At 44.5% G+C, this 72,089-nt stretch overlaps 2 protein-coding genes across 3 annotated transcripts in view; both read right to left on the reverse strand.

The window, feature by feature from the left end:
* Positions 1 to 17,735: 17,735 nt before the first annotated feature.
* LOC124005141 (vomeronasal type-2 receptor 1) lies at positions 17,736 to 36,283 on the reverse strand. The gene is made up of 12 exons (XM_046314120.1): positions 35,652 to 36,283; positions 34,814 to 35,105; positions 34,185 to 34,427; positions 33,531 to 33,722; positions 33,083 to 33,390; positions 32,874 to 32,994; positions 32,415 to 32,642; positions 28,838 to 28,961; positions 27,575 to 27,735; positions 27,034 to 27,229; positions 25,920 to 26,355; positions 17,736 to 19,597 (listed from the first exon to the last, which is right to left on the reverse strand). The coding sequence occupies exons 1-12, from the start codon at positions 35,891 to 35,893 to the stop codon at positions 19,282 to 19,284; spliced, it is 2,859 nt and encodes a 952-aa protein (XP_046170076.1). The 5' UTR covers positions 35,894 to 36,283; the 3' UTR covers positions 17,736 to 19,281.
* Positions 36,284 to 63,721: 27,438 nt separating this feature from the next.
* Positions 63,722 to 72,089, reverse strand: part of LOC124005146 (GMP synthase [glutamine-hydrolyzing]-like) — a 20,341-nt gene continuing 11,973 nt past the window's right edge. The window contains exons 8-12 of one of the 2 annotated variants that reach the window (XM_046314126.1): positions 71,239 to 71,390; positions 70,771 to 70,944; positions 69,499 to 69,604; positions 64,694 to 64,809; positions 63,722 to 64,066 (exon numbers count right to left, since the gene is read on the reverse strand). In XM_046314126.1, the coding sequence (XP_046170082.1) occupies positions 63,737 to 64,066; positions 64,694 to 64,809; positions 69,499 to 69,604; positions 70,771 to 70,944; positions 71,239 to 71,390 (878 nt within the window). In that variant the 3' untranslated portion in view covers positions 63,722 to 63,736. Of the gene's footprint in view, positions 64,067 to 64,693; positions 64,810 to 65,258; positions 65,360 to 69,498; positions 69,605 to 70,770; positions 70,945 to 71,238; positions 71,391 to 72,089 lie in introns of those variants that run through there. The other variant, XM_046314127.1, reaches the window with a different exon arrangement.

Consider the following 72,089-nt stretch of genomic DNA (forward strand, 5'->3'; position numbering starts at 1 on the left):
CTTCAATGCCATACAACACTCCTTCCGTGGTCTCCAACTGCTCTTAAATGCTAGTGAAACTAAATGCATGTTCTTCAACCGAATGCTGCCCGCACCAGTCCGCCCAACTAGCATCACTACTCTGGACGGTTCTAACTTAGAATTTGTGGACAAATAAATACCTAGGTGTCTGGCTAGACTGTAAACTCTCCTTCCAGACTCACATTAAGCATCTCCAATCCAAAATTAAATCTAGAATCGGCTTCCTATTTTGCAACAAAGCCTCCTTCACTCATGCTGCCAAACATACCCTCGTAAAACTGACTATCCTGCCAATCCTTGACTTTGGCGATGTAATTTACAAAGTAGCCTCCAACACTCTACTCAGCAAATTGGATGCAGTCTATCAGAGTGCCATCTGTCACCATAGCCCCATATACTAGCCTCCATTGTGACCTGTATGCTCTCGTTGGCTGGTCCTCACTACATATTTGAACCCAAACCCACTGGCTCCAGGTCATCTATATGTCTTTGCTAGGTCAAGCTCCACCTTGTCTCAGCTCACTGGTCACCATAGCAACACCCACCCGTAGCATGCGCTTCAGCAGGCATATTTCACTGGTCATCTCCAAAGCCAACACCTCCTTTGGCCGCTTTTCCTTCCAGTTCTCTGCTGCCAATGAGTGGAACGAATTGCAAAAAATCACTGAAGTTGGAGACTTATATCTCCCTCACTAACTTCCAGCATCGGCTGTCAGAGCAGCTTATCGACCGCTGCAGCTTTACACAGCCCATCTGTAAATAGCCCATCCAACCAACTACCTACCTCATCCCCATATTTGTTTTTTTCTACTCTTTTGCACACCAGTATTTCTACTTGCACATCCTCATCTGAATTTAGCTCTTACAAGTACTCCCTTTGCTTTAACCTGGAAAAAACTGCCCAGATCCCTACCTAATTCAGCTAAATTAGCCTGGAGGCCTACATTGCCTTGCCCATCTCCATCTCACTAATACTATGCTCGAGTTCCCCCAATACTCTCCTAGCCTCTGAGGATGAGAGAGCTGTATACTGTTGACAGGTAAGCCGAATTTGGATTTACCCCACATCCCACCATTGACTCAGAGACTCATACTCCTCTCCAAGCTGCCTCCACCTTTCCCAAAATAATCTGGAAACCTGAGCAAAAAGTGGCCTCTCGTAAGAGCTTTACATTAAACTTCCAATAGGATGCGTGCCGATGCCCTGGTGAAATAGACGGCCGAGCCATGGTTATGTGGTGATCCGAAAACCCACCGGGAGAATGGTAGCGCCCATCAGCCTATTCCTGGACATGTAAAAATGATCACGTCGGGCTGCACTCACCCTATCCCCAAAGACCTTCACCCAAGTATACTGTCTGGTGTTGGGCTGCACTCACCCTAGCCCCAAAGACCTTCACCCAAGTATACTGTCTGGTGTTGGGCTGTACTCACCCTAGCCCCAAAGACTTTCACCCATGTATACTGTCTTGTGTTGGGCTGCACTCACCCTAGCCCCAAAGACCTTCACCCAAGTATACTGTCTGGTGTTGGGCTGCACTCACCCTAGCCCCAAAGACCTTCACCCAAGTATACTGTCTGGTGTTGGGCTGTACTCACCCTAGCCCCAAAGACTTTCACCCATGTATACTGTCTTGTGTTGGGCTGCACTCACCCTAGCCCCAAAGACCTTCACCCAAGTATACTGTCTGGTGTTGGGCTGTACTCACCCTAGCCCCAAAGACTTTCACCCATGTATACTGTCTTGTGTTGGGCTGCACTCACCCTAGCCCCAAAGACCTTCACCCAAGTATACTGTCTTGTGTCAGGATGTTTATTTCTCCAAACATCTACGAGGTCAAACTGATTAATGATGTCCCTTAACACTCCCACTGACCCTGACCCTGAATGAGGCTCTTCCCCATTTCTGTCTTTCGTAAAAATTCATTGTACAATTCCAGTCCCCGCCGACCACCAGCGTCTCCTCAGTGTTCCTGTCTAAGACACCCAAACAGAACCCCCCTCTCTCTCCGTGTTAGGCTCATACACATTTATAAAGACAAAACCCATTATGTTCATTTCTGCTTTTACAACAAGCAGCCTACCCCTACACATCTCCTTTTGAGGAGAACATTTTTACAGACAGACCCGGTACAAAAAGGACTTCCACCCCTGCCCTAAAATTTGTCCCATTGCTAAAACAATCTTGACCCTTTACACCAGAGCCCACAATCGACTTCATTCAACACATCACTATGTGTCTCCTGCAGAAACAACACCTGTATTTTTTTGTTTACATATTCACCCAACACACTCCTCTTTCCCGCATCTCTGGTGCCATTTATATTGAGCGTCTCCATAAGAATTGGGAGAAAAGCCAGCAAAGAAAGAGACCAATAGCAAAGCTCAAAAAACCCACAATGCCAGAAAGAAACTATTCCTCTAAACAGTGTCTGAAAGTAGACCTTTACGCACTGGTGTGAGCCACTTCCTCAACCTAAACCGTTTCCTGGTGTGAGCCACTTCCTCAACCTAAACCGTTTCCTGGTGTGAGCCACTTCCTCAACCTAAACTGTTTCCTGGGTGAGAGGACACCATGCCCCTCGTTTTTCATAGCATGTTGTACTGATCTTACAAACTTTCTCGGATCAGAAGAAAAGCCTCAAGATGAACTTTTTCCTCTTGGTCTCATTCAGGAACCTTGTCAATTCCCTCGCCGTATACTTTGACTCGTCTGCTTGACTGGCTGGCAGCTCCGGACCCATTGAAGAGGAGTCTGAAAAAAACTTGGCACCCACCTCCTTCCATCTAGTCTCTTACACTTCCCTCTATACTCTCCTCATCCACTAGCATAACCTGAGTAGACCATCCATGACATGACTAGACCCAGCCTAATCTACAACATGCATAACCTGACTAGACCCAGCCTCATCTACAACATTCATAACCTGACTAGACCCAGCCTCATCTACACCACCATCCATAACCTGACTAGACCCAGCCTCATCTGCACCACCATCCATGACATGACTAGACCCAGCCTCATCTACACCAACATCCATAACCTGACTAGATCCAGCCTCATCTACACCACCATCCATAACCTGACTAGGCCCAGCCTCGTCTAGTAATTGAAAAATAATTCCAACACTCCCAGCCTCGATAATCACCAAGCCTTGGTGTGAAAGAGCAAAATATCCTGATCTGATTAACCCATATATCCAGTGAAAATGTCATTAAAAAGAAATGCTTTCTGTCCCGAGTTCACTGGTGCAGGAAACATTGAAGGCCCGGTATAGGCTAGTTGATACAATGTTGAAAGTTGGTTAGGGAGAGGTTTGGGCCGGACCCTATGATGATTTGATATAATAGTGAACTTCACTAGTACTAGCTCAAGTCAAGACAGATAGAAAGGGAAGCAGACAAGGGGCAGGAAATAGATGAACCAGAGTTTTCATCAGGATGTTTTCTACTGTTTTTATTTGTTTGCTTTAGGCCTATGTATTTTACTTAGATGATGATGGAAGTTACAGGCCTACGGCTGCATATACCTAGGATAGGATAAAGTAATCCTTCTCACCCCCCCCCCTTAAAAGATTTAGATGCACTATTGTAAAGTGGCTGTTCCACTGGATGTCATAAGGTGAATGCACTAATTTGTAAGTCGCTCTGGATAAGAGCGTCTGCTAAATGACTTAAATGTAATGTAAATGCATTGGCCCATGGGCTATCTCTGAGTTCTATAGGCTATCTCTGAGTTCTATGGGAGTTATAGGCCTACTGCTGCATTGGCCTATCGGCTATCTCTGAGTTCTATTGGAGTTATAGGCCTACGGCTGCATTGGCCTATCGGCTATCTCTGAGTTCTATTAGAGTTATAGGCCTACGGCTGCATTGGCCTATATGCTATCTCTGAGTTCTATGGGAGTTATAGGCCTACGGCTGCATTGGCCTATATGCTATCTCTGAGTTCTATGGGAGTTATAGGCCTACGGCTGCATTGGCCTATATGCTATCTCTGAGTTCTATGGGAGTTATAGGCCTACGGCTGCATTGGCCTATATGCTATCTCTGAGTTCTATGGGAGTTATAGGCCTACTGCTGCATTGGCCCATGGGCTATCTCTGAGTTCTATGGGAGTTATAGGCCTATGGCTGCATTGGCCTATATGCTATCTCTGAGTTCTATGGGAGTTATAGGCCTACGGCTGCATTGGCCTATATGCTATCTCTGAGTTCTATGGGAGTTATAGGCCTACTGCTGCATTGGCCTATATGCTATCTCTGAGTTCTATGGAAGTTACAGGCCTACTGCTGAATTGGCCCATGGGCTATCTCTGAGTTCTATGGAAGTTACAGGCCTACTGCTGCATTGGCCTATAGGCTATCTCTGAGTTCTATAGGCTATCTCTGAGTTCTATGGGAGTTATAGTCCTACGGCTGCATTGGCCTATATGCTATCTGTGAGTTCTATGGGAGTTATAGGCCTACTGCTGCATTGGCCTATATGCTATCTCTGAGTTCTATGGGAGTTATAGGCCTACTGCTGAATTGGCCTATAGGCTATCTCTGAGTTCTATGGGAGTTATAGGCCTACTGCTGCATTGGCCTATATGCTATCTCTGAGTTCTATGGGAGTTATAGGCCTACTGCTGAATTGGCCTATATGCTATCTCTGAGTTCTATGGGAGTTATAGGCCTACGGCTGCATTGGCCTATATGCTATCTCTGAGTTCTATGGGAGTTATAGGCCTACTGCTGCATTGGCCTATATGCTATCTCTGAGTTCTATAGGCTATCTCTGAGTTCTATAGGCTATCTCTGAGTTCTATAGGCTATCTCTGAGTTCTATGGAAGTTACAGGCCTACTGCTGCATTGGCCCATAGGCTATCTCTGAGTTCTATGTCTTTAGCCGCCAGTGGATCACAGTGTTCATGTAGCAGCGGCTGGTGCTCCCGCCATAGTTGAATTAACATTTTTAGATTTTTATAGGATATATACGAGGATAGGATTTATACAATTCATACCATTTTTAGGATTAACCACGTGACAATGATTTTGAGAAATAAAAATGTTATTGTTTCATTGAAACTGATCCATGAAAATGGGAGTTCATAAATATTCGGAACTGGTATCCAGATCGGTGGAAATTGTAGGATAAATTGTGCGTCTTCCCCAAACTGCCTATGGTCTTTAGTATTACGGTCCCGCCTATGAAGATCAAATTGCCGTCTAAACGATTTGTTCTGGCGCTGGGTCTGATTAGAGTGTCCCGGATGTACATTTACTATGTTACGTCTAGTCTATGAGACCGGGCTGGTAGGTCAGCTCCTATCGGGCTGCTCCTGACCCCTCAAAGATACTGGTCGGTCACACATAAAACGCACACAAACACACACGAAGAGCACGGATTACACCGTCAGCGGTGGACCCAAATGATCGCTGCATTCCCTTTTCCATTTCACTTCAGACACCGTACGTGAAGTGAAAAACAACGGTAAACGCAGTTCCAACAGGCTGAGTTATGAAAGCGAAAACTCAAAAACTCTTTTGACCTTTGACCAGGGCAAATGTCAACAACCTGATTCAAGTGTCCTCCTCGTTCCATGGATAGGAATGCGTACGGCGAGGACATGTCTGCGTGATGCCGAGGGTCCCCTCGCTGGTCTTCTCTATGTCGAATGTTTGGCTGCAAACTGGACATCGCCATGACAACTGCACTAGGAAACCCTCACATACGATATAGTTCCTCGTCTTATGAGGTGGTGTTGACTGGGAGGGCCAGTGACAGGATGATACGTTGTGGATGAAGGGACTCAGTCGGCGTCTCAACTTACTGTTGAGAGTTAGAATAATATTATTATACACAATGTGCAATTAGCCCATGTCAGCTACATTGTTTTAGATGGGTAATTTAGTCTAGCGACCAGCTATCTAAACTTGTAGTAAGCAATGTCCAATTACCAACCAGGGTGGGGCCCAATGATCATCAGTTATCATGCTAAAAACTGCAAGCATTTGCCTCCACCTGGTGGTAAAGTGTAAAATTGCAGGATATGTGCTATAAAACTGCTAATTTTTCTCTCTACCCCATGGCAGAATTAGTAGAATTGCATGAAACGAGAACTCTAACCTTAACCCTAACCACACTGCTAACCTTGTGCCTAACCCTAATCTTAAATTAAAACCAAAAAAATGTATGTTTGATTTTATAGCCAATTTTGTTTGACTTTGTGGCTGTGGTAACTAGTGGAAACCCCTAATTCTATGCTTTACAGATTATTATATGTGTGTATATATATATATTTGTGTAACTTTTATTTAGAGATATAGACAAATGACTATAGTTTCAGATTGGATAAGATTCAGGCAGATACATTGTTACAGCTTTATTGCTCAAAACATGTTAAGACATTTTTGTTAATTTATTGACAATTAAATTCAGAAATATTTCATTTAGATAAGTGTTCACACCTCTGGGTCAATACTTTGTAGAAGCACTTTTGGCAACGATTGCTTTGTAAAAAAAATAATAATAGAAAAGTAAAACACTTAATCATAAAAGTAACAATAGATACACAATGAGCAACGATAACATGGCTGTATACGCAGGGTACCAGTACAGAGACGATGTGTAGAGATAAGAGAGAATTGAGGTCGCTACAGTGCCTTCAGAAAGAATTCAGATGATAACTTGGCTATATACGCAGGGTACCAGTACAGAGACGATGTGTAGAGATGAGAGAGAATTGAGGTCGCTACAGTGCCTTCAGAAAGAATTCAGATGATAACATGGCTGTATACGCAGGGTACCAGTACAGAGACGATGTGTAGAGATAAGAGAGAATTGAGGTCGCTACAGTGCCTTCAGAAAGAATTCAGATGATAACTTGGCTATATACGCAGGGTACCAGTACAGAGACGATGTGTAGAGATAAGAGAGAATTGAGGTCGCTACAGTGCCTTCAGAAAGAATTCAGGTGATAACTTGGCTATATACGCAGGGTACCAGTACAGAGACGATGTGTAGAGATGAGAGAGAATTGAGGTCGCTACAGTGCCTTCAGAAAGAATTCAGATGATAACTTGGCTATATACGCAGGGTACCAGTACAGAGACTAGACCAGTGCCTTCAGAAAGAATTCAGATGATAACTTGGCTATATACGCAGGGTACCAGTACAGAGACGATGTGTAGAGATGAGAGAGAATTGAGGTCGCTACAGTGCCTTCAGAAAGAATTCAGATGATAACTTGGCTATATATACCAGTACAGGGTACCAGTACAGAGACTAGACCAGTGCCTTCAGAAAGAATTCAGATGATAACTTGGCTATATACGCAGGGTACCAGTACAGAGACGATGTGTAGAGATGAGAGAGAATTGAGGTCGCTACAGTGCCTTCAGAAAGAATTCAGATGATAACTTGGCTATATACGCAGGGTACCAGTACAGAGACGATGTGTAGAGATGAGAGAGACATTGAGGTCAGGGCTACAGTGCCTTCAGAAAGAATTCAGATGATAACTTGGCTATATACGCAGGGTACCAGTACAGAGACGATGTGTAGAGATGAGAGAGAATTGAGGTCGCTACAGTGCCTTCAGAAAGAATTCAGATGATAACTTGGCTATATACGCAGGGTACCAGTACAGAGACGATGTGTAGAGATGAGAGAGAATTGAGGTCGCTACAGTGCCTTCAGAAAGAATTCAGATGATAACTTGGCTATATACGCAGGGTACCAGTACAGAGACGATGTGTAGAGATGAGAGAGAATTGAGGTCGCTACAGTACCTTCATAAAATATTCAGACTTCTTGATTTTTTACCCTTATTTTGTATTTTTCCAAAGCGGGATTAAAATGGATTTGATTGTCATTTTTGATCAAACATCTACACTAAATACTCTACAATGTCAAAGCATTATATGAATTAATTGAGTTATTAATGGAAAATAAAACACTAATATATTTTAATTAGATAAGCATTCAACCCTCAGTCAATGCATTGTTTCATTCAAACAATAGAATGGTATTCTTTCACTGTCATAACTACTGTAAATTGAACAGTGCCTTTAGATTAATAATAATTTAAGCTTTCTGCCAATATCAGATATGTTACAGATATCAGTTACTTACAACCTCATGCTAATCACATTAGTTTAAAATTGGCTCGACCGTCCCGTGGAAGGGGCACCGTCCCGTGGAAGGGACACCGTCCCGTGGAAGGGACACCGATCCCGAAAAAGTTTTAAACTGTAACTGTTTTAAAGTCACCATTGGCGTCATGGTGAAATCCCTGAGCGGTTTCCTTCCTCTCCGGCAACTGAGTTAGGAAGGACGCCTGTATCTTTGTAGTGTATATTCAATGTCTGCGTTTTGTATTTTTATCCATCTACCAATAGGTGCCCTTCTTTCAGAGCCATTGGAAAACCTCCCTGGTCTTTGTGGTTGAATCTGTGTTTGAAATTCACTGCTCAACTGAGGGACCTTTCAGATAATTGTATGTGTGGGGTACAGAGACGTGCACACAGAGTGAGTCCATGCAACTTATTATGTGACTTGTTAAGCACATTTTTTACTTCTGAACTTATTTAGGCTTGTCATAACAAAGGGGTTGAATACTTATTGACTCAAGACATTTAAGCTTGACATGTTTTATTATTTTGTAAACATCATTTGGAAAAAGTGAAGGGTTGTGAATACGTTTTGAAGGCACTGTAGCTACCACCGTTTGTTTTGCCCTAGACAAAACAGAACACACTAGTATCCGACTTGCAGCCTAATGTTAGCTAGCCTGTAGCCTGTAGATAGCTAACATTAGATAGCCTGTAGCTAGCTAAAATTAGATAGCCTGTAGCTAGCTAGCCGGCTTTGCTAGAATTATCAAATGATAATGTGACATAACTAGCCGTATCTAGACAATACACAATAAACGTGTATGCTCTACAACCTAAATTGTAATTAGGTTGCTAGCTAGCTAGTTATCTAGCCAACTAGGGGAGAGTGTGAGGGGAGTGTCTGAGGGGAATGAGTGAGGGGAGAGTGAGGGGGAAAATGTGAGGGGTGGATGTGTGTGAGGGGAGAGTGTGAGGGGAATGAGTGAGGGGAGAGTGAGGGGGAGTATGTAAGGGGTGGATGTGTGTGAGGGGAGAGTGTGAGGGGAGTGTCTGAGGGGAATGAGTGAGGGGAGTGAGTGAGGGGAGTGTCTGAGGGGAATGAGTGAGGGGAATGAGTGAGGGGAGAGTGTGAGGGGAGTGTCTGAGGGGAATGAGTGAGGGGAGTGAGTGAGGGGAGTGTCTGAGGGGAGTGAGTGAGTGGAGGGTGTGTGAGGGGAGAGTGTGAGGGGAATGAGTGAGGGGAGTGAGTGAGGGGAATGAGTGAGGGGAGTGAGTGAGGGGAATGAGTGAGGGGAGTGAGTGAGGGGAATGAGTGAGGGGAGTGTCTGAGTGGAGTGAGTGAGTGGAGGGTGTGTGAGGGGAGCCTTATACTTTTCTACTGAAACTGCTAACAGAAGAACAAATAAGAGTTCTGTTGGGACAGGAGACAACCAGCCCACTAGTCTCAGCTGGTCTCCCAACACACAGCAAAAAAAAGAGAAGAAGAACAAGAAGCTCCTGTGTGTTACTGACTCATTCCCATAATCCTCCTGCTGCCTCTCTGACCCACTTCCTGTTACATAACTGTCCGTCAACATATAATAGATTTGAAAGAAACTTGTCAAATTGTTAAAGTTCTTTGTTGAGCAGCAAAAGCAAGATTCAGAATTGTGTCTTACGCTTGAGTTCTTTCAGGTCAACAACGGGGCACCAATATGGTTTCTGGCATTGGGATTTTACTGACTGGAGAAAACCCTGGGCATGTCCAGTAGGTTGAATATCATGGTTGACAAGGCATCGCTATATTTAGGAAGCAGTAGTATCAGTGGGTATCGCCCTCTGTTGGTGAGAAGCATAGACTGGACCAAGGGTGTATCTACTGACAATTTGACAGAACCTAACACACGCACGCACGCACACACACACAGACGCAGACACACACACACACACACAAACACACACACACACACACACACACAGACACACACAAACACACACGCACACACACACAGACACAGACACAGACGCACACACACACACACAAACACAAACACACACACACACACACACACACGCACGCACACACACACAGACACAGACGCACACACACACACACAAACGCACACACACACACACACACACACACACACACACACACACACACAGACACACTAGCAGAGCCGGAGGGCTAGCTCATTAGAGTTATTTTCTTACGTAAGTCCTTGTGAAGGAGACAAAAATAGATAGAAAATCACAGACACGCAATCAAACACTTGCTCACACACACAGACACACACAGACACACACACACACACACACACACACACACACACACCTGCTACAAGGACTATGATTAATCACAAGGACGCAGCAATCAATCCCGTTTGAAAGATCACAGAGGCACCACTCTGCATTGCTTCAGAGTGTCTGTCACTACTGATTAACAGTGTATCACTTTCCCTCCTTTGTTCATTGGGGAGATGTCAGCAGCTCTCTGTAAACAAGGCTCTGTTTGAAAACACAATGACATCGACCTACTCATTTCAAATGTGATCAATTTCTCTTATTTCACAATCCATCATCGTGAGCCGAGTTTGACATCAGGCTGAAGAGAGACTCCTAACTCTGGACAAGGACATTTGCATGTCACTGATTTGAAGGGTTTCACATTCTCACATACAGTAACAGTCAAAAGTTTGGAAACAACTACTCATTCAAGGGTTTGTCCTTATTTTACTATTTTCTACTTTGAATAATAGTGAAGACGTCAAGACATCACCTATCCGGACGCCGTTTTAATGCCAACGCGGAGCCCCACCGGGCCTTCCCAACTGGACGATATCTTCCCGAGGGAGTTATCCGGCTGGCTCCTCCATCGCGACGTTACCTGAATGCCCATCTGCGGCCTGCTAACCGTTAGCTGTCTTATCGGCTGCTATCTGAATAGATCTATCGGACAATTGTTTTTTTATTTTTTCTTGGTTCTCTATAACTAGAGTATATCTATTTTTTATGCGAATTGGATTGATCCCCTCTACCACACGGAACCCCACTAATCCTACCGACGGAAACGCACGAGGTGGCTAAAAACAGACCTCCATACTATGCTAGCTTGCTACCGATGGCCTGGCTAGCTGTCTGAATCGCCGTGACCCCCACCAACCTCACTACTCACTGGACCCTTTTGATCACTCGACTAAGCATGCCTCTCCTTAATGTCAATATGTCTTGTCCATTGCTGTTCTGGTTAGTGTTTATTGGCTTATTTCACTGTAGAGCCTCTAGTCCTGCTCACTATACCTTATCCAGCCTATTTGTTTCACCACCCACACATGCGATGACATCTCCTGGTTTCAATTATGTTTCTAGAGACAATATCTCTCCAATCCTCACTCAATACCTAGGTTTACCTCCACTGTATTCACATCCTACCATACCTTTGTCTGTACATTATACCTTGATGCTATTTTATCGCCCCCAGAAACCTCCTTTTACTCTCTGTTCCAGACGTTCTAGACGACCAATTCTTATTGCTTTTAGCCGCACCCTTATCCTACTCCTCCTATGTTCCTCTGGCGATGTAGAGGTGAATCCAGGCCCTGCAGTGCCTAGCTCCACTCCTATTCCCCAGGCGCTCTCTTTTGATGACTTCTGTAACCGTAATAGCCTTGGTTTCGTGCATGTTAACATTAGAAGCCTCCGCCCTAAGTTTGTTTTATTCACTGCTTTAGCACACTCTGCCAACCCGGAAGTTATAGCTGTGTCTGAATCCTGGCTTAGGAAGAACACCAACAAATTTTCATCCCTAAATACAAAATTTTCAGACAAGATAGAACTGCCAAAGGGGGCGGTGTTGCTATCTACTGCAAAGATAGCCTGCAGAGTTCTGTCCTACTATCCAGGTCTGTACCCAAACAATTTGAACTTCTACTTTTAAAAATCCACCTCTCTAAAAACAAGTCTCTCACCGTTGCCGCCTGCTATAGACCACCCTCTGCCCTCAGCTGTGCTCTGGACACCATAAGTGAACTGATTGCCAGAGCTCTTGCTGCTAGGCGACCTAAACTGGAACATGCTTAACACCCCAGCTATCCTACAATCTAAGCTTGATGCCCTAAATCTCACACAAATGATCAATGAACCTACCAGGTACCTCCCCAAAGCCGTAAACACAGGCACCCTCATAGATATCATCCTAATCAACTTGCCCTCTAAATACACCTCTGCTGTTTTCAATCAAGATCTCAGCGATCACTGCCTCATTGCTTGCATCCGTAATGGGTCAGCGGTTAAACGTGTCATGTTTTGTCATTTATTATCTTGTCTTGTCCCTGTGCTTCCCATTCTATTCGTTTCCCTCTGCTGGTCTTATTAGGTTCTTTCCCTCTTTCTATCCCTCTCTCTCCCCCTCCCTCTCTCACTCTCTCGCTCTCTCTTCTCTCTATCGTTCCGTTCCTGCTCCCAGCTGTTCCTATTCCCCTAATCAATCATTTAGTCTTCCCACACCTGTTCCCGATCCTTTCCCCTGATTAGAGTCCCTATTTCTTCCTTTGTGTTCCGTTCCTGTCCTGTCGGTTCCTTGTCTAGAATTCACCGTGCTGTGTTTGTGTATCGCCCTGTCGTGTCGTGTTTTCCTCAGATGCTGCGTGGTGAGCAGGTGTCTGAGTCTGTCTGGTTCAAGTGCCTTCCCGAGGCAACCTGCTGCTCACCACGCAGCATCTGAGGAAAACACGACACGACAGGAACAGCTGGGAGCAGGAACGGAACGATAGAGAGAAGAGAGAGCGAGAGAGTGAGAGAGGGAGGGGGAGAGAGAGGGATAGAAAGAGGGAAAGAACCTAATAAGACCAGCAGAGGGAAACGAATAGAATGGGAAGCACAGGGACAAGACAAGATAATAAATGACAAAACATGACAAACGACCTCCACTCATCACTGTCAAATGCTCCCTGAAACACTTCAGCGAGCAGGCCTTTCTAATCGACCTAGCCGGGGTATCCTGGAAGGATATTTATCTCATCCCGTCAGTAGAGGATGCCTGTTTTTTTTTAAATGCCTTCCTAACCATCTTAAATAAGCACGCCCCATTCAAGAAATATATAACCCTTGGTTCTCCCCAGACCTGACTGCCCTTATTAACCAACACAAAAACATCCTATGGCGTTCTCCATTAGCATCGAACAGCCCCTGTGATATGTCGTTTTTCCGGGAAGCTAGAAACCATTATACACAGGCAGTTAGAAAAGCCAAGGCTAGCTTTTTCAAGCAGAAATTTGCTTCCTGCAACACTAACTCAAAAGAGTTCTGGGACACTGTAAAGTCCATGGAGAATAAGAACACATCCTACCAGCTGCCCACTGCACTGAAGATAGGAAACACTGTCACCACTGATAAATCACTATAATTGAGAATTTCAATAAGCATTTTTCTACGGCTGGCCATGCTTTCCACCTGGCTACCCCTACCCCGGTCAACAGCACTGCACACCCCATAGCAACTCGCCCAAGCCTTCCCCATTTCTCCTTCTCCCAAATCCAGTCAGCTGATGTTCTGAAAGAGCTGCAAAATCTGAACCCCCTACAAATCAGCCGGGCTAGACAATCTGGACCCTTTCTTTCTAAAATGATCTGCCAAAATTGTTGCCACCCTTATTACTAGCCTGTTCAACCTCTCTTTCGTGTCGTCTGAGATTCCCAAAGATTGGAAAGCAGCTGCGGTCATCCCCCTCTTCAAAGGGGGACACACTCTTGACCCAAACTGCTACAGACCTATATCTATCCTACCCTGCCTTTCTAAGGTCTTCGAAAGCCAAGTCAACAAACAGATTACCGACCATTTCGAATCTCACCATACCCTCTCTGCAATGCAATCTGGTATCAGAGCTGGTCATGGGTGCACCTCAGCCACGCTCAAGGTCCTAAACGACAGCTTAACCGTCATTGATAAGAAACATTACTGTGCAGCCGTATTCACTGATCTGGCCAAGGCTTTCGACTCTGTCAATCACCACATCCTCATCGGCAGACTCGACAGCCTTGGTTTCTCAAATGATTGCCTCGCCTGGTTCACCAACTACTTCTCTGATAGAGGTCAGTGTGTCAAATCGGAGGGTCTGTTGTCCGGACCTCTGGCAGTCTATGGGGGTGCCACAGGGTTCAATTCTTTGATCGACTCTCTTCTCTGTATACATCAATGATGTTGCTCTTGCTGCTGGTGAGTCTCTGATCCACCTCTACGCCACTCTGTATACTTCTGGCCCTTCTTTGGACACTGTATTAACAACCCTCCAGGCAAGCTTCAATGCCATACAGCTCTCCTTCCGTGGCCTCCAATTGCTCTTAAATTACAAGTAAAACTTAATGCATGCTCTTCAACCGATCGCTGCCTGCACCTGCCCGCCTGTCCAACATCACTACTCTGGATGGCTCTGACTGGACAACTACAAATACCTAGGTATCTGGTTAGGCTGTAAACTCTCCTTCCAGACTCACATCAAACCACTCCAATCCAAAGTTAAATATAGAATTCGCTTCCTATTTCGCAACAAAGTCTCCTTCACTCATGCCGCCAAACATGCCCTTGTAAAACTGACCATCCTACCGATCCTCGACTTCAGCGATGTCATTTACAAAATATCCTCCAATACTCTACTCAACAAACTGGATGCAGTCTATCACAGTGCTATCCGTTTTGTCACCAAAGCCCCATATACTACCCACCATTGCGACCTGTACGCTCTCGTTGGCTGGCCCTTCGCTTCACACTCATCGCCAAACCCACTGGCTCCATGTCATCTACAAGACCCTGCTAGGTACAGTCCCCCCTTATCTCAGCTCGCTGGTCACCATAGCATCACCCACCTGTAGCACGGGCTCCAGCAGGTATATCTCACTGGTCACCCTCAAAACCAATTCTTATTTTGGCCGCCTCTCCTTCCAGTTCTCTGCTGCCAATGACCGGAACGAACTACAAAAATCTCTAAAACTGGAAACACTTATCTCCCTCACTAGCTTTAAGCACCCACTGTCAGAGCAGCTCACAGATTACTGCACCTGTACATAGCCCACCTATAATTTAGCCCAAACAACTACCTCTTTCCCTACTGTATTTATTTTAATTTTATTTATTTTGCTCCTTTGCACCCCATTATTTTTATTTCTACTTTGCACATTCTTCCACTGCAAATCTACAATTCCAGTGTTTTACTTGCTATATTGTATTTACTTTGCCACCATGGCCTTTTTTTGCCTTTACCTCCCTTTAGGGATGATGCGGAATTGAGTTCCTGTGGAGGAACATCAATCAGCGGAAATTTCAGAGCGCCACCTATAGTTTTCGATAAAACTCAAACTTTCATTAAAACACACATGCAAGGTACTGAATTAAAGCTACACTCGTTGTGAATCTAGCCACCGAGTCAGATTTGTAAAATGCTTTTCGGCGAAAGCATGAGAAGCTATTATCTGATAGCATGCACCCCCCAAAATACCTGAACGACACCTAAACAAAAGATTTTGCGGTAGCCGGCGCTACACAAAACGCAGAAATAAAATATAAAACATTCATTACCTTTGACGAGCTTCTTTGTTGGTACTCCTATATATCCCATAAACATCACAATTGGGACTTTTTCCCGGTTAAATCCGTCATTGTATAGTCAAAATGTCATTTTATGAAGGCCGGTCTGATCCAGGAAAATTCCCCTTCACTTTTTAAAATTACAAAAGTTGCCTATAAACTTTTACAAATCACTTCAAACTACTTTTCTAAACCAACTTTAGGTATTAATAGACGTTAATAATCTATCAGATTGATCACGGGGCGATCTGTATTCGATAGCAGCAAGTCTTGAAATCATCGTCCATGTTTTCACTTTCATAACATCCTGCGGTGAGCCCCAAGACAGGAAGTGCCTATACGTCATCTAACCAAGGATAAAGCAGCCATGAAATGCCAGTACTGGCGACATCGTGTGGAAGCTGTAGGGATTCGAATCGGATCCTCATCTATTTTCTCTCCCCTTAAACAATACATTGACTGGCGGATTAATATTTATTTTGTGTTTTTGGTGAACAGTTTTCCCAGGGATTTTTACTCCTAAACACGTTCTGTTATAGCCACAGACACGATTTAACCAGTTTTAGAGACTTCAGAGTGTTTTCTCTACACACATACTTATCATATGCATATACTATATTCCTGGCATGAGTAGCAGGACTTTGAAATGTTGCGCGATTTTTAACAAAAAGCTGCGAAAATTCGCATCATCCCTAACAGGTTTTAACTCACCTCATTTGCTCACATTGTATATAGACTTGTTTCTACTGTATTATTGACAGTATGTTTGTTTTACTCCATGTGTAACTCTGTGTTGTTGTATGGTGTCGAACTGCTTTGCTTTATCTTGGCCAGGTCGCAGTTGTAAATGAGAACTTGTTCTCAACTTGCCTAACTGGTTAAATAAAGGTGAAATAAAATTTTCAAAATCAAATCAAATTTATGAAATAACACATATGTAATCATGTAGTAACCAAAAAAAGGGTTAAACAAATCAAAATATATTTGAGTTTTGAGATTCCACCCTTTGCCTTGATGACAGCTGTGCACACAGTCTTGGGGGGGATAATGTAGGGATGGGTGGTGACATCTGACCTCTATGTTTTTACCTGTCCTTGTTCCGTATATCTTATTTTGTATTCTTTATTTTGTACCTATAACTCTGGGTCTTTTTATTTCTGTATGCTCTATTATGTTTATATAATAATAGCATACTTGTCTTTTTTTTACAAAGTACCTAAACACAATTCTTGTGTGTGTGTCCCCAAAAATATTTGAGCAAAAAATAACACCTAAAACTACAGCAGCCCCAACAAACTCCTACTACCATGTGCTTCTGGCACCACAGCTTTTTCAAGCACCAATTGTATGTATATTCTGAGTGTACAAAACATTAGGAACATTGTCCTAATATTGAGTTGCACCCCCTTTTGCCCTCAAAACAGCCTCAATTCGTCGGGGCATGGACTCTGCATGGTGTTAAAATCATTCCACAGGGACGCGGGCCCATGTTGACTCCAATGCTTCCCACAGTTGTGTCAAGTTGGCTGGATGTCCTTCGGGTGTTGGGATCATTCTTGATACACTTATTTCGGCACTTAAATATTTTGTCTTGCCCCATTCACCCTCTCAATGGCACACATACACAATCCATGTCTCAGGGCTTAAAAATCCTTCTTAAATGTTTTTTTGATGACTAATGTTACTGTCCTCAGTACAGCATCAAATCAATGTAATTTTGTCCTTCAAACATTACATTGAAATGCTGTAGAATTCCATTCATTCCTACTGGGGAGAGCCAATATGGCCGACTGGTGGCTTCAAAGCATCTCAATGGCCAATACATAGCATCAGCAATCTAGGGTTTATACACTGACTGTTCCAAACATTAGGAACACCTGCTCTTTCCATAGCACAGACTGACCAGGTGAAAACTATGATCCCTTTTCAATGTCATCACCATTCATCACTTCAATCAGTGTAGGATGAAGGAAAACGTTTCATTTTTGTTCATTTTTATGTTTAGCTCACATAATATAATATATAAGTATGCAATAATGTGTCTATAATATAATAAAAGTGGCAAAAAATAAATGTAGACCTTGATAAATGCATTTCAATAGCTTCCAAAATATATTTTACAACGTTGGTGGAGTGCCAAGATGGAGTCACGGTGGCTTAAATCTAGTCCTCTAGTGTATATGTAAATCGTTGATTGCCACCTGTAGCCAACCTGCCTCTCGTTGGCTCATTGCCCACCACTGTAACAATATCCCTACTTTACAATCCACTTTCAGTAAAGGAAAGCAAGTAAACTTCAAGTCAAATAAAGGACAGGCAGGCCATGTTAACAATACATCTTTACTTCCCTACGAGAACATTTACAATCAGAGGGGATGATCCATCCAATCAGCCAATCAGTGGGGATGATCCATCCAATCAGAGGGGATGATCCATCCAATCAGAGGGGATGATCCATCCAATCAGAGGGGATGATCCATCCAATCAGAGGGGATGATCCATCCAATCAGCCAATCAGTGGGGATGATCCATCCAATCATTGGGGATGATCCATCCAATCAGAGGGGATGATCCATCCAATCATTGGGGATGATCCATCCAATCATTGGGGATGATCCATCCAATCATTGGGGATGATCCATCCAATCATTGGGGATGATCCATCCAATCAGCCAATCAGTGGGGATGATCCATCCAATCATTGGGGATGATCCATCCAATCAGTGGGGATGATCCATCCAATCATTGGGGATGATCCATCCAATCAGCCAATCAGTGGGGATGATCCATCCAATCATTGGGGATGATCCATCCAATCAGTGGGGATGATCCATCCAATCAGAGGGGATGATCCATCCAATCAGAGGGGATGATCCATCCAATCAGAGGGGATGATCCACCCAATCAGAGGGGATGATCCACCCAATCAGAGGGGATGATCCATCCAATCAGTGTGGATGATCCAATGATCACTAGGCTACTTATGCAGATTCCTATACAGAAACATTCAGACATTGATGTGCCTATACAAATATGATATAAAGGCTAATTCAATGAAAATCCCTCTAAATTCACAGTACAAAAGGTGACATTTTGACAACAAATACATTTTTAACGGCCACCTTTCTGAGACATCTCAAATGATCTCACAAATACAGTGTATTTCTACCACCATAGCAAGCCAGCGCAGCAATGACTGTTTAAAAAAAAAAAAACGAACTAAGGCTCAAACTAATTCATAAAAAAAATACAACAAAAAAAATCAGGACAGCATTAATAAAGTCAAATATATAGTTATCATAAGGACGGGACCTATCCATCTACCATATATATCCATGTCAGCATAGATATCTCTCTGTTGCAGCACTGTGTTTGGTTGTAGTCCTACTCTCTCAGAACTCCATTGGTATACATTAGTCGAAAAACTACATAGAGTGTTATGACATCACAGGAAACTAGGAAACAGACTCCACAATGAAATGCTGAGTCGTCCCTAGTTAGTGCAACGTGTCCTGTATTCACTGGCCCTAGTGTGCTTCCAGATGAGTGTTTTTGTCTGCCCATAGTGTGTGTTTGTGTGTGTTTGTGCGTCCCTCCCTAACCCTAATAATCAACATTGCCTGTCGTAGCTTGAACTTCAGTGGCCACCGTAGCAAGCGAGGCCGAGGTCCCTGTCCCAGTCCCGTCACGTGGTTTGGATCGCGGCCGCATCATATCCTCCGTGTTGAACTCGGGCTTGACCAGCAGGACGTAGCACTTGGGTAGGAAGATGCAGGCTAGCAGGCCGAAGCTGGACGCCAGGATGGCAAAGATCTGCACGGCCACCATGAACTTACCACGTGTACTGAGATAGGCTGGGACGAAGGAGCTCCACACGATGAAGAACACCAGCATGCCGAAGGTCAAGCACTTCGCCTCACTGGAATCAAGAAACCCCAACAAGTTTAAAAATGGTCTAAAGCAAGTAACAAAATGAAATTCAAATGAGCGCAACAACTCTCAGGGTGTTCTCACACTTGGTCCCTTTCAGACAATTTTTTTTTAGAATTTTGCGGTTCGCTGAATTTTTTTGTGTGCGGTGTGAACACTACTAAAGGAACTCAGACCCCTGAAAGGAGCCCCAAAAGTGAATCGAACAGAGACCATCTCGAGAGGTGTTCCGAGTTCGGTTCGCTTGAATTCCGTGGTTTTTTTTAGAACAATGTGAACGCAAAGCTTCCGGGGATGACTTGTCATTATTCCAGCACCACACACAAGACTACTGTTATAAACCCTAACACTAGACTACTGTTATAACCCCTAACACTAGACTACTGTTATAACCCATCACACTAGACTACTGTTATAACCCCTCACACTACTGTTATAACCCCTCACACTAGACTACTGATATAACCCCTCACACTAGACTACTGTTATAACCCCTCACACTAGACTACTGTTATAACCCCTCACACTAGACTACTGTTATAACCCCTCACACTAGACTACTGTTATAACCCCTAGACTACTGTTATAACCCCTAACACTAGACTACTGTTATAACCCCTCACACTAGACTACTGTTATAACCCCTAACACTAGACTACTGTTATAACCCCTAGACTACTGTTATAACCCCTAGACTACTGATATAACCCCTCACACTAGACTACTGATATAACCCCTAGACTACTGATATAACCCCTCACACTAGACTACTGTTATAACCCCTCACACTAGACTACTGTTATAACCTCTCACACTAGACTACTGATATAACCCCTAGACTACTGTTATAACCCCTCACACTAGATTACTGTTATAACCCCTCACACTAGACTATTGTTATAACCTCTCACACTACTGTTATAACCCCTCACACTAGACTACTGTTATAACCCCTCACACTAGATTACTGTTATAACCCCTCACACTAGACTATTGTTATAACCTCTCACACTACTGTTATAACCCCTCACACTAGATTACTGTTATAACCCCTCACACTAGACTACTGTTATAACCCCTCACACTACTGTTATAACCCCTAGACTACTGTCATAACCCCTCACACTAGACTACTGTTATAACCCCTCACACTAGACTACTGTTATAACCCCTCACACTAGACTACTGTTATAACCCCTCACACTACTGTTATAACCCCTCACACTAGACTACTGTCATAACCCCTCACACTACTGTCATAACCCCTCACACTAGACTACTGATATAACCCCTCACACTAGACTACTGTTATAACCCCTCACACTAGACTACTGATATAACCCCTCACACTACTGTTATAACCCCTCACACTAGACTACTGTTATAACCCCTCACACTACTGTTATAACCCCTCACACTAGACTACTGTCATAACCACTTACACTAGACTACTGTTATAACCCCTCACACTAGACTACTGTTATAACCCCTAACACTAGACTACTGTTATAACCCCTAGACTACTGTTATAACCCCTCACACTAGACTACTGTTATAACCCCTAGACTACTGTTATAACCCCTCACACTAGACTACTGTTATAACCCCTAGACTACTGTTATAACCCCTCACACTAGACTACTGTTATAACCCCTAGACTACTGTTATAACCCCTCACACTAGACTACTGATATAACCCCTCACACTAGACTACTGTTATAACCCCTCACACTACTGTTATAACCCCTCACACTAGACTACTGTTATAACCCCTCACACTAGACTACTGTTATAACTCCTCACACTAGACTACTGTTATAACCCCTCACACTAGACTACTGTTATAACCCCTCACACTAGACTACTGATATAACCCCTCCCACTAGACTACTGATATAACCCCTCACACTAGACTACTGTTATAACCCCTCACACTAGACTACTGACATAACCCCTCACACTAGACTACTGTTATAACCCCTCACACTAGACTACTGTTATAACCCCTCACACTACTGTTATAACCCCTAGACTACTGTCATAACCCCTCACACTAGACTACTGCAACACCATCCCCCCCCCCATCATAAACCCTCACCAAAATGTGTGCTGAATCACAACATAGGGTAGGACATCTAATCTAGCTCTTAAAGGGACAGTATACGATTTTCAGTTACTGCATGATTTATTCTGCAGTTATTCTATTGCTATTTATTCTGTTAGCAATACAATATACATGTTAATAATATCTTCTGATTACAATTGATCATGTCTCATATTTTAACTAAATGCAATCTATTAGCTCCCAAAATGTACGTAGGTACATCTAGCTGTGCCGACAACGTATTCTGATTGAATGGCTCGTCCTGCACTTTGTCAAAACCCAGAGTGAATGTTGGAAAAAGATCTTGGTTCCTTCCTGAACAAAGCTATGAGAATGTAAAGAGAAGGGCACTGTCAGAAGAGTTGAGTCCTCATTCAAAGGCAAAAGGCAGTGTGAACACAAAGACATGAGTTCTTCTGCTTTTTTTGTTTGTTTTTACCCCAGAGTTCACTTTAAAGAGGACTGAGATCCATTCTAGTAAAGAGGACTGACTATATGTGAAAACACCCTTATATATGTTATGTTAGATTCTGGGTGAAACTTGGACCATTGTTATACTTATAAGGAGAGTGTCCAACTGTGAACGAGATTAGCTTTTACATCACAAGTTAATGCTTATCTGTAGGATGTAGGAGTTAGATGGATGTAGGAGTTAGATGGATGTGGGAGTTCGATGGATGTGGTAACGAGTTAGATGGATGTAGGAGTTAGATGGATGTAGGATTGACACTTTGTCAGGGTTGGAAAAAGAGTTGGATGATGGATGTAGGAGTTAGATGGATGTTCATAGGAGTTAGATGGATGTATAAGTTAGATGGATGTAGGAGTTAGATGGATCCTCAGGAGTTAGATGGATGTGGAGTTATGGATGTCAGGAGTTAGACTGGATGTAGGAGTTAGATGGATGTAGGAGTTAGATGGATGTGAGGAGATAAGGAGTTAGATGGATGTAGGAGTTAGATGGATGTGGGAGTTAGATGGATGAAGGAGTTAGATGGATGTGGGAGTTAGATGGATGTAGGAGTTAGATGGATGAAGGAGTTAGATGGATGTAGGAGTTAGATGGATGTAGGAGTTAGATGGATGTAGGAGTTAGATGGATGTAGGAGTTAGATGGCTTTGGGGATGTGTAGGGGAGACAGGTGGAGAGCTTAGAACCTAACAATGTCACTGAGGGAGAGAGGGGAATGTATAACGTTTACATTATGTCAGGGTATGTCAGGATATGTCACTGAGGGAGAGAGGGGAATTTATAACGTATACATTATGTCAGGATATGTCACTGAGGGAGAGAGGGTAATGTATAATGTTTACATTATGTCAGGATATGTCACTGAGGGAGAGAGGGGAATGTATAACGTTTACATTATGTCAGGATATGTCACTGAGGGAGAGAGGGTAATGTATAACGTTTACATTATGTCAGGGTATGTCACTGAGAGGGAGAGGGGAATGTATAACGTTTACATTATGTCAGGGTATGTCACTGAGGGAGAGAGGGGAATGTATAATGTTTACATTATGTCAGGATATGTCACTGAGGGAGAGAGGGAAAAATGTATAACGTTTACATTATGTCAGGATATGTCACTGAAAGAGAGGGAAATGTATAACGTTTACATTATGTCAGGATATGTCACTGAGGGAGAGAGGGTAATGTATAATGTTTACATTATGTCAGGATATGTCACTGAGGGAGAGAGGGTAATGTATAATGTTTACATTATGTCAGGATATGTCACTGAGGGATTCTGAGAGGGGAATGTATAACGTTTACATTATGTCAGGGTATGTCAGGGAATGTCACTGAGGGAGAGAGGGTAATGTATAACGTTTACATTATGTCAGGATATGTCACTGAGGGAGAGAGGGGAATGTATAACGTTTACATTATGTCAGAATATGTCACTGAGGGAGAGAGGGGAATGTATAACGTTTACATTATGTCAGGGTATGTCACTGAGGGAGAGAGGGGAATGTATAACGTATACATTATGTCAGGATATGTCACTGAGGGAGAGAGGGGAATGTATAACGTTTACATTATGTCAGGGTATGTCAGGGAATGTCACTGAGGGAGAGAGGGGAATGTATAACATTTACATTATGTCAGGGTATGTCACTGAGGGAGAGAGGGTAATGTATAATGTTTACATTATGTCAGGATATGTCACTGAGGGAGAGAGGGGAATGTATAACGTTTACATTATGTCAGGATATGTCACTGAGGGAGAGAGGGGAATGTATAACGTTTACATTATGTCAGGATATGTCACTGAGGGAGAGAGGGGAATGTATAACGTTTACATTATGTCAGGGTATGTCACTGAGGGAGAGAGGGGAATGTATAACGTATACATTATGTCAGGATATGTCACTGAGGGAGAGAGGGTAATGTATAATGTTTACATTATGTCAGGATATGTCACTGAGGGAGAGAGGGGAATGTATAACGTTTACATTATGTCAGGGTATGTCACTGAGGGAGAGAGGGGAATGTATAACGTTTACATTATGTCAGGGTATGTCACTGAGGGAGAGAGGGGAATGTATAACGTTTACATTATGTCAGGGTATGTCACTGAGGGAGAGAGGGGAATGTATAACATTTACATTATGTCAGGGTATGTCACTGAGGGAGAGAGGGTAATGTATAACCTTTACATTATGTCAGGATATGTCACTGAGGGAGAGAGGGTAATGATTAACGTTTACATTATGTCAGGTTATGTCAGGATATGTCACTGAGGGAGAGAGGGGAATGTATAACGTTTACATTATGTCAGGATATGTCACTGAGGGAGAGAGGGGAATGTATAACATTTACATTATGTCAGGGTATGTCACTGAGGGAGAGAGGGGAATGTATAACGTTTACATTATGTCAGGGTATGTCAGGGTATGTCACTTGAGGGAGAGCGGGGAATGTATAACGTTTACATTATGTCAGGGTATGTCACTGAGGGAGAGAGGGGAATGTATAATGTTTACATTATGTCAGGATATGTCACTGAGGGAGAGAGGGGAATGTATAACGTTTACATTATGTCAGGGTATGTCACTGAGGGAGAGAGGGGAATGTATAACGTTTACATTATGTCAGGGTATGTCACTGAGGAGAGGGGAATGTAACGTTTACATTATGTCAGGATATGTCACTGAGGGAGAGGGGAATGTATAACGTTTACATTATGTCAGGATATGTCACTGAGGAGAGAGGGGAATGTATAACGTTTACATTATGTCAGGATATGTCACTGAGGGAGAGAGGGGAATGTATAACGTTTACATTATGTCAGGATATGTCACTGAGGGAGAGAGGGAATGTATAATGTTTACATTATGTCAGGATATGTCACTGAGGGAGAGAGGGGAATGTATAACGTTTACATTATGTCAGGGTATGTCACTGAGGGAGAGAGGGGAATGTATAACGTTTACATTATGTCAGAGTATGTCACTGAGGGAGAGAGGGAATGTATAACGTTTACATTATGTCAGAGATATGTCACTGAGGGAGAGAGGGGAATGTATAACGTTTACATTATGTCAGGGTATGTCACTGAGGGAGAGAGGGGAATGTATAACGTTTACATTATGTCAGGATATGTCACTGTGAAGACATCAGGGATCCTCTGGGAGGAGAAGAGACAGTCTGGTACCAGGCACCATGACAGCCTTGAGTTGGGTAGGAGTGAGCACTTTGGTGTAGAGGTCAGCTTAGATGTAGTGAGGAAGAACAGATATCACTAAGGTTCTGCCTAGCAACGGAGAAGCATTGGCTGTTCAGTTGTGGAGGAGGAGTCTCAGCCTAGGAGAAAGGGTTAAATATCAGTGTGTGAAATGTTGTTTATCTGAATCCAGCTGTATCGACCCTTTGGGAAGAATTGGGTAAGCCTATCTAGTGTCCGTGAGTTATTTACTCTGAAAATTATCATGTTAGCTTAACGTCTATGTTAGCTCTTCGCCTACAGCTAGCCAAGTCTTTAAAATGCTAAGCTAAGTAAGTTCCAGGTCCACTAGCTACCTGAAGTTGTCTTCCAGTTTGTGTGCCATGAAGGTGACTAGCTACCTGAAGTTGTCTTCCAGTTTGCGTGCCATGAAGGTGACTAGCTACCTGAAGTTGTCTTCCAGTTTGTGTGCCATGAAGGTGACTAGCTACCTGAAGTTGTCTTCCAGTTTGTGTGCCATGAAGGTGACTAGCTACCTGAAGTTGTCTTCCAGTTTGCGTGCTATGAAGGAGAAGACGAAGGCCAACAGGGCCAGCAGGATGTCGTAGCCGAAGACACAGCAGATGAAGACCACAGAACCCTGGTCACACTCCAGGATGATCTTGATGTTCTGCGCCGCCGTGTTTTTGACTGGGTGCGGTGGCAGGATGACGAGCCACACCGTGCACGCCACGGCCTGGATCAGTGTTGCAATGGCAGCCAGGACCCTCTGGTGGGCGGGACGGAGAGAGTCCACATCGGGGTTGCCAGCGGTTACGGCGTTGTTGTTGTTGTTGATGTTGCCATTGGTGACAATGACATCAGGGCTGGTGTCAACGGCGGCGGCCTGAGCTGCAGCCTTGGCAGTGGCTTTGGCCTTGGACCTGGCAGCCTTCAGAACCCGGGCCCTGAGCATAAGGACTGCAGCCTTACCTAGAACAACACGTCATCAGGGTTAAAGGGGAGGTTTGTGTGAGCAATGTGGTAAGAGCTGTACTCTACTGTAGCCACTGAGTATCCATCATGTCACTTACAGCCAATGATTCCTTAAGGGCTAGACTAGCCGCTAAAGGATTAGTCTGGATTTGGAGAGCGAGAGAGAGAGAGAAGGTAGAGAGAGAGAGAGAGAGAGAGAGAAGGTAGAGAGAAGGTAGAGAGAGAGAGAGAGAGAGAGAGAGAGAGAGAGAGAGAGAGAGAGAAGGTAGAGAGAGAGAGAGAGAGAGAGAGAGAGAGAGAAGGTAGAGAGAGAGAGAGAGAAGGAGAGAGAGAGAGAGAGAGAGAGGAGAGAGAGAGAGGTAGAGAGAGAGAGAGAGAGAGAGAGAGAGAGAGAGAGAGAGAGAAGGTAGAGAGAGAGAGAGAAGGTAGAGAGAGAGAGAGAGAGAGAGAGAGAGAGAGAGAGAGAGAGAGAGAGAGAGAGAGAGAGAGAGAGAAGAAGGTAGAGAGAGAGAGAGAGAGAGAGAGAGAGAGAGAGAGAGAGAGAGAGAGAGAGAGAGAGAGAGAGAGAGAGTAAGAGAGAGAGAGAGAGAGAGAGAGAGAGAGAGAGAGAGAGAGAGAGAGAGAGAGAGAGAGAGAGAGAGAGAGAGAGAGAGAGAGAGAGAGACTTTGACCCACCCATGATGGAGGAGAGGCAGAGGGAAAACCCCAGGGCCAGGCCCACCTGGCTGGTCATGCAGCTCCAGGGCTGGGGCTCTCCCAGGAAGACGATGGAGGAGAGGAACGTCACCACCAGGGAGAACAGCAGGGAGAAACTCAGTATGGGGTCGTTGGCCTTCACCAGTGGAGTACCCAGGTTGACCAGGAAGACCATCTGAAGTATAATATTATACACACCAGGATTGGGGTCCTTTCGAATTGAAGTCACCCAATTCAGGTAGTAAACTGAAATTCCAATTCCAACATTTTTCACAAATTCCATATTCAAGGATTTCTCAATAAACTGAAAAGGAGAAAATGTATTTTTTTTTTAAGTTCCTGAGTGACTTCAATACGAATTGACCCAAACCCTTATACAGTTCAGGTTGTCTGTCATAAATGGCAGTGAATACTACCCGATTTACTGTAATTATGTCTCCTCGTAATTCCAACAGACAAATCTCCAATAACACCCTATTCGCCAATATTCCACTAGTTTTTGCTGCCTTTGGCTACACACCCCCACACCCAGGGTGATCAGCGCTCCAACGGCTGATATCACTATGAGTGTGATGCCCAGGGGTTCACTGAAGTCCAGGAACTCGATGGTCTTGGGGACGCAGGTGTCTCGGGCCGCATTAGACCAGTAATCCTCAGTGCACTGGATACATTCCCTGGCGTCTGACAGAGGAGGCAGAGAAGATGTCAGGTCAGTCTAACACACAGAAACAGAAACAATCTAACAAAGTTGTTAGAATATCCTTCAAGCTACATATCTTTTTTTTAAACAACAACAACTGTGGACTCAATTCAAACCAACTCACATTTTTATTTTTATTATTTGTTTCTCAACTGGTAGGCCAGTTGAGAACACCTTTATTTAACCAGGTAGGCTAGTTGAGAACACCTTTATTTAACCAGGTAGCCTAGTTGAGAACACCTTTATTTAACCAGGTAGGCTAGTTGAGAACACCTTTATTTAACCAGGTAGGCCAGTTGAGAACACCTTTATTTAACCAGGTAGCCTAGTTGAGAACACCTTTATTTAACCAGGTAGGCTAGTTGAGAACACCTTTATTTAACCAGGTAGGCTAGTTGAGAACACCTTTATTTAACCAGGTAGGCTAGTTGAGAACACCTTTATTTAACCAGGTAGGCTAGTTGAGAACACCTTTATTTAACCAGGTAGGCCAGTTGAGAACACCTTTATTTAACCAGGTAGCCTAGTTGAGAACACCTTTATTTAACCAGGTAGGCTAGTTGAGAACACCTTTATTTAACCAGGTAGCCTAGTTGAGAACACCTTTATTTAACCAGGTAGCCTAGTTGAGAACACCTTTATTTAACCAGGTAGGCTAGTTGAGAACACCTTTATTTAACCAGGTAGGCCAGTTGAGAACACCTTTATTTAACCAGGTAGCCTAGTTGAGAACACCTTTATTTAACCAGGTAGGCTAGTTGAGAACACCTTTATTTAACCAGGTAGGAACACCTTTATTTAACCCAGTTGAGAACACCTTTATTTAACCAGGTAGCCTAGTTGAGAACACCTTTATTTAACCAGGTAGGCTAGTTGAGAACACCTTTATTTAACCAGGTAGGCTAGTTGAGAACACCTTTATTTAAGAAAAAGTTCTCATTTGCAATTGCGACCTGGCCAAGATAAAGCATAGCAGTGGGAACAGACAACACAGAGTTACACATGGAGTAAACTAGTGCAAATGAGTGCAGTGGTAATAAAGCTCTGTTAGGGATTGATAAGGTGAACACAATGATACATCACCTGTGGCGTTGCTGATCTCTCCGTCAGCACAGGGGATGCAGTCGAAGCAGCAGACGGGCTCCCCCTGCCTGATCCCCTTCCTGGTACCAGGCTGGCAGCTCTCACTGCACACTGATCTCGGAGTCTGATGGGAGACATGGAGGGAGACAGTCAATTAGACAGGGAGGGAGACAGTCAGATAGACAGGGAGGAAGACAGCTAGGGAGGGAAGGAGACAGTCAGGGAGGGAAGGAGACAGTCAGATAGACAAGGAGGGAGGGAGACAGTCAGGGAGGTAAGGAGAGAGTCAGGGAGGGAAGGAGACAGTCAGATAGACATGGACGGAGGGAGACAGCCATATAGACAGGTAGGGAGACAGTCAGATAGACAGGGAGGAAGACAGCTAGGGAGGGAAGGAGACAGTCAGGGAGGGAAGGAGACAGTCAGATAGACAAGGAGGGAGGGAGACAGTCAGGGAGGGAAGGAGAGAGTCAGGGAGGGAAGGAGACAGTCAGATAGGGAGGGAGGGAGGGAGACAGTCAGATAGACAGGGAGGGAGACAGTCAGATAGACAGGGAGGGAGGGAGACAGCTAGGGAGGGAGGGAGACAGCGAGGGAGGGAAGGAGACAGTCAGATAGACAGGGAGGGAGACAGTCAGATAGACAGGGAGGGAGACAGTCGGATAGACAGGGAGGGAGACAGTCGGATAGACAGGGAGGGAGGGAGACAGCCATAGAGACAGGTAGGGAGACAGTCAGATAGACAGGGAGGAAGACAGCTAGGGAGGGAAGGAGACAGACAGGGAGGGAAGGAGACAGTCAGGGAGGGAAGGAGACAGTCAGGGAGGGAAGGAGGGAGGGAGACAGTCGGGGAGGGAAGGAGACAGTCAGATAGACAGGGAGGGAGGGAGACAGTCAGATAGACAGGGAGGGAGACAGTCAGATAGACAGGGAGGGAGGGAGACAGCTAGGGAGGGAGGGAGACAGTGAGGGAGGGAAGGAGACAGTCAGATAGACAGGGAGGGAGACAGTCGGATAGACAGGGAGGGAGACAGTCGGATAGACAGGGAGGGAGGGAGACAGCCAGATAGAGAGGGAGGGAGGGAGACAGCCAGATAGACATGGAGGGAGACAGTCAGATAGACAGGGAGGGAGACAGTCGGATAGACAGGGAGGGAGGGAGACAGCCAGATAGACATGGAGGGAGACAGTCCGATAGACAGGGAGGGAGACAGTCAGATAGACAGGGAGGGAGACAGTCAGATAGACATGGAGAGAGACAGTTAGATAGACAGGAAGGGAGACAGTCAGATAGACATGGAGAGAGACAGTTAGATAGGGAGGGAGACAGTCAGCTAGGGAGGGAAGGAGACAGTCAGATAGACAGGGAGGGAGGGAGACAGACAGATAGACAGGGAGGGAGACAGTCAGATAGGCAGGGAGGGAGACAGTCAGATAGACAGGGAGAGAGACAGTTAGATAGGGAGGGAGACAGTCAGCTAGGGAGGGAAGGAGACAGTCAGATAGACAGGGAGGGAGGGAGACAGACAGATAGACAGGGAGGGAGACAGTCAGATAGACAGGGAGGGAGACAGTCAGATAGACAGGGAGGGAGACAGTCAGATAGACAGGGAGGGAGACAGTCAGATATACAGGGAGGGAGACAGTCAGATAGACATGGAGAGAGACAGTTAGATAGACAGGGAGGGAGACAGTCAGATAGACATGGAGGGAGACAGCCAGATAGACAGGGAGGGAGGGAGACAGCCAGATAGACATGGAGGGAGACAGTCAGATAGACAGGGAGGGAGACAGTCAGCTAGACAGGGAGGGAGACAGTCAGCTAGACAGGGAGGGAGACAGTCGGATAGACAGGGAGGGAGGGAGACAGCCGGATAGACATGGAGGGAGACAGTCCGATAGACAGGGAGGGAGACAGTCAGATAGGCAGGGAGGGAGACAGTCAGATAGACAGGGAGAGAGACAGTTAGATAGGGAGGGAGACAGTCAGCTAGGGAGGGAAGGAGACAGTCAGATAGACAGGGAGGGAAGGGAGACAGTCAGATAGACAGGGAGGGAGGGAGACAGACAGATAGACAGGGAGGGAGACAGTCAGATAGACAGGGAGGGAGACAGTCAGATAGACAGGGAGGGAGACAGTCAGATAGACAGGGAGGGAGACAGTCAGATATACAGGGAGGGAGACAGTCAGATAGACATGGAGAGAGACAGTTAGATAGACAGGGAGGGAGACAGTCAGATAGACATGGAGGGAGACAGCCAGATAGACAGGGAGGGAGGGAGACAGCCAGATAGACATGGAGGGAGACAGTCAGATAGACAGGGAGGGAGACAGTCAGCTAGACAGGGAGGGAGACAGTCAGCTAGACAGGGAGGGAGACAGTCGGATAGACAGGGAGGGAGGGAGACAGCCGGATAGACATGGAGGGAGACAGTCCGATAGACAGGGAGGGAGACAGTCAGATAGACAGGGAGGGAGACAGTCAGATAGACAGGGAGGGAGACAGTCAGATAGACATGGAGAGAGACAGTTAGATAGACAGGAAGGGAGACAGTCAGATAGACATGGAGAGAGACAGTTAGATAGACAGGATGGGAGACAGCCAGATAGACATGGAGAGAGACAGTTAGATAGGGAGGGAAGGAGACAGTCAGCTAGGGAGGGAAGGAGACAGTCAGATAGACAGGGAGGGAGGGAGACAGACAGATAGACAGGGAGGGAGACAGTCAGATAGGCAGGGAGGGAGACAGTCAGATAGACAGGGAGGAGACAGTCAGATAGACAGGGAGGGAGACAGTCAGATAGACATGGGGGAGGAGACAGTCAGATAGACAGGGAGGGAGACAGTCAGATATACAGGGAGGGAGACAGTCAGATAGACATGGAGAGAGACAGTTAGATAGACAGGGAGGGAGACAGTCAGATAGACATGGAGGGAGACAGTCATATAGACATGGAAGGAGACAGTCAGATAGACAGGGAGGGAGACAGTCAGATAGACATGGAGAGAGACAGTTAGATAGACAGGGAGGGAGACAGTTAGATAGACAGGGAGGGAGACAGTCAGATAGACATGGAGGGAGACAGTCAGATAGACAGGGAGGGAGACAGACAGATAGATGGGGAGGGAGACAGACAGATAGATGGGGATGGAGACAGTCAGATAGGCAGGGTGGGAGGAGACAGTCAGATAGACAGGGTGGGAGACAGTCAGATAGACAGGGTGGGAGACAGTCAGATAGACAGGGAGGGAGACAGTCAGATAGACAGGGAGGGAGACAGTCAGATAGACAGGGAGGGAGACAGACAGATAGATGGGGAGGGAGACAGACAGATAGATGGGGATGGAGACAGTCAGATAGACAGGGAGGGAGACAGTCAGATAGACAGGGAGGGAGACAGACAGATAGATGGGGAGGGAGACAGACAGATAGATGGGGAGGGAGGGAGACAGTCAGATAGGCAGGGAGGGAGGGAGACAGTCAGATAGGCAGGGAGGGAGGGAGGGAGACAGTCAGATAGACAGGGTACACACATATCACTGTCTTTGTCTTCTCACTACAGTATCTCACTGACCTCCAGCTCATCATTGTTCCACACTATGGATGCATTGTCAATAGTCATCATGGCATCTGGGGCTGCTGTGCTGTTGAATTGGCCAATCGTCACGTAGGAGATCTCCCCGTCACCTTTCACTTGCCAGTTTATGATGTCATAGTAGCCGTCCACATCTCCGTCCAGGAAGAATAAAGGTTCTTTGGTGTGGGGGACGTGGAACCACACGTTCTTCAGGTAGTACATCAACTAGAGGAGAAGGATCATATTAAACCTACAGCGGTTACACCCAAGATGCAGCTACAAATGTACACACACACACACACACACACACACACACACACACACACACACACACACACACACACACACACACACACACACACACACACACACACACACACACACACACACACACACACACACAGACACACACACACACACACACACACACAGACACAGACACACACACAGACTGACCTGCCAAGGCTCAAATTTGGTGATGTCAGCACAGCTGTTGTTGTTGAAGGGCCCCTGGCCAGGCTCACAGATCTCCATGTTATGCAAGGCATGGGCCACAGTGTACACAGCCTTATACACACTGTAATACATTTTATCGTCATCATCATCATCGCTATCACTGTCGTCGTCATCATCATCATCATCATCATCATCATCATCATATCTACCTGTATGTGATGCGTAGCTGGGTCACGTCAGAGTAGGTATTATTCAGTTTCCCCAGGGACTCCTGTCCCGAACACAGACCCTCAGGCACCCCTCTGACTGCCCTGGACAGGCTTGTGTTGCCCCCCCCTGCTGTTTTCGCCAGCCTCAGAGCCCGGCCGTAGTCCAGCGTGCAGTTGAACGCCGTTTCCCAGAATTCCTCAGTGAGCGGGTTGGAGTAGGGGTCTATGTTTAGCAGGTGACGCTGGAGACCGGGGATCTCAGCACGCTTCAGACCGAATCCCAGGGTACCACCCAGCAATGAACTCACCTGGACGCAGAAACAGAAACAGAAACACACCCAACATATCAGGGAACACCGCTTTCGAATAAAAATAGTCACTCTGCTGACTCTAATTCTATCGTCCCTGTGACCCCTGGTTGAACCTAACCATTAGTTGACCCCCTCACCCCAGGCTGGTTGATGAGTGCGGAGGTGACCCAGGCCTCGCTGGCGATCCAGGTGCGGTTGGTGACATTGTGTTGGATCAGCTCCTGGATCAGAGGGCTCAGGTCCACATCAGAGGAGAAAACAACAATGATTTTAGCCGTCGACTCCACCACAGTCTCCACAATACGCCGGATGTCCTCTGGAGAGCTCACCTGCACAGGACAGGAAACAGTAGGGAGGATGGGGTTCCAAATCTTTATTCACTTGTTTATGGTACAAGCAAATTGATGGAGAGAAATTGAGGGGAAATAGACAGAAGAAGAGAGAATAAGAGAGAGAATACGAGAGAGAAGAAGAGAGAGAATACGAGAGAGAAGAAGAGAGAGAATAAGAGAGAGAAGAAGAGAGAGAACAAGAGAGAGAATACGAGAGAGAATAAGAGAGAGAATAAGAGAGAATAAGAGGGAGAATACGAGAGAGAAGAAGAGAGAGAAGAAGAGAGAGAAGAAGAGAGAGAATAAGAGAGAATACGAGAGAGAATAAGAGAGAGAATAAGAGAGAGAATAAGAGAGAGAATAAGAGAGAGAATAAGAGAGAGAAGAAGAGAGAGAATAAGAGGGAGAATAAGAGAGAGAAGAAGAGAGGCAGAAACAGAAGAAACAGTAACCGGTCACCTTGGGCAGAGTCTCAGAGAAAGAGATGCAGACCCCAGCCTCCTCCACCTGTTCCTTGAAGGCCTTGATGCCATACTTCCCATAGTCGTCGTCTGCGGCGATGGTTCCCACCCAGGTCCAGCCGAAGTGCAGCACCAGGCGGGCCATTGCCTCAGACTGGTAGACGTCGTTGGGGATGGTCCTCAGAAAGGTGGGAAACTGGAACTTACTGTCCAACACAGAGCAGGACGACGAGTAACTCACCTAGAGACGAGGAGAGAAGGATGAGAGAGGGAGGAGAAAGGGAGAGAAGGATGAGAGAAGGATGAGAGAGGGAGGAGAGAGAGAGAGAGAGAGAGAGAGAGAGAGAGAGAGAGAGAGAGAGAGAGAGAGAGAGAGAGGAGAGGGAGGAGAGAGGAAGGGAGAAGAGAGGGAGAGAGAGAGAGAGAGGAGAGTGGGAGAGCGAGAGAGGAAGGAAAGAGGGAGAGGAGAGAGGAGGAGAGAGGGAGAGAGGGTGAGAGAGGGAGAGAGGAGAGAGGGAGAAGAGGAAAATGTCCACTGGATTAGGCCACACCACACCTAGATAGATATAGGAGCTGCAGTGAAGAGAGAGAGAGTCCATGTATTAATATGTAGATAGACAGAGATACCTGGGGGAAATAGTAGAGTCCCAGTATGCGTGCGGTGGCGATGGACAGGTCTGACCCCCCAGCCCCCACTAGAGCGGCCAGGGGAGCCCCTGTGCCACAGCGGTAGTTGGGCACGGCCTCTTCCTGCCCCGTCAGGTAGGTGAGGGTGCCCTCCACAGCCTTGGAGATGGTGAAACAGGAGTCGTAGATGACATATCCCAGGTCCGTGTCGGGGAGGAGGTCTGTCCGCTTGTTGATCTCATCAATGGCGAAGAGCATTGTCTGAGTCCAACGAAACGTCCGGAAGTTAAACCTGGATGAGAAGTGATGATGATGACGGTGATAATGATGATGGGAAAGAGTTAGAAATAGTAATAATAGTAGTAGTTACCATCTTGAATAGTGCTGTATCTGCAATATATTATAAAAGGTAATGCAGTTGCATTACGCCGCCACTAGAGGGCGACAAACGATCACAATATTGGTGGAATGACAACAAGCCCAGATCATCATAATTTAGTTTATTGACTAATATAGGAGCAGTTCAGATCTAGGGGGCTGAAGGGAGAGTTTAGGGATGATGGTGATTGTTGAGTCACCGATTGGATGAGGGAGCAGGACCTTGAGGGGAGGAGGAGGGGGGTGACTCAGTCGAGAAGCAATTCCCAGAATGTTCTGGTTCTAAATAGCATTCACATAATATTTGAAATACAACAGGACTAACTTACTCTAATTTCGAAAATGTTCCCACATTCACACCGTCACTCTGTCCACCTCGCAATCCAGTTTAACTGCCTTAAACTCCTGAGTAATATAATGTGATTGTATCCCATGACACTAAATATTCACCGGTACTCACCCCTCGCATCCCAGGGACAGCGGCACGGATGAGCTGTTGGTATTGGCTGAGGCGGTGCGGCGGTGAACGGGAAACATCCCTCCCACGACCACCTTTTTCTTATCTACGTTCCTGTAGCCGTTCAGGTTAAACTTGGCCTTCAGTTTACAGGTGGACTCCGCCGAGATGGACGCGTGAAAGTGGAGAAAAGCACATAATCCACACAGTAACCGGTATTTCCAACTGAATCCAGTATTATCCATGATGTGAACGTGTGGTATAAAGTAGCTAGTTCACAGTGTCGGGCTCTGAAGAAACAGCATCGGTACAAACAGGTGCCTCTCTGCCAAATCTCAGGAGATGAGTATCGCCAGTGTTGCATAACATCATTTGACAAAACAGCCTCCTCATGGAGACACGAGATAAACAAAAAGGACTGTTGCGGTTCATAGATTATGAACATTATTGGCTGTAATAAATTCATGAAAATAATTTACATTTCACTTGTGTAATACAAATAATAACTAAGAATTGAGCAGATTATAGGCCTAGGCTATATGCGCTTTAGTGTTAAAATATATATTGTGTCGCTTGCATTACTTTATAATAGCCTATAGGGTTTTGTATTTTTGGCCTTCTAATCAAAATTACAACGTTATAAATGAAGGACACATGACAGTAGAAGTGTAGGCTAAATAACCTTGTGTAAAGTGGGACGCCTAATTATGAGTTAGAAAATTCAAAAAATAAAGTACCAATGAATTGTCTGGCATGTGATTGTCTGTCTGTATTCCTGTTAACGACATAACACAAAGCGCCACGGGGCTCTGATTTAATTGGCAGCACCATGTGGTGATCTGCACTGGAGATGCGAATGAGCGCTCACGGGACATTGGCCGTAATGCTCAGTAATTACCTCGGCATACTGTATCGTTTATTCCGAAGCGTCCTCTGGGTCTCTCCCTGCCGTGAGTCTGAGCTTGTCGACACTTGTCCTTCAATCATCAGGGAGAGGAACACCTGAACCCCCGCGATGGAGAGACACCGGTGGGACAGTATCGCTGGCGGTGTTCAGTTTGCACAAACAGGTGGCTTCTCGAGTTGACACTTTAAGCCTACTGAAACCCAAATGTATAATTTATTGTAATAAAACGCACACCATTACAATACATACTTAATGAAGTAGACTTACATGTTTTTATGTCCTAAATAAATAAGCAACATGCAAACAGAGTCTCCAACCTGGGTTCTGAAGAGCAGGGACTGTGCCAGAACAGAAGCAGTTGGATATGCAGATATGGGTTATACATTTTCAAATAAATGACAAATATAGTTGATTTATTGCCCTGTCGTGATGGAACTGTCCCCAACGCTATACCCTAGACACTCACCTGAGGTGACGCATTCAGTAAGGATAAGTCCTTATCTGTTTTTATGGGCCTTCTGTAAGTAGCCAATAGGCAGCCAAAACAGAAAGATAAATGCGGTCAAAGATCTACTAGAGCAGCAGCGCTCCCTCAAGATTCTGAGCCTCCCTCAAGATTCTGAGCCTCCCTCAAGATTCTGAGCCTCCCTCAAGATTCTGAGCCTCCCTCAAGATTCTGAGCCTCCCTTCAAGATTCTGAGCCTCCTCAAGATTCTGAGCCTCCCTCAAGATTCTGAGCCTCCCTCAAGATTCTGAGCCTCCCTCAAGATTCTGAGCCTCCCTCAAGATTCTGAGCCTCCCTCAAGATTCTGAGCCTCCCTCAAGATTCTGAGCCTCCCTCAAGATTCTGAGCCGCTCTCAAGATTCTGAGCCTGCCTCAAGATTCTGAGCCTCCCTCAAGATTCTGAGCCTGCCTCAAGATTCTGAGCCTGCCTCAAGATTCTGAGCCTGACTCAAGATTCTGAGCCTGACTCAAGATTCTGAGCCTGACTCAAGATTCTGAGCCTCCCTCAAGATTCTGAGCCTGCCTCAAGATTCTGAGCCTGCCTCAAGATTCTGAGCCTGCCTCAAGATTCTGAGCCTCCCTCAAGATTCTGAGCCTGCCTCAAGATTCTGAGCCTGCCTCAAGATTCTGAGCCTGCCTCAAGATTCTCCTCCCTCAAGATTCTGAGCCTCCCTCAAGATTCTGAGCCTGCCTCAAGATTCTGAGCCTGACTCAAGATTCTGAGCCTGTCTCAAGATTCTGAGCCTGTCCCTCAAGATTCTGAGCCTCCCTCAAGCCAAAACCCCCTGATGGGTGAGCATAATACACAATAAATTTCTCCAAGCTGCTAATGAGAACCTTGATGACCTTGTACCTCGCCGAGAGGGGGCAAATGATTGTGGCCCTGGTGGCACAAAATAAAAGGTCTGACTGCACAGAGATTCTTGGAGAAATGGACACAACAGCATGTGTGTGTTTCCGGGTAGGGGGGTGGGTCTGAGAACCATCAGCTAGGACTTGACATTGGTTAATCAAATCAAATGTATTTATATAGCCCTTCGTACATCAGCTGATATCTTGAAGTGCTGTACAGAAACCCAGCCTAAAACCCCAAACAGCAAGCAATGCAGGTGTAGAAGCACGTTGGCTAGGAAAAACTCCCTAGAAAGGCCAAAAACTAGGAAGAAACCTAGAGAGGAACCAGGCTGAGGGGTGGCCAGTCCTCTTCTGGCTGTGCTGGGTGGAGATTATAACAGAACATGGTCAAGATGTTCAAATGTTCATAAATGACCAGCATGGTCAAATAATAGGTCTGGGACAGGAAGCACGTCCGGTGAACAGGTCAGGGTTCCATAGCCGCAGGCGGAACAGTTGAAACTGGAGCAGCAGCATCAAATCTTCCATTCTTGGACAATGTTGCATGCCTTCTCAAACAGCTACAACTGTATTTGCATTCACACATCAAGTATTCTCTTGAGTTGGGCTCAGGGATGGAGCAACTGTTGAACATCTGAGCTTGTGGTTGTTTGTGGGGAAAGGGGTGTGTGTGTGTGTGTGTGTGTGTGTGTGTGTGTGTGTGTGTGTGTGTGTGTGTGTGTGTGTGTGTGTGTGTGTGTGTGTGTGTGTGTGTGTGTGTGTGTGTGTGTGTGTGTGTGTGTGTGTGTGTGTGTGTGTGTGTGTGTGTGTGTGTGTGTGTGTGTGTCACCCACGTCTGTTGCTATGGGGTAATGATGTTAGGGACAATACAGGATTAATCACAATAATTGCTTGCCAAAACTGTAATTTTTGTAAATGTTATTCCTGGTCATAGATAACAATCCTTCTCATGATCTGCCTACATTATTACAAATAGTATTTGTTAATTGTGCAAATTAAGATACACAATATATTTCAATAACGATATAATACAATCGAGGCGATGGAAATGCTTTTGATGGTTGATCTACTTCTGTTCTGTGGGTGTCCTCTTTTCCAAGGATGGGTCCCGGTCTCTCAGGGGCCCTGGGATCCAGGCGGGACAGGGGTGGTCTGCCGGTCACTGGGATGACAACACAACTTAACGGGTGGAATAGTAGAGAACAATTGTTGGAGGTTTTCTTAGCAGCAATGCAAATATCATGGTACAACACTCCGGTAGTTTTTAATGGTAAGTTTACAAACATATATTATGATAAACAGAGTTGAAACGTGTATCTCTTTATGGTAAATGGTGAAATAGGTATAGCCAGTTATAATTGTAATGGTTTAGCAGATAATAAGAAAAGACAGTATTTACCTGCTCAAAGAGAAGGAATATAAGATATTTTGCTTACAGGAGACTCAAATAATGTAATATGACGTTTTGTGGAGAATGGACTGGGGGGCAAATATACTTCTCCCATGGACTAAGAGACTCAAATAATTTAATATGACGTTTTGTGGAGAATGGACTGGGAGGGAGGCAAATATACTTCTCCCATGGACTAAGAGACTCAAATAATTTAATATGACGTTTTGTGGAGAATGGACTGGGGGACAAATATACTTCTCCCATGGACTAAGAGACTCAAATAATTTAATATGACGTTTTGTGGAGAATGGACTGGGGGGCAAATATACTTCTCGCATGGACTAAGAGAATCAAATAATTTAATATGACTTTTTGTGGAGAATGGACTGGGGGACAAATATACTTCTCCCATGGACTAAGAGACTCAAATAATTTAATATGACGTTTTGTGGAGAATGGACTGGGGGGCAAATATACTTCTCCCATGGACTAAGAGACTCAAATAATTTAATATGACGTTTTGTGGAGAATGGACTGGGGGGACAAATATACTTCTCCCATGGACTAAGAGACTCAAATAATTTAATATGACGTTTTGTGGAGAATGGACTGGGGGGACAAATATACTTCTCCCATGGACTAAGAGACTCAAATAATTTAATATGACTTTTTGTGGAGAATGGACTGGGGGGACAAATATACTTCTCCCATGGACTAAGAGACTCAAACAATTTAATGACGTTTTGTGGAGAATGGACTGGGGGGGGACAAATATACTTCTCCCATGGACTAAGAGACTCAAACAATTTAATGACGTTTTGTGGAGAATGGACTGGGGGGGACAAATATACTTCTCCCATGGACTAAGAGACTCAAACAATTTAATGACGTTTTGTGGAGAATGGACTGGGGGGACAAATATACTTCTCCCATGGACTAAGAGACTCAAACAATTTAATGACGTTTTGTGGAGAATGGACTGGGGGGACAAATATACTTCTCCCATGGACTAAGAGACTCAAACAATTTAATGACGTTTTGTGGAGAATGGACTGGGGGTGGACAAATATACTTCTCCCATGGACTAAGAGACTCAAACAATTTAATTACGTTTTGTGGAGAATGGACTGGGGGGGGGGGGCAAATATACTTCTCCCATGGACTAAGAGACTCAAAAGGGTTGATGACATCAATTCATAATTTTTGATCTGAATGTGAAAATTGTCCAAAACAGATCCACAAGGTAGATGGATGATTTGAAATGTGTTATAGGACCATAAACAAGTTGAGGTGACTAGTCTGCTTGGTGTAACCCTAGATTGTAAACGGTCATGGTCAAAACATATCGATAGCTAGAAATGGGGAGAAATATGTCCGTAATAAAGCGTTCTCTGTCAACAAAGCAGGTCCTACAGGCCCTAGTTATCGCACCTGAATACTGTTCAGTCGTGTGGTCAGGAGCCATAAAGAGGGATTTAAGTAAATTAGAATTGGCTCAGAACAAGGCAGCACGGCTGGCCCTTAACAGTACACCGGGAACTAACAATTATATGCAGGCTAATCTCTCATGGGGCGGCAGGGTAGCCTAGTGGTTGGAGCGTTGGACTAGTAACCGGAAGGTTGCAAGTTCAAATCCCCGAGCTGACAAGGTGCAAATCTGTCGTTCTGCCCCTGAACAGGCAGTTAACCCACTATTCCTAGGCTGTCATTGAAAATAAGAATTTGTTCTTAACTGACTTTCCTAGTTAAATAAAGTTAATTTTTTTAAATGGCTCAAATTGGGAGAGAGATTTACTTCATCACTACTTGTTTTTGTAAGAAGTGTTGACAAGCTGAATGTACCGAGCTGTCTGTTTAAACCACTAGCACACAGCTCAGACACCCATGCGTACCCTACAAGACATGACACCAGAGGTCTCTTCACAGCCCCCAAGTCCAGAACAGACTATGGGAGGTGCACAGTACTACATAGAGCCATGACTACATGGAACTCTATTCCACAGTACTACATAGAGCCATGACTACATGGAACTCTATTCCACAGTACTACATAGAGCCATGACTACATGGAACTCTATTCCACAGTACTACGTAGAGCCATGACTACATGGAACTCTATTCCACAGTACTACGTAGAGCCATGACTACATGGAACTCTATTCCACAGTACTACATAGAGCCATGACTACATGGAACTCTATTCCCCATCACCTTATGGAACAACAGGGACTGTGAAGACACACACACACACACACACACACACACACACACACACACACACACACACACACACACACACACACACACACACACACACACACACACACACACACACACACACACACACACACACACACACACACACACACACACATTGTAATATTGTTGTATGGTGGTATTAAACATTTTGTATTGTAGATATGTAGTGGTGTAATAATGTTATAGGATGTACTGTTTTATCTTGTGTTTTATATGTAATGTAAGTGTCTTAATGTGTTTGGACCCCAGGAAGAGTAGCTGCTGCCTTGGCAACAGCTAATGGGGATCCATAATAAACCCCAGGAAGAGTAGCTGCTGCCTTGGCAGGAACTAATGGGGATCCATAATAAACCCCAGGAAGAGTAGCTGCTGCCTTGGCAGGAACTAATGGGGATCCATAATAAACCCCAGGAAGAGTAGCTGCTGCCTTGGCAGGAACTAATGGGGATCCATAATAAACCCCAGGAAGAGAAGCTGCTGCCTTGGCAGGAACTAATGGGGTTTAATATCCTGACCTAGTGAGATATACATGGAGGAGGTTTAATATCCTGACCTAGTGAGATATACATGGAGGTTTAATATCCTGACCTAGTGAGATATACATGGAGGAGGTTTAATACCCTGACCTAGTGAGATATACATGGAGGAGGTTTAATATCCTGACCTAGTGAGATATACATGGAGGAGGTTTAATATCCTGACCTAGTGAGATATACATGGAGGTTTAATATCCTGACCTAGTGAGATATACATGGAGGTTTAATATCCTGACCTAGTGAGATATACATGGAGGAGGTTTAATATCCTGACCTAGTGAGATATACATGGAGGAGGTTTAATACCCTGACCTCGTGAGATATACATGGAGGTTTCATATCCTGACCTAGTGAGATATACATGGAGGAGGTTTAATATCCTGACCTAGTGAGATATACATGGAGGAGGTTTAATACCCTGACCTAGTGAGATATACATGGAGGAGGTTTAATATCCTGACCTAGTGAGATATACATGGAGGTTTAATATCCTGACCTAGTGAGATATACATGGAGGAGGTTTAATATCCTGACCTAGTGAGATATACATGGAGGTTTAATATCCTGACCTAGTGAGATATACATGGAGGAGGTTTAATACCCTGACCTAGTGAGATATACATGGAGGAGGTTTAATATCCTGACCTAGTGAGATATACATGGAGGAGGTTTAATATCCTGACCTAGTGAGATATACATGGAGGAGGTTTAATACCCTGACCTCGTGAGATATACATGGAGGTTTCATATCCTGACCTAGTGAGATATACATGGAGGAGGTATAATATCCTGACCTAGTGAGATATACATGGAGGAGGTTTAATATCCTGACATAGTGAGATATACATGGAGGAGGTTTAATATCCTGACCTAGTGAGATATACATGGAGGAGGTTTAATACCCTGACCTAGTGAGATATACATGGAGGAGGTTTAATACCCTGACCTAGTGAGATATACATGGAGGAGGTTTAATATCCTGACCTAGTGAGATATACATGGAGGAGGTTTAATATCCTGACCTAGTGAGATATACATGGAGGTTTAATATCCTGACCTAGTGAGATATACATGGAGGAGGTTTAATATCCTGACCTAGTGAGATATACATGGAGGAGGTTTAATACCCTGACCTAGTGAGATATACATGGAGGAGGTTTAATACCCTGACCTAGTGAGATATACATGGAGGAGGTTTAATACCCTGACCTCGTGAGATATACATGGAGGAGGTTTAATATCCTGACCTAGTGAGATATACATGGAGGTTTAATATCCTGACCTAGTGAGATATACATGGAGGTTTAATATCCTGACCTAGTGAGATATACATGGAGACATGGAGGAGGTTTAATATCCTGACCTAGTGAGATATACATGGAGGAGGTTTAATATCCTGACCTAGTGAGATATACATGGAGGAGGTTTAATATCCTGACCTAGTGAGATATACATGAAGGAGGTTTAATATCCTGACCTAGTGAGATATACATGGAGGAGGTTTAATATCCTGACCTAGTGAGATATACATGGAGGTTTAATACCCTGACCTAGTGAGATATACATGGAGGTTTAATTCCCTGACCTATTGGATGATAAAAATAAGTTAACTCGGACAGAATAATTTATAACGGACTTTTCCCGACATAACAGGTACAGCAGATCCCCTTATTGACAGGGGAAAAACTTTTAAATGTGCCTTTAGAGGCCCTGCATACGAGTACTCATCTATAAAACAAAATACATTTAGATCAAGAGTCCACATTAACAAAGGAAATATAAGGTCTAATAGTACCGATAGACAGCAATAAAAACTGTACCATAGAGGCTCAGAATCAGTTAAGAGGAAAAACAAAAAGAAATGGAGGAATTTATTCAAGAAAGATCCAGTATAATATATTATGAAAAATAAAGTAAACTGGATGGAATATGGGGAGAAAATACACTAAATTATTATTTAATCTTCAACATAGAAATGCTACCAAAAATAGATTTACTGAAACTTGTTACAAATGATGAAGTCACCCATGATTCACCAAACGATATTTTGACAGAGGAAGTAAAGTACTATAAGCATGTGCTTTTGTTTGTCTCCTCCATCTCCTCTTACCGAAGCTAATTGTATGGGGGGAAAATAATATTATAATAATGTTAAATTAACAGCCGAAAGACTCGTGAAGTTACAGAGGAGGAACTTCTTGATGCAACTAAAGCCTTTAAGTCCAGGAAAACTCCAGGGCTGGATGGGCCTACCAGTGGAAGGATACCAAACTCCAGGGCTGGATGGCCTACCAGTGGAAGGATACCAAACTCCAGGGCTGGGTGGCCTACCAGTGGAAGGATACCAAACTCCAGGGCTGGATGGCCTACCAGTGGAAGGATACCAAACTCCAGGGCTGGATGACATACCAGTGGAAGGATACCAAACTCCAGGGCTGGATGGCATACCAGTGGAAGGATACCAAACTCTAGGGCTGGATGGCCTACCAGTGGAATGATACCAAACTCCAGGGCTGGATGGCCTACCAGTGGAAGGATACCAAACTCCAGGGCTGGATGACATACCAGTGGAAGGATACCAAACTCCAGGGCTGGATGGCCTACCAGTGGAAGGATACCAAACTCTAGGGCTGGATGGCCTACCAGTGGAAGGATACCAAACTCTAGGGCTGGATGGTATACCAGTGGAAGGATACCAAACCTTATTATTAGCACGTTTTAACCACTCCTATAAAAACGATAGATTATCAGATACTCAACCAGGTCTGATTTCATTATTACTGAAACAGGATCCAAGTGGTGTATATATAAAGATCCAGCCCATTTTTTTTAAAGCCCCCTTATAGTGTTGTGATGAGAAATTTCTAGCAAAATGTACAGCGCATTGAATTAAAAAAGGTATTGGTCGGATATTATTCATTCTAAATAAGACAGGTTTTTTTTCATGGACGATACATTGGCCATAATTTAAGACAAGTACTGGAAACAATAGAACACTATGAAACATCTGGGAAACCAGGCCTGCTATTCATAGCCGACTTTGAAAAGGCTTTTGATGACCTACGACTGGAATTGATATATAAATGGCTGTAATATTTACATTTTGGAGAATCTATTAAAACAATGGGTTAAAGTTATGTATAGTAACCCCAGGTGTAAAATAGTCAATAATGGCTACTACATCTCAGAATGTATTTAAACTGTCAAGAGGAGTAAGACAAGGTTGTCCGCTATCGGCATATCTATTTATTATTTCCATTGAAATGCTGTTAAAATCTGATCCAACAATAATAAAGAGATTAGAAATCCAGGGTTTAAAAAGAAAAAAAGTGTTGTTGACGATTCATGTTCTTTTAAATCCCCAATTAGAATCCCTCCACAGCCTCAGAGGATCTAGATACCCCTTCTAACATATCAAATTATGATGTGTACTTTACCTGTTCAAACCTCTCTGGATTACAACCAAATGATGTGTACTTTACCTGTTCAAACCTCTCTGGATTACAACCAAATGATGTGTACTTTACCTGTTCAAACCTCTCTGGATTACAACCAAATGATGTGTACTTTACCTGTTCAAACCTCTCTGGATTACAACCAAATGATGTGTACTTTACCTGTTCAAACCTCTCTGGATTATCTCTGGATTACAACCAAATGATGTGTACTTTACCTGTTCAAACCTCTCTGGATTACAACCAAATGATGTGTACTTTACCTGTTCAAACCTCTCTGGATTACAACAAAATGATGTGTACTTTACCTGTTCAAACCTCTCTGGATTACAACCAAATGATGTGTACTTTACCTGTTCAAACCTCTCTGGATTACAACCAAATGATGTGTACTTTACCTGTTCAAACCTCTCTGGATTACAACCAAATGATGTGTACTTTACTGTATTGGATAATGCAACACCAAAAACATGTATTTTTATTTTTTAAATACTACTTTTATATTACTGTGTAGTTTAGCAATGAAATGATCTGACGGGGGATGTGGATATACTCGGTATACATATCCCGAAATAAATTCTCACTACAGTACATTTTCATAGAAAATTTGACAACAACAAAAAATAGATAAGATCTTGCTACCATAGAAAGGAAAATATGTCTATTTGTGGAAAAAATTACCCTGATTAACTACAGTCATATCCCAGTTTAACTATTTCCTGATGGTCTTGCTTACACCCAGTGACACGTTTTGAAATGATACAGTGAATTCAGGAAAGTACTCAGACCCAACTCTGGAGCACAGTCACAAGTGACCATCAGGTTCTCGGTCACCTCCCTGACCAAGGTCCTTCTCCCCCCGATTGCTCAGTTTGGCCGGGCGACCAGCTCTAGGGAGACTCACGGTGGTTCCAAACTTCTTCCACTTAAGAATGATGGAGGCCACTGTGTTCTTGGGGACATTCAAGTGAAGGGGTCTGAATAGCTTCCGAATGCACTGTACACTGTGTGTATGTACAGCACCTGTCAAAAGTTGACACACCTACTCATTCAAGGGTTTTTCTTTATTATTAATTTGCACTAGTTTCTGCAATGGAGAATAATAGTGAAGACGTTAAAACTATGAAATAACACAATCTTGTATTAACAAACTAAAAACAAGTGTTAAATCAAAAAATATATTTTATATTATTTGAGATTCTTCAAAGTAGCCATCCTTTGCCTTGATGACAACTTGGCACACATCTACTTCCCTAACTACCTCATAAGTTTAAAGGATGTAGACAGAAGAGCCAGTAGAACTTGTACTCTCACGACCTTCCCGACCCACGACCTTCCCGACCCAGAGGCACGTGCAAAGGTTCCACAGTCCCTCGCGACGGGAAGTTCAATGCCAGACATCAATTAGTCTCAAACCTAATGAGAGACGCTCGTTCTCGAGGACCTAATATATATAGTATTCTGCAACAAACAGAATTCTAGAAAAGTATTGCGAAATACAAATATTAAAACATCTGTTGGTTGTGAAAATAAATCTAGACATCTTTCAATAGTTGGCCAAGAGTGTGAGAATACAGATTCAACATGGACTTATTTATTAAAGCTTGGTTTTTCATTATACAAATGTCATCGTGAATCTGCATGCAGCGGCTTGTTGTGAGGCACGTTACTGAGGAAAAATGAGCATCGATCATTAAAAAAAAAAAAATTATCTGACAGATTTGCATAACTTAATCATTTCAATATTGCAGTAAAATCCAACTATAAAATTAAACCCATAAATTTTAAAGCCATTTTTTGTTTGTTTTCCAAGTAAACATGTGCATCATAAAATACACAAGTAAAGTACAACACAGAAGGAGAGACATTAAGAACAAGTTGCAAATAAGAGTTAAGTTAAGTTTCAGGAACAGATTCATTTTGCATTGTGTATTTTGCTGTTATAACGAAATAATATCTAAGGTGAGGGGTACAAAGTCAAACACAGAGGCATGTAAAATCAGTATTATCGCACAGTAAAACATGACCTACAGGCTGGACATGGGGCAGACAGGGTCCTTAAGACGACTCGTTTCAGGCCCAGTAAAACGCTGAGTCCTGGACTAGCTGAGGACTATCTCATTAAATGAATGTTGAAAGCATTCGCAGAACCAGGTTACTGGGAATGCCTATTTGGGACTCCTCTGGTAGTTGAAACGTTCAAGACGGCCACTGCCGGTCTTCAATTTGACCTTTGACAATATAAAAAAAAGGGGGGGGGGTGCTCCGTGATTGGGGTTTTAAAATCCGTCAACTGGAAGTACATTCCCTTCGCATCAGGAAAGCACCATGGCTTTATGGGTAAAAAGAGAAATGTGCAAACGTTGCTCCTACACACCTGTAGGAGGTGAAAACATCAAAGATAACATTCACACATCAATTAGACAATACTAACATCTGAATTCATTGTCAGTCCTCTTGTTTCTCTGAAAAACATGAAGAAAAATGAAACAAAAACACAGGAGGAGCAAAGAAACAGGCACCCAAAGAAACAGGCACCGAAAGAAACAGGCACCCAAAGAAACAGGCACCCAACAGGCTTACAGGCACACCAAGAAACAGGCACCCAAAGAAACAGGCACCCAAAGAAACAGGCACCCAACAGGCTTACAGGCACCCAAAGAAACAGGCACCCAAAGAAACAGGCACCCAAAGAAACAGGCACCCAACAGGCTTACACCCAAAGAAACAGGCACCAAAAAAAAGGAACAAAGAAACAGGCACACAAAGAAACAGGCACCCAAAGAAACAGGCACCCAAAGAAACAGGCACCCAAAGAAACAGGCACCCAAAGAAACCAAAGAAACAGGCACCCAAAGAAACAGGCACCCAAAGAAACAGGCACCCAAAGAAACAGGCACAGGCAGGCACCAAAGAAACAGGCACAGGCACCCAAAAAAAGGAACAGAAACAGGCACCCAAAGAAACAGGCACACAAAAACAGGCACAAAGAAACAGGCACAAAAGAAACAAAAAAACAGGCACCCAAAGAAACAGGCACCCAAAGAAACAGGCACCCAAAGAAACAGGCACCCAAAGAAACAGGCACCCAAAGAAACAGGCACCCAAAGAAAAGAAACAGGCACCCAAAGAAACAGGCACACAAAGAAACAGGCACACAAAGAAACAGGCACACAAAGAAACAGGCACACAAAGAAACAGGCACACAAAGAAAGGACAACTCGTCATTTTGGGCATTTCCCACACAGTGTCACACATCTGTGATAATAAACTAATATTTTCTGTTGACCGCGGTCGGGTAGCTTAACCATCACCATTTTGATTTAAGTGGATTGTTAACAAGAGATAATAACCCAGATCTAATTTCACCACGGCTCGTCTACATTTGGCAAAATGAAAAGTAAAAAAAATAAAATAAAGAAAATACTAATTGGTCACAGTTTCTCTGCTGAATGACTTTGGGCAGGCAACCCCTGTCTCTTTGTACAGTATACAGTTGAAAGGTAAACGGATGAGTAAAAATCATTTTGGGAGAAAAAAAACCCCCGTCAGATGTGTAACAAAAAAAAGCAAAAAAATAATTTAAAAAAACGATGGATGACTTTTTAAAACCACTGGCTAGTTGCTGCTCTTCCTTCTCCGTTATGTCATACAAGTATGTCGTTTTTGCTTTCTTCAGTTGTTGGTCTCACGCTGTAATCTGAGGCATACCGTGTACACAATCCACTTCCTGAACTCCTTAACTCTTGACCTCAACTGGCGGTTTCCAAACAGGAAGCGGCACTTGCACCAAAAAAAGGAAAAATGTATCGTCACGCACGAAGAAACGGATCCAAAAAGGGTGAATAGTCAACATATCTATTCAAACACCCCTCCCCCAAAAAATGAAGGGGAGGGAGGGGGCAGAGTGGCAGCTTCAAGTGTGATCACAGCACTGCCTGCTTTCCACGGGAATGTTCTACGGGGGGGGGTGATCGGAAAGGAGGGGTGAGGTTGGGGGGCAGGCCAGGGAGTGTGGAGGTGTTAGGAGAGGGGAAGAAAGGAGAGGAGGGGTGAGATTGGGGGGCGGGCCAGGGGAGTGTGGAGGTGTTAGGAGAGGGGAAGAAAGGCGAGGAGGGGTGAGATTGGGAGGGGTGTTAGGAGAGGGAAAGAAAGGAGGAGGAGGGGCTCACCACACCTCCCTTCTCCCTCTCTGTGAGCTCTACTCCCACTCTGTGGTACCGGGAGGTTTGGAGGTCAGGTCGAACATCACCCGGGAGATGCCAGGGATCTTCTTGATCTCATTCACCATCTTCAGCACCACCTGGGGAGACATGACAGATAATACAGGAGAAGAAGAGACAAGGGTTCAAAACCAGAGACTGGTTTAAACATCTGCACTGAGAGCAATAGAACTATGTCTGTCTGTCTGATCCCCATCTGGTGGGGAGCCTCATTACCTCCTCAGGGATGTGTTTTCCTGGCGTGGCTGGTATCCCGGTCATGAAGTCGCTGGTGATGAAAGTTCTGACGACCACAGAGCGCCGACAGGACGGCTGCCTCTGTGAGGAATCACGATCGAAGTGCAGCGGTGTCAGGATGACCGGCATCTGACTGATCTTCCCAGAGTAACCTGGGAGAAAGAGGGCACAGAGGGGTCAGGATGACAGGCATCTGACTGATCTTCCCAGAGTAACCTGGGAGAAAGAGGGCACAGAGGGTCAGGCATCTGACTGATCTTCCCAGAGTAACCTGGGAGAAAGAGGGCACAGAGGGGTCAGGCATCTGACTGATCTTCCCAGAGTAACCTGGGAGAAAGAGGGCACAGAGGGGTCAGGCATCTGACTGATCTTCCCAGAGTAACCTGGGAGAAAGAGGGCACAGAGGGGTCAGGATGACAGGCATCTGACTGATCTTCCCAGAGTAACCTGGGAGAAAGAGGGCACAGAGGGGTCAGGCATATGACTGATCTTCCCAGAGTAACCTGGGAGAAAGAGGGCACAGAGGGGGGTGACAGGCATCTGACTGATCTTCCCAGAGTAACCTGGGAGAAAGAGGGCACAGAGGGGGGATGACAGGCATCTGACTGATCTTCCCAGAGTAACCTGGGAGAAAGAGGGCACAGAGGGGTCAGGATGACAGGCATATGACTGATCTTCCCAGAGTAACCTGGGAGAAAGAGGGCACAGAGGGGTCAGGCATCTGACTGATCTTCCCAGAGTAACCTGGGAGAAAGAGGGCACAGAGGGGTCAGGCATCTGACTGATCTTCCCAGAGTAACCTGGGAGAAAGAGGGCACAGAGGGGGGTCAGGCATCTGACTGATCTTCCCAGAGTAACCTGGGAGAAAGAGGGCACAGAGGGGTCAGGCATCTGACTGATCTTCCCAGAGTAACCTGGGAGAAAGAGGGCACAGAGGGGTCAGGCATCTGACTGATCTTCCCAGAGTAACCTGGGAGAAAGAGGGCACAGAGGGGTCAGGCATCTGACTGATCTTCCCAGAGTAACCTGGGAGAAAGAGGGCACAGAGGGGTCAGGATGACAGGCATCTGACTGATCTTCCCAGAGTAACCTGGGAGAAAGAGGGCAGAGGGGTCAGGATGACCGGCATCTGACTGATCTTCCCAGAGTAACCTGGGAGAAAGAGGGCACAGAGGGGGGTCAGGCATCTGACTGATCTTCCCAGAGTAACCTGGGAGAAAGAGGGCACAGAGGGTCAGGTCAGGCATCTGACTGATCTTCCCAGAGTAACCTGGGAGAAAGAGGGCACAGAGGGGGGTCAGGCATCTGACTGATCTTCCCAGAGTAACCTGAGAGAAAGAGGGGCAGAAATATCTGACTGATCTTCCCAGGTAACCTGGGAGAAAGACAGCTCAGGGGTTTGAACTTGACTGATCTTCCCAGAGTAACCTGGGAGTCCAACACTCTAACCACTAGGCTACCCTGCTGATCTTCCCATATAACCTGGGAGAAATATGTAACAATGTAACATGGCATATTTTATCTTCAGAAAAACCTGGGTTAAAAATATGCCTCTCATTTTGTTAGTATTCAAACCTGGGAGAGAGGGCACAGGGGCAGGCATCTGGATCTTGGAATAACCTGGGAGAGATCTACAGATTCAGGATGACAGGCATATACTATATTCCCAGACTAACACTGGGAGAAGGGCCAGAGGAATTTCTACCTGGCATTCTGATCTTCCCCCTCCTGGAGCAGGAAACCACTTACCAGACTTCTGAGGATGGAGTGGGCCACAGAGGGGTCCGCCTGTCTGAGTCTTCCCAGAGTAACCTGGGAGTCAGGAAGGTGGGGGTGACAGGCATCTGAGGGGGCTCCTTCACGTGGGACCCAAATACATACACAACTCTGGAGGGAGGACCTGGGAGAAAGAGGGAGAGAGGAGGGGTCAAGGACAGGTCCATGTGGCATCCTGCTGGCAGTAACTGGGCACTTCTTCTACTGTGTACTGTCTTCCCAGAGTTACCTGTTGATGGTGTGGCACAGGGGTCAGGATCTGAGTCTGGCCAGGAACATGGGAGGGATTCCCAGTGGGGAGCATCTCTCTTCCCAGAGTAACCTGGGAGAACATAGCTATAGGACCGACAGTCACCCTATCTTCACACAGACAGAAAGAGAGAACAGGTCAGGAGCCTCTTCCCTATTAACCTGGGACACATAGCTATAGGACTGACAGTCTTCCCTAACACACAGAGAGAGAGAGAACAGGTCAGGAGCCTCTTTACTGGTGAAAGACACACATAGCTATAGGACCGACAGTCACCCAGAGTACACACAGACAGAGAGAGAACAGGTTAGGAGCCTCTTTATCTGGTGACCTGGGAGAAACACACATAGCTATAGGACCTGACAGTCTTCCCTACACACAGACAGAGAGAGAACAGGTTAGGAGCCTCTTTACTGGTGATCTTCCCCACACATAGCTATAGGACAGACAGTCACTGATCTTCACACAGACAGAGAGAGAACAGGTCAGAGCCTCTTTACTGGTGACCCCACACACATAGCTATAGGACAGACAGTCACCCTATCTTCACAGACAGTAAGGGAGAACAGGTTAGGGGTCAGGCCTCTCTTACTGGTGACCTGGGAGAAACACACATAGCTATAGGATCTGACAGTTTCCCTACACACAGACAGAGAGAGAACAGGTTAGGAGCCTCTTTACTATTGATCTTCCCACAGTAACATAGCTATAGGGCACAGTTAGGGGTCACACACGGCTATAGTACCAACAGTCACCCTACACACACAGCTTATAGTAACCTGGGAACAGTCACCCCACACACACAGCTATTGACTGATCGACAGTCACCCTGGGAGAAACATCAAATCACATGTTATTTGTCACATAACATGGGAGCAGATGTTAACAGAGTGTAGGAAATGCTTGTGCTTCTATCTTCCGACAATGCAGTGATAACCAACGAGTAATCTAACCTAACAATTCCTGGGAGAAAGAGGGCACACAACAACTACCTTATACACACAAGTGTAAAGGGAGAAAAGAATAGGGGTACATGAAGATCTTGAATGAGTGATGGGACAGAACAGGGCAAGATGCAGTAGATCTGACTGATCTTCCCACAGTATACATGGGAGATGAGTAATGAGGGTATGTAAACAAGATGCAGTAGATGGTATAGAGTACAGTATCTACATCTGAGATGAGTAATGTGGGAGAAAACAAGATGCAGTCAGATGGTATAGATCTTACAGTATATACATGGGAGATGAGTAATGTAGGGTAGGTAAACAAGATGCAGTAGATGAGAAAGAGGGTACAGTATCATACATATGCATATGAGATGAGTAATGTGGGATGTAAACAAGATGCAGTAGATGGTCTTCCCAGAGTACTGGTATATACATATGCATATGAGATGGTAATGACTGTATCTAAACAAGATGGGAGTAGATGGTACAGAGAGTACAGTATATACATATGCATAACCTGAGATGAGTAATGTAGGGTATGTAAATCTTCCCAAGATGCAGTAGGATGGTAATAGATCTTCCCAGTATAACATGGGAGAGATGAGTAATGAGGGGTATGTAAACAAGATGCAGTAGATGGTAATAGAGTACAGATATACATATGCATATGAGATTAGTAATGTGGGAGTAAACAAGATGCAGTAGATGATCTGAGATCTTCCCAGTATAACCTGGGAGAAATGAGTAATGTAGGGTATGTAAACATAAACCTGGGATTGTTTAAAGTGGCTAGTGATCAGGCATTATTTATCTTCAATGTTTCCATTATTAAAGAGGGCTAGAGGATCAGGCATTATTTACATCAATCTTCCCATTATTAAAGTGGGAGAAAGTTGAGTCAGTGGGGTTGGCAGCAGTCAGGTGGTGGCTGAGAAACAGTCTGATGGCCTTGAGATAGAAGCTCTTTTCAGTCTCATGGGAGAAAGTTTGCACAGAGGGTGATGCATTGTGCAGACTTCCCACCCTAACCTGGAGAGAGGGTCACAGTTGTGGGTGGGAGAAAACATAGAGGGGTCAGGAGCAGTCTGCTGATCTTCCCAGGCGGTGATACAGCCAGACAGGATGCTCTGACTGATCTTGCATCTGTAGAAGTTTGTGAGTGCTTTTGGTGACAAGCTGAATTTCTTCAGCCTCCTGAGGTTGAAGAGGGCTGCAGCGCCTTCTTCACGATGCGGTCTGTGTGAGTGGACCAATTCAGTTTGTCTGTGATGTGTATGCCGAGGAACTTAAACCACTTACTACCCTCTCCACTACTGTTCCATCGTAACAATGTAACATGGATATTTTAAATTCAGAAAAAGCATGTGTTAAAAATCTGCTGTTTTTTGAGTATTCCCACGTGTGAGATGCTATAGGACCGGGTCATTGGAATAACCGCAGTCCCCCCACGCGCGGCTATTTCTAGTACTACAGTCCCCCCACGAATCCAAGGCTATAGTACCGACAGTCCCCCCTGAAGCAGGATAACCGACAGTCCCCAGACTCTGAGGATAGTACCGACAGTCCCCTGTCTGAGTGTGCTATAGTACCGACAGTCCCCCAGGACGCGGCTATAGTCCCACGTGGGACAGTCCTCTGGAGGGAGGAGGAGAGAGGAAGGACAGTCCCCCACGCGCACCGACAGTCCCCTATAGTACCGACAACCCCCCCGCGCGGCTATAGTACCGACAGTCCCCCATCCGGCTATAGTACCGACAGTGTACTGCGGCTATAGTTACCTGTTGACAGTCCCCCATGCGCGGGATAGTCTGGCCAGTCCCCCACGCGGATTCCCAGTGTAGCCTCAGTGACCCCCCACACATAGCTATAGGACCGACAGTCCCCCCACACAGACAGAGTACCGACAGTAGGAGCCCCCACGCGCGGCTAGCTATAGTACCGACAGTCCCCCACAGACAGAGAGAGAACAGGTTAGTACCTTTACAGTCCCCCCACACATAGCTATAGTACCGACAGTCCCCCCAGACGAGAACAGGTTAGAGCCCTTTACAGTCCCCCACACACGGCTATAGTACCGACAGTCCCCCACAGACAGAGAGAGAACAGGTTATAGTACCGACAGACCCCCCACACATAGCTATAGTACCGACAGTCCCCCCACACACGGCTATAGTACCGACAGTCCCCCACGCGCGGCTATAGTACCGACAGTCCCCATGTTATTTGTCCACACGCGGCTATAGTACCGACAGTCCCCCCACGCGCGGCTATAGTACCGACAGTCCCCCACGCGCGGCTATAGTACCGACAGTCCCCCCACGAGCAGATGTTCCCCCCCACGTGCGGCGAAATGCTTGTACCGACAGTCCCCCCAGTGATAACCAACTATAGTAATCTAACAGTCCCCCCACTACTACGGCTTATACACACAGTCCCCCCACGGCGGAATAGTACCGACAGTCCCCCCACGAATGGCTGATGGTACCGACAGTCCAAGATGCAGCGATGATATAGAGTACCGACAGTCCCCCACGCGCGGCTATGTAAACATAACAGTCCCCCCATTGTTTAAAGTGGCTATAGTACCGACAGTCCCCCACGCGCTAGTGATATAGTATTTACATCAAGTTTCCCCCACGTGGCTGGAGCTGAGTCAGTACCGACAGTCCCCCCACGTGGCGGCTGTTTAGTAGTCTGACAGGCCTTGAGATAGAACGCTTTTCAGTCTCATGGTCCCAGACAGTCCCCCACGCGTGGCTATAGTACAGACAGTCCCCCACGCGCGGCTACATAGTGGGCGGACAGTCCCCCACGCGCGGCTATAGTACCGACAGTCCCCCCACGAAGGCTATGAGTACTTTTGGTGACAGCCCCCAGCCTCCTGCGGCTGAAGAGGGGTACCGACACCCCCCACGCTGTCTGTATAGTGGACAACAGTCCCCCCACGTATGCGAGCTATAGTACCGACAGTACCCCCCACTACTGTTCCATCGATGTAGTACCGACAGTCCCCCACCGCGGCTATAGTCCACGAGTCCCCCACGTTGAGGTGAGGTTAGTACCCACAGTCCCCCACGCGTGGCTATAGGACCGACAGTCACTATAGTACCGACAGTCCCCCCCACGCGGCTATAGTACCGACAGTCCCCCACACGCGGCTATAGTACCGACAGTCCCCCCACACGCGGCTATAGTACCGACAGTCCCCCCACACGCGGCTATAGTACCGACAGTCCCCCCACACGCGGCTATAGTACAGACAGTCCCCCCACACGCGGCTATAGTACCGACAGTCACCCCCCACGCGGCTATAGTACCGACAGTCCCCACACGCGGCTATAGTACCGACAGTCCCCCCACACGCGGCTATAGTACCGACAGTCACCCCCACACGCGGCTATAGTACCGACAGTCCCCCCACACACAGCTATAGTACCGACAGTCACCCCCACACACTAGAGCTTCATCTAGGACCAGTTCTGTATGCTACAGAGGTCCTCTATTGACAACACTTACTACCCTCTCCACTACTGTTCCATCGATGTGGATAGGGGGGTGTTCCCTCTGCTGTTTCCTAAAGTCCACGATCACCTCCCCAGTTCTGTATGCTACAGAGGTCCTCTATTGACCAACACTTCATTACTGGGATGATTCATCAGAAGTGCTCTATTGAATCCTTCACACTTCGACACGGAAACAGACTCTGGGGGAATCGGAGGCCTGTTATTTCCCCTCTTCTCTCAGCCTCTCAACTCCAGAGAATAATATGCCCTTCTGTTTATACTGCTGTGTCTCTCCTGCCCACCGTTACCAACACACACAGTCACACACAGTCACACACAGTCACACACAGTCACACACAGTCACACACAGTCACACACAGTCACACACAGTCACACACACTCAGTCTTTCTGGGTAAATTTAGTCCTCTGTGGCTTTTAGCAGGAAGTGAGGGGGAGACACACGCACTACTGAATGGGCGGAGCCAGCTGTGTCATCATTCCATTATCCATGCACTTGTCAAACAAAACATTGTGTAGCCATGACAACCCGCGTGGATCCCACAACCTGGGGCTGAAGGAAATTTAAAAGTAAAAATGTCCAGAATTCCATTTGACACCGCTGAGAGGCCAAACAGACATTGCCCCTAACCACAGATCTAGGATCAGATTAACCTGCCCCAACCCTAAACAGGATTTTAAAAATGTTCTCTGACACAGTATCAGTGAGTAGGGGAGAGTTTCATATCCTCGGCCCTGACAGTAGCAGTGTCCTTGTGTTATAGTGAGAGGGAGATGGCTGCTCAGTGAAGGAATAACAGGGAGTGTCAAAACTAGGAGCTGTCAAAACTAGTCTCGACATGGCTGCTCAGTGAAGGAATAACAGGGAGTGTCAAAACTCGTCTCGACATGGCTGCTCAGTGAAGGAATAACAGGGAGTGTCAAAACTCAGGGAGTGTCTCGACATGGCTGCTCAGTGAAGGAATAACAGGAGTGTCAAAAACGACATGGCTGCCAGTGAAGGCGTCAGAAGCCAAACCACAGGCTAACATTTGGCCTAGCTACACCGCACTGTCAGAGAGGAGCACACAAAGAAGAATGAGACTGAGGTTTGTACTGTTCTACCATGTAGACACTAGGGATTTCTCCTTTAAACAGCTCGTCTGAATTCACGAAAGAAAAACAGATGGAAGAACAGAGACATGTGTCATAACGGGTGCTGTTGACCACAGAGCCTGGGTAACTTTTTCAAATTTATTTTACCTTTATTTAACCAGGCAAGTCAGTTAAGAACACATTCTTATTTTCAATGACTGCCTGGCAACAGCGGGTTAACTGCCTGTTCAGGGGCAGAACGACAGATTTGTACCTTGTCAGCTCGGGGTTTGAACTCGCAACCTTCCAGTTACTAGTCCAACACTCTAACCACTAGGCTACGCTGCCGCACCAATGTAACAGGGCAAACAGCAACATATAGCCCACATAACTGGTGCTGTTGACCACAGATCCTGGGTGGAGTAATTGAGCAGACCGACACATAAAGCCCATTGGGACAAAGAGGGTGCTGTTGACCACTTGCGTGACAACAAACTTCCGCAGCTCTTTGTTCCCGACACTGGCGGTATTACAGCATATTGGATGACTGTCATTCATATTCCCTTCACCCAGTTCAGCGTAACATCGATACGTTTAGGCTACTACATGATACTCAAAATGTTCCCTATAGCCATCATGGAGGTTGCTACAACCTAGCCTATGAATGAAAGATGACAACGTAAGTGCACAGGTAGAGAGCTGATCTAGAGTGTAATCATTAGTCCAACAGATGCAAGCGAGAGTTTCTATTGGACAACTTCGAGTATGTCTATCCCCGTTCTGTTCCGTTTGCTTCCATTTTAAAATGTCCCCGCAACAGAATCGGCAGAATGAATACACCCCTGATCACACGCAAACACAGTTCACTTCCATAGCAGCCACATACAAACAACATGATCATTTTGCTCATTGTAGAATTCCTTCTCGCGTCTACGTGCTCTCCTCCTCTCACCTTTTCCCTTTGCTTGTGGACTTCAGTGAACAACACATCAGCTGTCTGTGACCAGGAGAAGAAAGAAAACCTTGCCAAGCCTTCATATCATAACCGCTACACACAGCCTACATCGTTGTCACCATACTAGCTAATGTCATAGCTAGTCAACATAGCTACTAGAACTAATGCGTTGGTAAATCTGCGACAATCATGCAGTACAGTGTACAGTCAGCAAGCATTTTAGCAGTTCCAGTTGGCTCAGTGGCAATACATTAATAAAACCAAAAGTTTACCTCGACTTTGAACAGTTCCAGTGTTAAACAGCCTTAGCCAGCTAGCTAACATAACATCCCTCTCTGTTGGATAGCTTTAGCCAGCTAGCTAACATAGCATCCTCTCTGTTGGATAGCTTTAGCCAGCTAGCTAACATAGCATCCTCTCTGTTGGATAGCTTTAGCCAGCTAGCTAACATAACATCCCTCTCTGTTGGATAGCTTTAGCCAGCTAGCTAACATAACATCCCCTCTGTTGGATAGCCTTAGCCAGCTAGCTAACATAACATCCTCTCTGTTGGATAGCTTTAGCCAGCTAGCTAACATAACATCCCTCTCTGTTGGATAGCTTTAGCCAGCTAGCTAACATAACATCCCTCTCTGTTGGATAGCTTTAGCCAGCTAGCTAACATAACATCCCCCTCTGTTGGATAGCTTTAGCCAGCTAGCTAACATAACATCCCTCTTCTGTTGGATAGCTTTAGCCAGCTAGCTAACATAACATCCCTCTCTGTTGGATAGCTTTAGCCAGCTAGCTAACATAGCATCCCTCTCTGTTGGATAGCTTTAGCCAGCTAGCTAACATAACATCCTCTCTGTTGGATAGCTTTAGCCAGCTAGCTAACATAACATCCTCTCTGTTGGATAGCTTTAGCCAGCTAGCTAACATAGCATCCCTCTCTGTTGGATAGCTTTAGCCAGCTAGCTAACATAGCATCCCTCTCTGTTGGATAGCTTTAGCCAGCTAGCTAACATAACATCCCTCTCTGTTGGATAGCTTTAGCCAGCTAGCTAACATAACATCCCTCTCTGTTGGATAGCCTTAGCCAGCTAGCAAACATAACATCCCTCTCTGTTTGAGCCAGGGGTTTGAGTAGGCTAAACTTGCTAAGTGAAAGAGGATGGGAAAAAAATAAAACGAAATATAGCTAGCTAGCTATAGTGCTAGCTAGCTCACACTTCATTTTTAAAGAAATTAATTTTTTCAAAACTGTTCAACTATTTTCTCTCTCTTTGAGTCTACTCACCACATTTTGGGTGGTGGGGTTTTAGGAGGGTTTCTGAAAGACACTCATGAGGGGTTCCCCTGAATGTTGACGAGTAACAACAAATAGAACTTAGACAAACAAAAAGAAAAACCCTAACCAAGCGTAATAAAGACAGGAAGCAAACCAAAAACGTGGAGCAAAATGAAAATCAGATCAAGGATTATTTGTCTAGAAATCATAATAGGGAGAGCCAACTAAAAAGGTGTTAATAACCCTCTATCAAGACAACTGGAACACTGGGCCAGACACTCTTAAATAGCAACTGGGCCAGACACTCTTAAATAGCAACTGGGCCAGACACTCTTAAATAGCAACTGGGCCAGACACTCTTAAATAGCAACTGGGCCAGACACTCTTAAATAGCAACTGGGCCAGACACTCTTAAATAGCAACTGGGCCAGACACTCTTAAATAGCAACTGGGCCAGCACAGGTTCCAACACCTTCCCACTAATGAGATGGCGAGCAGCACAGGTTTCAACACCTTCCCACTAACGAGATGGCGAGCAGCACAGGTTCCAATACCTTCCCACTAATGAGATGGCGAGCAGCACAGGTTCCAACACCTTCCCACTAATGAGATGGCAAGCAGCACAGGTTCCAACACCTTCCCACTAATGAGATGGCAAGCAGCACAGGTTCCAACACCTTCCCACTAATGAGATGGCGAGCAGCACAGGTTCCAACACCTTCCCACTAATGAGATGGCGAGCAGCACAGGTTCCAATACCTTCCCACTAACGAGATGGCAAGCAGCACAGGTTCCAATACCTTCCCACTAATGAGATGGCGAGCAGCACAGGTTAACACATACTGACTAATGAGGTGACACCAATCAGTGCGCAGTACACGCTAACAAGCTTTAATGCTAAAGTCCAACCTCAAAACGTAAATGGAAAAACCAAAAGCTTATAACTTAAAATATATTTATACTGAACTGAAAAAAATGTATAAAAACGTAAATGGCTTATAACTTAAATTTTTGAACAAAAAAAAACTTTACTGAGGTACAGTTGATAGAAGGAAATCAGTCAACTGAAATAAATGTACCCCGTGTGAAATGGCTAGCTAGTTAGCGATGCCTACAAGTAGCGTTTCAAAAATCGGTGACGTCACCCGCTCTGAGACCTTGAAGCTGTTTCGCTTGCTCTGCAAGCGCAGCGGCTTTCGTGGAGCGATAGGTAACAAAGGCTTCGTGGGCGGCAGTTGTTGATGTGTTCAGAGGGTCCCTGGTTCGAGCCCAGGTTAGGGCGAGAAGACTGACAGAAGCAACAATTACACACACAACCAAAATTAAAGTAATGTGAATTTTATTTTTTATTTAACTCGGCAAGACAGTTAAAAACAAATTCTTATTTACAATGACGGCCTACTCTGGATGACGCTGGGTCAATTGTGCGCCGCCCTATGGGACTCCCAATCACGGCCGGATGTGATACAGCCTGGATTCTAACCAGGTATTATAGTGACGTCTCTTGCACTGAGATGCAGTGCCTTAGACCGCTGCGCCACTCAGGACGACTTTATAGTGATAAGCTACAAAAGGCAGTCACTAGCCAACCATCACTGGGGTTTTTATGAAATAATAAATTCATTATCATACTATTAACAAAATATGTAATATACAGAACCAAATATATTTGATTTAAGTAATGTGAATAAGTGATGGTTAGTGGCAGTAATGGGCACTACCATCAATTGTTTTATTAGGCGTTCTTAGCATTCCACCCACAATTCCTTTAACCCATTGTTTAAAAAAAAATCTAAACCGAAATTAAAAACAGTGTTTTTTTTTTTTTTACAAATCTGAACCAACCTCAAATCACTCAGCACTAAGAATCAGATAAAGCCATCTATCCCTGCTCTACTATAGACGAGCAGTCAGACCATTAAGAGGGGCCTCAGTCAGGTGACCACGGACAAGTTCTGGCCTGGTTTAGATCTTATCTGTCGGAAAGATATCAGTTTGTCTCTGTGAATGGTTTGTCCTCTTGACAAATCAACTGTAAATTTCGGTGTTCCTCAAGGTTCCGTTTTAGGACTACTATTGTTTTCACTATATATTTTACTTATTGGGGATGTCATTCAAAAACATAATTTTAACTTTCACTGCTATGCTGATGACATACAGCTGTACATTTCAATGAAACATGGTGAAGCCCCAAAATTGCCCTTGCTAGAAGCATGTGTTTCAGACATAAGGAAGTGGATGGCTGCAAACTTCCTACTTTTAAATTCGGACAAAACAGAGATGCTTGTTCTAGGTCCCAAGAAACAAAGAGATCTTCTGTTGAATCTGACAATTAATCTTAATGGTTGTACAGTCGTCTCAGATAAAACTGTGAAGGACCTCTGCGTTACTCTGGATCCTGATCTCGCTTTTGAAGAACATATCAAGACCATTTCAAGGACAGCTTTTTTCCATCTACGTAACATTGCAAAAATCAGAAACTTTCTGTCCAAAGATGATGCAGAAAAATTAATCCATGCTTTTTCACTTCTAGGTTAGACTACTGCAATGCTCTACTTTCCGGCTACCCAGATAAAGCACTAAATAAACTTCAGTTAGTGCTAAATATGGCTGCTAGAATCCTGATATTACTCCAGTGCTAGCCTCCCTACACTGGCTTCCTGTCAAAGCAAGGGCTGATTTCAAGGTTTTACTGCTAACCTACAAAGCATTACATGGGCTTGCTCCTACCTACCTATCTGATTTGGTCCTGCCGTACATACATACACGTACGCTACGGTCACAAGACGCAGGCCTCCTAATTGTCCCTAGAATTTTTAAGCAAGCAGCTGGAGGCAGGGCTTTCTCCTATAGAGCTCCATTTTTATGGAACGGTCTGCCTACCCATGTCAGAGACACAAACTCGGTCTCAACCTTTAAGTTTTTACTGAAGACTCATCTCTTCAGTGGGTCATATGATTGAGTGTAGTCTGGCCCAGGAGTGGGAAGGTGAACGGAAAGGCTCTGGAGTGACGAACTGCCCTTGCTGTCTCTGCCTGGCCGGTTCCCCTCTTTCCACTGGGATTCTCTGCCTCTAACCCTATTACAGGGGCTGAGTCACTGGCTTACTGGGGATCTCTCATGCCGTCCCTGGAAGGGGTGCGTCACCTGAGTGGGTTGATTCACTGATGTGGTCATCCTGTCTGGGTTGGCGCCCCCCTTGGGTTGGGCCATGGCGGAGATCTTTGTGGGCTATACTCAGCCTTGTCTCAGGATGGTAGGTTGGTGGTTGAAGATATCCCTCTAGTGGTATGGGGGCTGTGCTTTGGCAAAGTGGGGGGGGGGGTTATATCCTTCCTGTTTGGCCCTGTCCGGGGGTGTCCTCGGATGGGGCCACAGTGTCTCCTGACCCCTCCTGTCTCAGCCTCCAGTATTTATGCTGCAGTAGTTTGTGTCGGGGGGCTAGGGTCAGTTTGTTATATCTAGAGTACTTCTCCTGTCCTATTCGGTGTCCTGTGTGAATCTAAGTGTGCGTTCTCTAATTCTCTCCTTCTCTCTTTCTTTCTCTCTCTCGGAGGACCTGAGCCCTAGGACCGTGCCCCAGGACTACCTGACATGATGACTCCTTGCTGTCCCCAGTCCACCTGGCCGTGCTGCTGCTCCAGTTTCTACTGTTCTGCCTTATAATTATTCGACCATGCTGGTCATTTATGAACATTTGAACATCTTGGCCATGTTCTGTTATAATCTCCACCCGGTACAGCCTGAAGAGGACTGGCCACCCCACATAGCCTGGTTCCTCTCTAAGGGTTCTTCCTAGGTTTTGGCTTTTCTAGGGAGTTTTTCCAGCCACCGTGCTTCTACACCTGCATTGTTCACTGCTTGAGGTTTTAGGCTGGGTTTCTCTACAGCACTTTGAGATATCAGCTGATGTACGAAGGGCTATATAAATACATTTGATTTGACCAGTGGTCCTCCACCACTCACTTGATAGAGCATGGCTCTTGCAACGGACAGGATAGTGGGATCAATTTTCCGGATACCACCCGTACATTTACAGAGGTCAGAGGTCACATTCAGACAGACAGAGCAGCCTCGTGGCCGAGCAGTGCTGAGTGTGAGAGAACACTGTATAAAGTGCGTTACCTGGACTCCCACGGTCTTGATTGGCAGCAGGAAGGCATTGAGTGAATGAAGACTGGTGATCTGCAGGAGTTTCTCCTCCTCCTCGTCTGATATACACGACTTCACTCTCTGCAACAACGTGTGGGGCTGGAGGCACAGGGTAAGTTATGAGTATTATTATTAGCTAGTCTGACATTACTAGAGTAAGTTATCACCATGTTGTTGCATAAAGAAGGTCAGTTGGGGTCAATTCCATCTACAACCCCATTCTAGAATTCAAATCAAATGTATTTGTCACATACACATGGTTAACAGATGTTTATTGGTCACATACACATGGTTAGCAGATGTTATTGGTCACATACACATGGTTAGCAGATGTTATTGGTCATATACACATGGTTAGCAGATGTTATTGGTCATATACACATGGTTAGCAGATGTTAATGGTCATATGCACATGGTTAGCAGATGTTAATGGTCATATGCACATGGTTAGCAGATGTTAATGCGAGTGTAGCGAAATGCTTGTGCTTCTAGTTCCGACAATGCAGTGATAACCAACGAGTAATCTAACCTAACAATTCCACAACAACTACCTTATACACACAAGTGTAAAGGGATAAAGAATATGTACATAAGATATGAATGAGTGATGATACAGAACAGCATTGTATGTCCAATGAAGTTGGTTCAAATTGAAATGGAATTGAGACCAACTCTGTTATTACCATCAAGTTCCTGTCATAGACTAGTGGTGCTCTGCTCTCTGACCTTTTTGACCATGGCGGAGAAGTCTGTGATGATCTTGAGGATGTTGTTGGTCTCAGCAAAGTCCTTACAGATGTAGGGCTCGTCTGCACAGATCACTCTGATGGCCAGGCCAGGACCTACAGGAGAGGATGAGGTTAACATCACAGATCACTCTGATGGCCAGGCCAGGACCTACAGGAGAGGATGAGGTTAACATCACAGATCACTCTGATGGCCAGGCCAGGACCTACAGGAGAGGATGAGGTTAACATCACAGATCACTCTGATGGCCAGGCCAGGACCTACAGGAGAGGATGAGGTTAACATCACAGATCACTCTGATGGCCAGGCCAGGACCTACAGGAGAGGATGAGGTTAACATCACAGATCACTCTGATGGCCAGGCCAGGACCTACAGGAGAGGATGAGGTTAACATCACAGATCACTCTGATGGCCAGGCCAGGACCTACAGGAGAGGATGAGGTTAACATCACAGATCACTCTGATGGCCAGGCCAGGACCTACAGGAGAGGATGAGGTTAACATCACAGATCACTCTGATGGCCAGGCCAGGACCTACAGGAGAGGATGAGGTTAACATCACAGATCACTCTGATGGCCAGGCCAGGACCTACAGGAGAGGATGAGGTTAACATCACAGATCACTCTGATGGCCAGGCCAGGACCTACAGGAGAGGATGAGGTTAACATCACAGCCATACTTCTGCTATTCTCCATGTTGGTTCTTAATGTTCCATGACTATATATAACATTCTGTCCTGTGTTGGTTCTAAATGTTCCATGACTATATATAACATTCTGTCCTGTGTTGGTTCTAAATGTTCCATGACTATATATAACATTCTATTCTGTGTTGGTTCTAAATGTTCCATGACTATATATAACATTCTATTCTGTGTTGGTTCTAAATGTTCCATGACTATATATAACATTCTGTCCTGTGTTGGTTCTAAATGTTCCATGACTATATATAACATTCTATTCTGTGTTGGTTCTAAATGTTCCATGACTATATATAACATTCTATTCTGTGTTGGTTCTAAATGTTCCATGACTATATATAACATTCTGTCCTGTGTTGGTTCTAAATGTTCCATGACTATATATAACATTCTGTCCTGTGTTGGTTCTAAATGTTCCATGACTATATATAACATTCTATTCTGTGTTGGTTCTAAATGTTCCATGACTATATATAACATTCTATTCTGTGTTGGTTCTAAATGTTCCATGACTATATATAACATTCTATTCTGTGTTGGTTCTAAATGTTCCATGACTATATATAACATTCTGTCCTGTGTTGGTTCTAAATGTTCCATGACTATATATAACATTCTATTCTGTGTTGGTTCTAAATGTTCCATGACTATATATAACATTCTGTCCTGTGTTGGTTCTAAATGTTCCATGACTATATAACATTCTGTCCTGTGTTGGTTCTAAATGTTAACAGGTTCTGTCCTGTGTTGGTTCTAAATGTTCCATGACTATATATAACATTCTGTCCTGTGTTGGTTCTAAATGTTCCATGACTATATATAACATTCTATTCTGTGTTGGTTCTAAATGTTCCATGACTATATATAACATTCTATTCTGTGTTGGTTCTAAATGTTCCATGACTATATATAACATTCTGTCCTGTGTTGGTTCTAAATGTTCCATGACTATATATAACATTCTGTCCTGTGTTGGTTCTAAATGTTCCATGACTATATATAACATTCTGTCCTGTGTTCGTTCTAAATGTTCCATGACTATATATAACATTCTGTCCTGTGTTGGTTCTAAATGTTCCATGACTATATATAACATTCTATTCTGTGTTGGTTCTAAATGTTCCATGACTATATATAACATTCTGTCCTGTGTTGGTTCTAAATGTTCCATGACTATATATAACATTCTGTCCTGTGTTGGTTCTAAATGTTCCTGACTATATATAACATTCTGTCCTGTGTTGGTTCTAAATGTTCCATGACTATATATAACATTCTGTCCTGTGTTGGTTCTAAATGTTCCATGACTATATATAACATTCTGTCCTGTGTTGGTTCTAAATGTTCCATGACTATATATAACATTCTGTCCTGTGTTGGTTCTAAATGTTCCATGACTATATATAACATTCTGTCCTGTGTTGGTTCTAAATGTTCCATGACTATATATAACATTCTATTCTGTGTTGGTTCTAAATGTTCCATGACTATATATAACATTCTATTCTGTGTTGGTTCTAAATGTTCCATGACTATATATAACATTCTGTCCTGTGTTGGTTCTAAATGTTCCATGACTATATATAACATTCTGTCCTGTGTTGGTTCTAAATGTTCCATGACTATATATAACATTCTGTCCTGTGTTGGTTCTAAATGTTCCATGACTATATATAACATTCTGTCCTGTGTTGGTTCTAAATGTTCCATGACTATATATAACATTCTGTCCTGTGTTGGTTCTAAATGTTCCATGACTATATATAACATTCTATTCTGTGTTGGTTCTAAATGTTCCATGACTATATATAACATTCTGTCCTGTGTTGGTTCTAAATGTTCCATGACTATATATAACATTCTATTCTGTGTTGGTTCTAAATGTTCCATGACTATATATAACATTCTGTCCTGTGTTGGTTCTAAATGTTCCATGACTATATATAACATTCTATTCTGTGTTGGTTCTAAATGTTCCATGACTATATATAACATTCTGTCCTGTGTTGGTTCTAAATGTTCCATGACTATATATAACATTCTATTCTGTGTTGGTTCTAAATGTTCCATGACTATATATAACATTCTATTCTGTGTTGGTTCTAAATGTTCCATGACTATATATAACATTCTATTCTGTGTTGGTTCTAAATGTTCCATGACTATATATAACATTCTATTCTGTGTTGGTTCTAAATGTTCCATGACTATATATAACATTCTGTCCTGTGTTGGTTCTAAATGTTCCATGACTATATATAACATTCTATTCTGTGTTGGTTCTAAATGTTCCATGACTATATATAACATTCTATTCTGTGTTGGTTCTAAATGTTCCATGACTATATATAACATTCTATTCTGTGTTGGTTCTAAATGTTCCATGACTATATATAACATTCTATTCTGTGTTGGTTCTAAATGTTCCATGACTATATATAACATTCTATTCTGTGTTGGTTCTATTCTGTGTTGGTTCTAAATGTTCCATGACTATATATAACATTCTATTCTGTGTTGGTTCTAAATGTTCCATGACTATATATAACATTCTATTCTGTGTTGGTTCTAAATGTTCCATGACTATATATAACATTCTGTCCTGTGTTGGTTCTAAATGTTCCATGACTATATATAACATTCTATTCTGTGTTGGTTCTAAATGTTCCATGACTATATATAACATTCTATTCTGTGTTGGTTCTAAATGTTCCATGACTATATATAACATTCTGTCCTGTGTTGGTTCTAAATGTTCCATGACTATATATAACATTCTATTCTGTGTTGGTTCTAAATGTTCCATGACTATATATAACATTCTATTCTGTGTTGGTTCTAAATGTTCCATGACTATATATAACATTCTATTCTGTGTTGGTTCTAAATGTTCCATGACTATATATAACATTCTATTCTGTGTTGGTTCTAAATGTTCCATGACTATATATAACATTCTATTCTGTGTTGGTTCTAAATGTTCCATGACTATATATAACATTCTATTCTGTTGGTTCTAAATGTTCCATGTTCTGTGTTGGTTCTAAATGTTCCATGACTATATATAACATTCTATTCTGTGTTGGTTCTAAATGTTCCATGACTATATATAACATTCTATTCTGTGTTGGTTCTAAATGTTCCATGACTATATATAACATTCTGTCCTGTGTTGGTTCTAAATGTTCCATGACTATATATAACATTCTGTCCTGTGTTGGTTCTAAATGTTCCATGTCCTGTGTTGGTTCTAAATGTTCCATGACTATATATAACATTCTGTCCTGTGTTGGTTCTAAATGTTCCATGACTATATATAACATTCTGTCCTGTGTTGGTTCTAAATGTTCCATGACTATATATAACATTCTGTCCTGTGTTGGTTCTAAATGTTCCATGACTATATATAACATTCTGTCCTGTGTTGGTTCTAAATGTTCCATGACTATATATAACATTCTGTCCTGTGTTGGTTCTAAATGTTCCATGACTATATATAACATTCTGTCCTGTGTTGGTTCTAAATGTTCCATGACTATATATAACATTCTGTCCTGTGTTGGTTCTAAATGTTCCATGACTATATATAACATTCTGTCCTGTGTTGGTTCTAAATGTTCCATGACTATATATAACATTCTATTCTGTGTTGGTTCTAAATGTTCCATGACTATATATAACATTCTGTCCTGTGTTGGTTCTAAATGTTCCATGACTACATTTACATTTACATTTAAGTCATTTAGCAGACGCTCTTATCCAGAGCGACTTACATATAACATTCTGTCCTGTGTTGGTTCTAAATGTTCCATGACTATAGATAAGGTTCTGTCCTGTGTTGGTTCTAAATGTTCCATGACTATAGATAAGGTTCTGTCCTGTGTTGGTTCTAAATGTTCCATGACTATATATAACATTCTGTCCTGTGTTGGTTCTAAATGTTCCATGACTATATATAAGGTTCTGTCCTGTGTTGGTTCTAAATGTTCCATGACTATAGATAAGGTTCTGTCCTGTGTTGGTTCTAAATGTTCCATAACTATAGATAAGGTTCTGTCCTGTGTGTACGGTGGGGTACTGACCAGGGAAAGGGTGTCGACAGACTATGCCCTCTGGCAGTCCCAGTTCTCTGCCCAGTGCCCGAACCTCATCCTTATGGAAGTCCTTCAGCGGCTCAATGACTTTTCCCTGGAGGGAGTGAGAGAGGAGACAGCTCAGACCTGAGGTGTGGACTCGAGTCACAACATTCATGACTTGAGACTAGACTTAAAATAAGAAATAAAATAACGTCTGACTCGACTTCGAGACTCATGACTTAATTATCTGGCCAGGTTTTGGAATGTAATGTCACTCATTTTGTGTCACCGAGCATCCGTGGATTTCTCTCCACGCTGCCAGAGACAGAATCGCACTTGCAAGAAAAAAATTGATTGCCTAGTGAAACGCACACTAGACCAAGCAGGTGAGCTAGCACAGTGAGGTCTAGGGGGGGTGGGGGTCGCAGGGTGGGGGGAGGAGGGGTGGGTCGCAAGCTTTGAACCACTCCTTTTTAAGGGTTGTGGGACTAAAGTCTGAAAACCACTGAGCAAACGTACAGATTGCTGAATAGATATAGGATCGGGCGAAGCACGAAAGTCACATTTTTTTTAGGGAGAGAGGATTGTCATAATAAATAAAACACGCCGCTCCAAAACAATAACAATTAGGAATCACAAATATGAACCATTTACTTTGCAAGCTCACCAGCAATGAGGCATTAAGAAACAATTACTAGCATAGCGTCAAACTTCTTAAGATTTAAACACTGTCCTTATGCCTCATCTGGTCTTTTGGTATGTCAACATCGTTTGTGAAGCATGTGGTCCTTCTGTAGCTCAGTTGGTAGAGCATGGCGCTTGTAACGCCAGGGTAGTGGGTTCGATCCCCGGGACCACCCATACGTAGAATGTATGCACACATGACTGTAAGTCGCTTTGGATAAAAGCGTCTGCTAAATGGCATATATTATTATTATTATTATTTGAAATGTGTTAAAATGTATTATTACATAAATCATGTGTTGTAGACAGAATAATGAAAATGGCTGTCTGGTAGCCTCAATAAATAGACAAAGATTTGAGGTTGGAAAAAGTCATTGTCTGTTTAGATGGATTTCTTTTTAACTTGAGACTCGACTTGCTTATAGACTTTAACTTGACTCAACCAGTTCGACTTGGGACTCGACTTGGGACACCTCTGGGACAAACAGAAGAGCCAGAGGTGCTCCAACAAAATTGTGTTGGAAGTTTGTTACAGTGTGTGTGTGTGTGTGTGTGTGTGTGTGTGTGTGTGTGTGTGTGTGTGTGTGTGTGTACCTCGTCTCTGAGCTTGCGGATGAGCTCTGTGTCGTTGTGGTGTGTTTTGATGACCTCTGCCTTGCCGCTGGCGAGGTGAGAAGCACTCTCTATGAGGTCTGGCCTCAGGGTGCCCTGGGCTAGGAACACCTCCTCCGGCTTCAGGTTCATCTCCCCTATCACCTCATTGGCCACCTACAGACGCCAATCACACACAAAGGAAGTCCATTCAAAAGTCTTGATTTTTTTTTTTTTTAAGAGGGACAGACAGACAACCAACATATACAGACAACAGACGAGGTTGAAGATAAAGGTTAGGACACGTTATGATTCATGTGGAAGTTATTTGAAAATAAACAGATTCATGGTACCAGCGCAGTTTCTAATTACCAGCACCGTTGCTATAACTACCATAGCTGATGCATTGTTGCTGCATATTAGAATCCTCTAACCTTCGTCATCTTCAACAGATAACAGACAAGGCAGTACCTTAACGAAGGTGTCTCCGATGATCTTCCTCTTCTCCTCAGGGTTGGTGGTCATGTTGAGGGTCTTGCTGATGCGTTTCCGTGGCGTCCGGTCTTCGTCGGAGATGGGCAGGGTCGTCGTACCGTTATAGAAAGTGTGTGCTGCGTTCACCACTAGAGAGGGAGATCACACAGACACACAAAGAATTTGAAACCAAATCAAACGTTGTTAAAGTCCCATATCGGTTAGGTGAAATACAGCAGTAAGAAGTGTGGCCCGTTGCCATGACAAAAGGGCAACCAGTGGAACACCAGCATTGTAAAGTCACAGCAGTAAGATGTGTGGCCCCCGTTGCCATGACAAAAGGGCAACCAGTGGAACACCAGCATTGTAAAGTCACAGCAGCAAGATGTGTGGCCCCCGTTGCCATGACAAAAGGGCAACCAGTGGAACACCAGCATTGTAAAGTCACAGCAGTAAGATGTGTGGCCCCCGTTGCCATGACAAAAGGGCAACCAGTGGAACACCAGCATTGTAAAGTCACAGCAGCAAGATGTGTGGCCCGTTGCCATGACAAAAGGGCAACCAGTGGAACACCAGCATTGTAAAGTCACAGCAGGAAGACGTGTGGCCCGTTGCCATGACAAAAGGGCAACCAGTGGAACACGAGCATTGTAAAGTCACAGCAGTAAGATGTGTGGCCCCCATTGCCATGACAAAAGGGCAACCAGTGGAACACCAGCATTGTAAAGTCACAGCAGCAAGATGTGTGGCCCGTTGCCATGACAAAAGGGCAACCAGTGGAACACCAGCATTGTAAAGTCACAGCAGTAAGATGTGTGGCCCGTTGCCATGACAAAAGGGCAACCAGT

The sequence above is a fragment of the Oncorhynchus gorbuscha genome, linkage group LG19 (genome assembly GCF_021184085.1).
Source record: "Oncorhynchus gorbuscha isolate QuinsamMale2020 ecotype Even-year linkage group LG19, OgorEven_v1.0, whole genome shotgun sequence".
In the NCBI taxonomy this organism is placed as follows: Eukaryota; Metazoa; Chordata; class Actinopteri; order Salmoniformes; family Salmonidae; genus Oncorhynchus; species Oncorhynchus gorbuscha.

Excerpts from the sequence above, each read along its gene's own strand:
- LOC124005141 (XM_046314120.1), bottom strand. The coding sequence starts at position 35,893 with ATGGATAATACTGGATTCAGTTGGAAATACCGGTTACTGTGTGGATTA. Across the intron at positions 33,391-33,530 it reads CACTCATCAACCAGCCTGGG|GTGAGTTCATTGCTGGGTGG; the intron begins GTGAGGGGGTCA and ends TTCTGCGTCCAG. Across the intron at positions 27,230-27,574 it reads TGATCACCCTGGGTGTGGGG|ATGGTCTTCCTGGTCAACCT; the intron begins GTGTGTAGCCAA and ends ATTATACTTCAG.